The sequence below is a fragment of the Canis lupus genome, chromosome 23 (assembly GCF_048164855.1).
Source record: "Canis lupus baileyi chromosome 23, mCanLup2.hap1, whole genome shotgun sequence".
Taxonomy (NCBI): Eukaryota; Metazoa; Chordata; class Mammalia; order Carnivora; family Canidae; genus Canis; species Canis lupus.
This window is the reverse complement of record NC_132860.1, coordinates 23,097,559-23,169,647: the sequence shown is the minus strand read 5'-3', so window position 1 is coordinate 23,169,647 and position 72,089 is coordinate 23,097,559. Positions and strand designations below refer to the sequence as shown.

Here is a 72,089-nt window from a genome sequence, read left to right as displayed (position 1 = left end):
TGCAAAAGCCTTATTGAGAACTGATGGTGCTTCTCCTAGAGCAATGATTGTGAAAATGGATATAAGGTATAGAATAATATTAGGACCTATGGACACACCTTAATAATTGCATGTGCCTTCCTGAACAGAGTAGTTTCATAGTTGATGCTCATGTTTTTGTTTTGTGAAATCAAATTGATGATGAGATAATGCAAAAAAGAGTATTATTTATGCAATGAGATCCTGGAAACCTCATTGAACACATTGAGTTTGACATATCTGTAGAGCATTTTTAAATCCATTACAAATATTGAGTAAGTACCCCTAGTGTTTCAGACACAGTGCTAGGCACTGCTCAGGTACAGGAAAGCAGTGGAGAGCAAAACAAGTACTTTGCCTTGTATAACAGGTGACACAGATATAAATTATACATACATCATGTTAAAAATTATGATTAATATCATTAGTGAGAAATCAGGAATGCAGTGACAAGCCTAACTGGGGACTCTAATCAGAGTAAAGAGGAATTGGGTAGTGAGTGCCCTGAGAAAGTAACATATAGTTGAGCCTTGAAGAGTGAGGGTAAGCAACCAGAGGACTATGAAAAAGAAGGAGTTTTCAGTCAATCAGAAGAAGAAGCAAAAACATTGAGAATACACCACACTCTATGAAAAGTAAGTGAATAAGCAACTATGAGATTCAGGCATAAAAGTAAAAAAAGTAGATAGGAGCAATGTTAGGAAAGATGAGTTTTAATCCTTAGGGCGATATGCAACTACTAGTGAATTGCAATCAGAATGGTGAAAAATCAATCATATATGTTAAGATCAGTCCTGTACCAATTAGATATGAAGGATAAGAGTTGACAGCAGAAGACAAGAGAGAAGTGTCTTAATAAAAGCATACAATAGTGATTGAACAAGGGTCTGCTCAAGGAGTTGCAAGAAATGGGCACATATGAGATATATTTAATAAGTGGGGTCAAAAGGTGTGGTGATTCATTGATTGTGAGGAATAAGAGAAATTGAGATGCCAGTCATGTTTAGATTTTTATTTTTTATTTTTTATTTTTTTAAAATATTTTATTTATTCATGAGAGACACAGAAAAAGAAAGAGAAACAGAGACAGGTAGAGGGAGAAGCAGGCTCCATGCAGGGAGCCTGACACAGGACTTGATCCCAGGTCTCCAGGATCAGGCCCTGGGCTGAAGGCAGTGCTAAACTGCTGAGCCACCGGGGCTGCCCATGTTTAGATTTTTAAAATGAGAAGCTACAGAGATCCTATAGCCATTTTCTAAGATAACCAAAGTGTGGATGAATGGGAATTGTTTTTGATATAGTCTTTTTTATTTATTTGTTCTTCCCAAGGTACATTGAAGAAGAGATGTTCAGCAGGGGTTAGATATAGATATCATGTAGCTGATGAGAAGAGTAAAGCTGGATAAGAAATTTACAAGTCATGGTCATAAACATGGTATTTGAGATCATGAGATTGAAAGCCTTGATCAAGTATGAGTATGCTAAAATACTTGAACATTAAAATAGAATATAGTCAAATCATCAAAAAATGTCTGAAAAGAAAGTGATAAAAATATTAGGGAAACATTAGATGAATGAATCAAAATGGAAAGGTATTTTAAAGATAGATAAAAGTATGTCAAAATCATGCGAGAATGACCTAAATTTATTGAAATACAATTAACACCACCATGAATTCACCATTTTTAGTATATTTTCAGTTTTGCAACCATCTCCAGAATCTAATTTTAGAATATGGATCACGTAAAACAGAAAACTTATTCCTGTTTAGAACCACTTTCTATTTTCACCCCCAATCTTTGGCCACCACTTTTCTACTTACCGTCTCTATGATTTTCCAGTTTGGAAATGTCTTACATATAGAATCATACAGAACATGTTTTTTGTTTTTTGTTTGACTTCTTTAATTGAGCATAATGCTTTTTTTTTTTTTAATTTATTTATTACAGTCACACAGAGAGAGAGAGAAAGGCAGAGACACAGGCAGAGGGAGAAGCAGGCTCCATGCACCGGGAGCCCGACGTGGGATTCGATCCCAGGTTCCAGGATCACGCCCTGGGCCAAAGGCAGGCGCTAAACCGCTGCGCCACCCAGGGATCCCGAGCATAATGCTTTTGATGCTCATCCATATTGTAACACATATCAGTGTTCCAAATCTTTGCTGAAAAGTACAATACCCTATAACTATGAAAAACTACTTTAAATGATTAAAGAGTTAATACTTATTCATCAAGAGTATTACCATTTTCTAGTGGGTGGAACTCTAATGGATTATATTGCAATTAAAATGTGCAGGATCTTCATCCTTTTCTCAGGACCTGCATGCAAAGTGTCATGTTTTCCATGTGACATTCTATTGGTAGTCTTCTTTAACTCCAATGCTTCCATGTATTTGTTGGTTGATGGCCATTGTTTCTATTTATTGACTATTGTGAATAAAGCTGTGATAAGCAATCATGTATAAGTCTTGGTACAGACATATGTTTCAATTCTTTTGAGTAGACACCAGTGGATCATGTGAATATTTGTTTGTTTTTTTTTTAGCATTTTGGAGAACTGCTAAACCATTTTCCAAAACTGCTGCAATATTTTCATTCCCACTATCAGCATATTATGATTGAAATTTCTTCATAATCTCACCAACACTTATATTATGTTTTTGAATATAGCCAATCCAGTGGGTGTGAATGGTCTGGTGGTTTTGGTACACATTTCCTTAAAGATTAGTAACTTATAATATTGTGATTTTACTCATATTTTTTATTTAGTTTTAAAAGTCTTCTACATATTCTGCATGAGACATTTACCAGATCTATGATTTATAAATATTTTCTCCCAGTCTCTGGGTTGTCTTTTCACTTTCTTGAGGGTGCCTTTAAAGTGTAAATAATTTTGATTTAGTGTAATTTTTCTATTTTTTCCCTTTTTTAAAAAAAGATTTTATTTATTCATGAGAAACATACAGAAAGAGGCGGAGACATAGGCAGAAGAAGAAGCAGCCTCCTTCTTGGGGAGCCTAATGCAGGACTGGACCCCTGGATTCAGGAATCAGGACCTGAGCCAAAAGCAGATGCTCAACCACTGAGCCACCCAGGTGCCCCTATTTTTTTCTCTTATTCCTCAGGCTGTTGGTATTGTACCTAAGAGTGTAATCCAAACTCAAAAGATTTATACCTACGCTTTCTTCTAAGAGTTTCATAGTTTTGTATTCCATTTAGGTCAGTAATGCACTGAAAGTAAGTATTTGTGTATGGTGTATGTATGCAGGGGTTTATTTATTTTTATTTTTATTTTTTTAATTGGAGTTCAATTTGCCAACATATAGCATAACACCCAGTGCTCATCCCATCAAGTGCCCCCCTCAGTGCCCATCACCCAGTCAACCCCACCCCCCACCCACCTCCCTTTCCACCACCCCTTGTTCGTTTCCCAGAGTTAGGAGTCTCTCATGTTCTGTATCCCTCTCTGATATCTCCCACTAAGTTTTTCTCCTTTCCCCTTTATTCCCTTTCACTAATTTTTATATTCACCAAATGAATGAGACCATATAATGTTTGTCCTTCTCTGGTTGACTTATTTCACTCAGCATAATAGCCTGCAGTTCCATCCACGTCGAAGCAAATGGTGGGTATTTGTCGTTTCTAATGGCTGAGGAATATTCCATTGTATACATAGACCACAGCTTCTTTATCCATTCATCTTTCGATGGACACCAAGGCTCCTTCCACAGTTTGGCTATTGTGGACATTGCTGCTATAAACATTGGGGTGCAGGTGTCCCGGCGTTTCACTGCACCTGAATCTTTGGGGTAAATCCCCAACAGTGCAATTGCTGGGTCGTAGGGCAGGTCTATTTTTAACTCTTTGAGGAACCTCCACACAGGTTTCCAGAGTGGCTGCACCAGTTCACATTCCCACCAACAGTGTAAGAGGGTTCCCCTTTCTCCACATCCTCTCCAACATTTGTGGTTTCCTGCTCTGCTAATTTTCCCCATTCTCACTGGTGTGAGGTGGTATCTCATTGTGGTTTTGATTTGTATTTCCCTGATGGCAAGCAATGCGGAGCATTTCCTCATGTGCTTGTTGGCCATGTCTATGTCTTCCTCTGTGAGATTTCTGTTCATGTCTTTTGGCCATTTCATGATTGGATTGTTGGTTTCTTTGCTGTTGAGTTTAATAAGTTCTTTATAGATCTTGGATACTAGTCCTTTATCTGATACATCATTTGCAAATATCCTCTCCCATTCTGTAGGTTGTCTTTTAGTTTTTGACTGTTTTTGTTGTTGTTATTGTGCAAAAGCTTCTTACTTTGATGAAGTCCCAATAGTTCATTTTCACCTTTGTTTCTCTTGCTTCGTGGTTGTTATCTTGCAAGAAGTTACTGTGGCCAAGTTCAATACACTTTTAATGCATGTGTTGAGAGCCCAATTGTCTGACAGTTTAATGAAGACTATTGTTTTTCCCCTAAATATTATTTACTGGGAGTCAACTGACCATAAATGGATCACCTGACCTTTATGATTCAGATGTTCAATTTCAACGTGTTCATTAGTAAGCTACAATCTTTCAAGAGGACATATCTCATAGACATGTCATAACCTAAATTGTACAACTTCCAAAAGAGAATATCTCCAACTGAAAGTTGCTTTCTTTTGTATGCCAGATAAATAGGGGAAAAAAAGCATCCTTTTGGTGCTTGTTTGAAATTTTTTTCTAGGTACTGGGTACAACCATTTCCCCAGTTCTTTAATGGACAAGAATGTGGAGGGACTGTTACAAGATCCCATCTTTTCTTGTCAAAATTAATACATTTTTGTTTATATTTTAATAGCTTAATTGAGATATAATTCATATACAATAAAAGCCACCTATTTAAATTGTACAATTGAATAATTTTTAGTATATTTACAGAGTTGTGAAACCATCTCTATAACTTAATATAGAACATCTTCATTAGTAGCCACTACTCATTTCACCCTCCCTGAGCCCCTGACAACACTAATCAATAATTCTTCAATTTCTAAGACTTGTCCATTATCTCTGTTGCAAATAATTTTTTGTTCAGAAAGTCCTATTCATGCAGAAGTATGAAAATTATCATATACCTTCTCAACACATAGTGCTTAAGGATAAATTCAAATACACACTCCAAAACTTTCTAAATAAGTAAATTTGAGCAACTTACTTATTTTCTGTGTGCATTAGTTTCCACACTTCCATGCTATAGATGATGATAAAAAAAAAAAAAAAACTAAATGAGATAACATAGCTGTGAAGTTCTTAGAGCAGAAAAAGCTCTTAGCAAGTACTAGTTTTACTAATAAGGAGCTCATTTTGGTCCCCATTTGAATAAGAGGAAATTGAGGCTTAATTTCAATCAGAATTTAAATTTTGGTATTCAAACTCTTTTGTTATGTCTAAGTTATTATCCCAAAATGATTGCGTTATCTGAAATTTCAAGTAAAATTATATCTTGGACAATGGTCCAAATTGATTTTCCAGTAAGAAACAATATATTAAATAAAATTGTTCAAGAACTCTTTATTACCCTTAAGATAAGGTCCAGGTTTCAAGGATTTCCATAATCTTGTAGAACCTGCCTTCCTTACAATATAGTGTAATATAATAATATAGGTCTAGCTCTTCCAGTCTACTTTCACTTCTGACCATATATCATCTTCACATAAATTTCACATTTTTCTGATTAATTTCTATCCATACCTGAAGCCTCAGCTGAAGCAGAAAAGCATTCCTAACATGTTATGTCACTTGGGTTTCTACTGTTTCAATATACATCACTCTTGCATTAATTATTTTTTCAGATTTATTGAGGAATAAAGGAATTTATTGAGGAATAAATATACATACATAGAAAATCATAAGATATTTAAAGTGTACATTGTAGTGATTTGATGAATTTATTATTTTTTGTTGATTATTTTCTCTTTTAGACTATAAATATTTGAAGGATGGGGTCAATTGTGTTTGTTTTATTTTATTTTTTTTTACCATTATATCCTAAATAGCATTAACCAGGATTCAAAGTGCATTCTCAATATGATTTTTCTTTAAAAAGGAATGAGTAAATGAATCCTGAATGAATATACTGGTACTGCTATATATTTTTTTCCATGCCTTTTTTGTATTTTTAGGAAGATGGTGAACTTTATCTTTGTGAATTCATGTCCAGAGATGCTTATGGAGCTCCAAAGCATTAATTTAGCATGAGATTGTCCAGAATCATCTGCATTCTGACCATTTGGGATTACTTTTAAATTTATATGAACTTGAACCATATGCATATTTTTAATTATATGGGAAAATTATTCGCTACCTGCCCCAACCAATTGGGGTATTTTGTCTTCTAGATAGAGGCAACTGTAAATGATTTCACCATGCTCCTGCCAAGCAAATATTAAATACCACCATAATGCAGAAGAGAATTTAATTCAATAAAATCCTTATTCCATGGGTCTATAAAGATTTGTAATCCCATTACAAAATGATCTTGAAATGTTGTCTAAACTACTTGTTTCACATAGGATCTTTAACATAATCCAGAAATATTGGATTATGTCTGTTTCATTTTTCTCCAACTAGATGTGAACCAACTTGAGAATAAAGACATTTTCTGTTTCGTCTCTATGCTCCTGTGTTTTAGAATCCAATTATCAATGTTTCATTGAAAAGACCTCACTTCACTGATCAAAGCCTGCACCTACGCTAGGATTGCTGCAAGTAATGCAGCAATCTTGGAGATTTAAATCTTGGAGATTTAAACTATATTCCATCAATATAACAATCTCTATAGGATTAATCTTGCCTCATCCTGAAAGCTGCACCTGCTTCTTCAACAGATTTTAAGGTTATCGTTGTATTAGTTTTCTAATACTGCTGTAACAAATGATTGCAAATCTAGTGGCTTAGGAAACATAAAAGTATTAGCTTACCATTGTGGAAGCTAGAAGTCCAAAATGGGTCATATGATTCTGTTCTTCTAGAGAAAATATGGGGAAATCTGTTTTCTAGAGGCCTTAAAATGGCCTTTACTTCTTTCTGTTGTCTCTTATGTGACCTGAGTGTGACCCTTAGACCTCCCTCCCTGAACCTATGATTACATTAGTTCTACCTGGATAATGCAGAAAATTCTCACTGTCTCAAGGTCCTCAGTTTAATCACATTTGCGCCCTTTTACCATGCAAGCTAATATATTCATAGGTTCTGGAGTTTAAGACATAAACACCTTCAACCTACCATGATCTCCATTTTGAAATTTAACTCCTTTGATTTGGAATCCATAGGAACTTTTATGTTTTTTTTTTCTTTTTTAGTTTAAGGAGAATATTATAAGGACTTTATTTTTGTCAAGATAAAATATACATCATGAAATTTACATGTGTGGGACACTTGGGTGGCTTAGCGGTGGAGCGTCTGCCTTTGGCTCAGGGCGTGATCCTGAGGTCCTGGGATCCAGTCCCATTTTGCGCTCCCTGCATAGAGCCTGCTTCTCCCTCTGCCTGTGTCTCTGCCTCCCTCTGTGTCTCTCATGAATAAATAAGTAAAATCTTAAAAAAAGAAATTTACAATTGTAATAATTTTTCATTGCACAGTTCAGTGGTATTAATATATCTACACTGTCGTATTACCATCACCACTATACATCTCTAGAGCTTTTTCATTATCTCAAATTAAAAATCTGTACCAATTAAACAATAAAGATTCGTTTTGCCCTACCTCAACCCCTGGCAACCACAATTCTATATTCTGTCTCTGTGAGTTTAACTATTCTAGGTACCTGATTTAAATGGAGTCACACAGTCATTTTGATTTTGTGTCTGGTTTATTTCACTTGGTATAATGTAGTTAAGGTTCATTCCTGCTATGACCTGCGTCAGAATTACATTCCTTTAAGGCTAAACCATATTCTATTGTGTGAATATATCACATTTTGTTTATCCATGCACATTTGGATTATTTCCACTTTTTAGTTATTGTAAATAACATTGCTGTGAATATTGGAGGGCTAACTCCTGTTTGAGTCCCTATTTTCCATTCTTTCGGGTATATAATAAGAACTGGAATTATTAGATCATATGCTAATTTATGTTGAAAATTTTCAGGAACTGTATATTATTTCCCACAGCATTTTCTTTCTTTTTTATTTATTTTTTAAAATTTATTCATGAGAGACAGAGAGAGAGAGAGAGGGAGAGACATAGGCAGAGGGAGAAGCAGGCTCCATGCAGGGAGCCCCACGCAAGACTCGATCTCAGGACTCCAGGATCACTCCCTGGGCCAAAGGCAGGCACTAAACCACACCCATAGCACTTTCTATACCAACTAGCAATATACAAAGGTTCTAATTTTTCTGCATTTTTTCCAACACTTGCTATTTTCTCAGTTTTTGTTCATTTGTTTGTTTTACAATGCCATCTTCATGATTGTAAACTGGCATCTCATGGTGGTTTTGATTTTTCATTTCACTATTAGTGGTATTGTACACCTTTTCATGTGATAATTGTTCAATTATATATATATGTATATATATATATATATACACATATAATTTTGAGAAATGTCTATTCATGTCCTTTGCCCATTTTTTAAAATTTGCTTTTTCGTTGTTGTAAAGTCGTAGGATAGAATTCCTAGTTTTATGGGGTACCTGTGTGGCTCAGTCGGTTAAGCAGCTAGCTCTTGGTTTTAGCTCAGGTCATGGTCTCAGGGTCCTGGGATCAAGCCCCACACTGGGTTCCATGCTCTGTGGGGAGTCTGCTTGAAGACTCTCTCTCCTCTCCCTCTGCCCCTCCGTCACTTGCGTATACATACACATCTCTGTCAAACAAAGAAAAAAAAGGGGGGGGGGATCCCAGTTTTACTTTCTCAACCAAAATACTCTCTCATATAAATATGATGACAAAAGTTTTTTTAAGTTATTTTATTTTCAGTGATGTAAAATTCTGCCCATATACAATGGCAAACTCCAAACAGACTAAAGTCCAATTTCCCTTGTTACTTTTGTAGCACTCTTTGAGACAGGTATGAATTACAGGATAATTGGTTCTTTATGACTTAATAGCTTTGAGTATTTGTGATCACATCGATTGACCATAACTTTGATGATGTTTGGAAAATGTAAATTGAATAATGTTTGCTAAATTGTTCAGTATGTGAATTTATGATATTTTACTGTGGTTGCAATGCTTATATAAGCAAAATTTAGGAAAATGTGATTTCATGTAAAGGTAAGCAGAAGAAAGACTTTACCCATTAAAGAAGAGGGAAATCCATTACGTTTAGTAAAATATCCAGCCCAAAGACAGCAGCATGAAATTGCATATTCACTTTGGAAGAAAAACTAGTACAAACAATGGGTTTGTGTTTTTCTTTTTCAATTGTATGTTCATAAAGAGTTACTTGTTTTGTTTCTTCTTTACTGACTTATAAAGTTAGTGAAGGTAGCAAAAGATGAATCTGAAAGGTGAGAACTTCCCAGATAACAAAGGGTTTTAAATTTATGAAAATTAATGACATATAACAAACACATGTATGTTAGCCATAATTTATTGTGTTTTTTATATGCCATATATCATTAATTTTCATAAATACACATATCACAAGTCTAAATATTGTTTTCATAGATGAAAGGAATACTGCAACAAAATTTAAGTCATTTGGTCAATGTCACACAACTGGAGGCAGACCCTGGGTATAAACCACTGTTTGATAAGAAAAAATTAATGATTTTTATTTTGTCCCCTGGGTATAAACCACTGTTTGATAAGAAAAAATTAATGATTTTTATTTTGTCCCCTTGTCTCCTTCAGAGGAGATCCTTCACAGGATGAATCATAATCTTAGAATTCTGTCCTTACATTCATTATTTTATTATAAGACTACCTTTCCTCTTCCACTACAATGTCCTCACCACACACAGAATCTAAAGGGAAGTCTGTGTAACGCATCTGTTCTTAGTCTATGTTAGTCACAATGAAAAAAGCAATAACCAATGTATTTATAATTTTAATGCAATAAAAAGTCTAGAACGTGTTTCCTTTAGACATTCTTTCCTTCAACAATGAAGATAAAAATCCTTGCCTGTAGACTTCTATCACACTCCATGAGTGGATAGTTCTTATCGGGTTCTCTGTGTGCAAAGCATCCAGCTTCATGCTTCTTATGTATGCTTTCCCCAATAAAAACAGTAATAATAATCAGAATAAAGGGAGAAGTGGATAAATTGTGTGACTTGTAAACAATATGATTTTGTCACTTGTCCATTCCTCAGGAGAATTGCATCATAGTCCTTGCTCACATACTGTTACTATTTCTTGTTCTATATTTGTCTATGAGAATGTGTTCTTCAACCATTATAAAGTGCAAGGAGGTGAATACATGCAGGAAGGTTGTGAGTATGTGTTCTCATTGCTGTCTGAGAGATCTAGAGAGAAATATCAAGAGGGTGTAAAGGCAATGCAGGGAATTGAAACTGTAATTGTATGGAAAGTGTTATTAGCACTAAGCAAGTGTCAGCTCAGAGCAGACATTCTGAAAAGGAAATGGATACATCATTTAAGATTTGCAGTAGGACCTCAGGAGTGAAAAAAATAGTACTAATTTCTTCTTGATCTATTGGATATTTCCCCTTTCTTTCCTTTGTTCAGCAATAGTGAAATCCTTCAATTCTGCCCCTGAGACAAGTATGTATTCTTGCTCAGGTCAACATAGGAAAGTAAAGTTGTAATGTACTGGAACATGTAATAACACTTCCATTGTAGGAAAAAAATGGACTTGAGGCAGGGAAACTGAGTTATGTGATATTATCCAAGGGAACCTTGTACAGGAAAAGGTAAATGAAGGAGAAATACAATAGGAGAGAGATGTGTTAGGGATGTGGAAAATAACCACACTTTCATTAAAGGTGTAATTCCAAATAATTTGAATTTACTCTATTATTTTAATACATTTATGTATCACCTCGTCCAGGAAAACCTTATTTTTTATAATTTCTCCAATACTGGATTTAGTAAGAATTGTGAGTGAGTCTACACCATTCTCTTGAAGCAAAGAATAATTAGACTATATGTTATGAGTAACAACATATTAATAGCAAAAATATGAAAACTGGTCATTTTTATTAAAAGTTTATATATTACTAAATTGAATCCCACTGAACAAATATAATTACCTAGTCAATATTCAGTGCATTTGAAACATTTTATTCCTCATTTTCATACTATATCAGAAAGTATGAAAGAGAACAAAAGAGGGAGGTGGAAAGAGGGAGAGAGGGAGAAGCAGACTCCCCACTGAGTAGGGAGACAAACGTGGGGTTTGGTTTTAGGACCATGGAATCACAAACTGAGCCAAAGGCAGATGTTTAACTGACTGAGCCGCCCAGGTTCCCCAGGCAGATTTTAATAATAGAAAATTTCTGAGAAATAAATACAAAGCAACTTTTGTTTTGGGGGCTTTATCTATCAAGTAAGAATTTTCACATGACAAAATGTGTGGTTCTGAACTCTTATAAGAAATTCACATTCGTGTATCATGTTTATTTTTTCCCTCTAAAATATCTAATTGTATACAAGTTTCTGGAGAAAAATTACCTGGCATCCACTTCTGAAATAAAGGTAGGGTCTACATACTGTGTCACACCACTTCTGTATGCTAGTTGTGTGTATTTTTAACATTTGTAATATGACATTATCCAGTATTGTCTCCTTGACATTAAGGAACCTAACTTATTAGTTCATATTTAACCCAGTGCTAACTATAGTACCCGGAAGAGTGAATATTCCTTTCATTGCTTTCTGTTTGACCACTTGACTAAATGCTTCTTGGGTAAGGACACGAGAATATGTAGGTAACATATCTTAAAATTCCCATAACTTATTAACAATAAAAAACAAGCTTACATTCAATGGGACAGTTTTAAACTGACAATACACAACCATAAGCTCGTCATTAATAGAAAATTGATTTCTTTCACTAGTGAGTATGCAGTTGCCTATTAGCATGTAAGTTTGTATGTCCACCTGTCCGTGTGTATGTGTGTCTGTGTGTGTGTGTGAGAGAGAGAGAGAGAGAGATAGAAAGAGACAGAGACAGAGATATAGAGTCAGAGAGAGAAATGGAGAGAAACAGGAAGAGAAGGTGTTAAAAAGACAGAAGGGAGGGGGCGTCTGGGTGACTCAGTGGCTGAGCATCTGCCTTTGGTTCAGGGTATGATCCTGGGATCCTGGGATCCTGGGATATAGTCCTGCATTGGGCTCCCTGCAGGAAACCTGTTTCTCCCTCTGCCTATGTCTCTGCCTCTCTCTGTGTGTCTCTCATGAATAAACAAATAAAATGTTTTTAAAAAAGACAGAAGGGAGAACTAAAATCTGAAATAAATCATACAGGAAGCTTATCTGCAGTCCTGGGCCCACTTAATTGCCCCATCAAAATTAAGCATATCTAACAAAATGCCATTGAAACCACATTCAGCCTCTGATTGGATGAATCTAGGTTGAGAAGAGAAAACAGAAGACAGACACTCAACACACACTGCCACACTGAACTAGAAGCTCTGAACCTGGGGTCTCTGAGCCAACATGTTCAAGCTCAATGGCACAATCTTCTTGCCCCCGGTGCTGACACTGATTGGGATCCCCAGCTTGGAGTCTGTGCAGTTCTGGATTGGAATTCCTTTCTGTGCCATGTACATCATTGCTCTATTTGGGAATTCCCTGCTCCTGGTCATCATCAAATCAGAACGCAGCCTCCATGAGCCCATGTATCTCTTCCTGGCAATGCTTGGAGTCACAGACATTGCTCTCAGCACCTGCATCCTACCAAAAATGCTAGGTATCTTCTGGTTTCATTTGCCTGACATATACTTTGATGCCTGTCTCTTTCAGATGTGGCTAATCCACACCTTCCAATGCACTGAATCAGGAATTCTGCTGGCCATGGCCCTGGACCGCTATGTGGCCATCTGTGATCCCCTGAGACATGCAACCATCTTTACACACAAACTTCTCACTCAAATTGGAGTGGGAGTGACGCTCAGAGCAGCCCTCCTTGGAGCTCCATGTCTCATCCTCATCAAATGTCGGCTGAAACACTTCCGGACCACTGTGGTCTCCCATTCATACTGTGAGCACATGGCCATTGTGAAGTTGGCAGCAGAAGACATTCGAGTCAACAAGATCTGTGGTCTCTTTGTGGCCTTCACTCTACTTGGATTTGACATAATCTTCATCACCCTCTCCTACATCCGAATATTTATAACTGTCTTCAATCTGCCTCAGAGGGAAGCTAGGCTCAAAGCCTTCAACACCTGCATTGCCCATATTTGCGTCTTCCTTGAGTTTTATCTCCTTGGTTTCTTCTCCTTCTTTACACACAGGTTTGGGTTCCATATTCCACCCTACATTCATATTCTTCTGTCCAACCTTTACCTGCTTGTCCCTCCTTTGCTCAATCCTATAGTGTATGGGGTGAAGACCAAACAGATTCGAGATCGAGTGTCCAAGGTTTTCCACTCTAAAGATTCATCTTGACTTCTCATTTAACTTTTTCTCAAATAATAAAATTCAATTTGAGAAATAGTAGTTTGGGATCAGGTTTTGTGCTTTCTCAAGTTCATTTATGCTGCTGAAAGATACAGTTCTAGATTTTACATTGGAGACAGGCTCTCATTCCTATTTAAACCATTAGTATTTATGTATACAGAATCAACTTATTAGTAGATGACATAAAAGGCAGAAAACATGCAGATTTGCTTCTGGTTTAGTCAATCTTTAATTTAATTTAATTTAGTTTAGTTCAATATTTCAGTGAGGAAATTTCTTAAAAACACAAGTAAATTTAAATAGTTAACCTCTGATTAAAATATTTCCTTTGTGTTGTTTAAAAACAATAAATTAATTCATAAGGTTGATAATTCCAAGGATCGTGAACTAATTTCTTTTTTGTCTTCTAATTTCAGTAATCTTGCTCTTCCAACTCATCATCTTTATCATTTTAATTGTCATCACCATTCAATTATTTTCTGACTTACATTCATCTGAGCATTAAGATGAATGTTTAAGTTTGTATTGGAATGCAAATTTAAACATTTTTTAAATCCAAATGATCAGTTTCACAAAAACTTGAATATCTAGTTACTGAGAGTTCCCATAGACCCCCTACCGAGTTTTCCTTATCATTGTTTTCTTTCATTATTATGTGTTATAGTTCATGAATCAATATTGATACATATGATTTACTAAAGTCCATATTTTATTATAGTTTCTTAATTTTTCCCTAACTTCCTTTATTTCCTAAAAGATCCCATCCTGGATGACACATTGCATTTAGTTGTCAAGTCTCTGTAAGCTTCTCTTGGTTATAATTTTTTAAAACTTTCCTTGTTTCTAATGACCTTGACAACATTGAACATTGAAGAGTGCCATTCAGGTATTCCATAGGAATCTCTTCCTTTGGAATTTATCTGATGTTATGTAATGATTAGATTGGAATTACATGCTTTGGGGAGGAAAATCATAGATGTTAAATTCTCATTTTGATTACGTATCAAGGGTGCATATTATCAACATAATTGATTAGCTGTGTATATTGAGCATAATTACTTATCTGAGATAGTATTTGTCAGGTTTCTTCATTTTAATTACCATTTCATACTGTGCTTTTGGAAGGAAAATTGCTCTAATTAGACCACACTTAAGGAGTAGGGATTTATGTTCCTTCTCCTTGAGGACAGAATAGATACATAATTTAGTAAATTATTTAGAATTTTTTTTACAAGGCAATTGATTTATTCTCCCTACTTATTAATTTCTTTAATCATTTATTTATATCAGTATGGATTTATGGGTATCTTTGTCATAATTTGAGTATAATCCAATATTACTTTATTTTATTGCTCATGCTGTTTCATCCTGACCATTGGATGCTTTTGTTCCTTTTTGGCTTACCCCTCACAGTGTGTGTGTGTGTGTGTGTGTGTGTGTGTGTGTGACTTTTTGCTGTATGGCATTGGAAGATGCTCCAGGATAATCTTGGGTATATGGGGTGAAGACAAAACAGATTCGAGATCGAGTGTCCAAGATTTTACACTCTACAGATCCATTTTGACTTCTCATTTAAGTTTTTTCAAATAATAAAAATTCAATTTGAGAAATAGTAGTTTGAGATCAGATTTCGTGCTTTCTGAAGTTCCATTGTGCTGTTGAAAGATACAGTTCTAGGTTTTATATTGGAGACAGGCCCTGATTTTGATTTTATTTTTTAAAAATTTTATTTATTTATTAATGAGAGACACACAAAGAGCGAGGCAGAGACATAGGCAGAGGGAGAATCAGTGTCCCTGCAAGGAGCCTGATGTGGGACTCAATCCCAGGACCCCAGGATCACTTCCTGAATCAAAGGCAGACATTCAAATGCTGAGCCGCCCAGGCATCTGTAGACTCCGATTTTCATTTAAACAATTTCAACATTTTATGCATACAGAATTGTTTGGAACACACATTTAGTCAATAGGAGACATGAAAGGAAGAAATTAGGAAGCTTTTTGTAGTTACATTAGCTTTTAGTAAAGTGCATTTCTTCTCTTTTTAATATTTTTTGTTTATTTTAGGCAAGGTGCAAGAAAAAGAGTGTGCACCTGCAAGCACGAGTGGGGAGGGGTGGAATCTCCAGCAGACTCCCTAATGAGCATAGAGCTTGCCTAGGGCTTAATCTCAGGACACTGAGATCAAGACCTGAGGAGAAACCAAGAGTCTGATCCTCAACCAACTGTGCCACTCTGGTGCCCCAGTAAAGGGCAATTCTTAAAAGCACAACTAAATTGTTACTATTTTAGTCTCTGTTTAAAAAACCAAGTGACATTGAGGCCATTGCATAAGAAATGTCAGTGTAATGTATTATAACTTATCATATATTGAATAAAATCATGTATGTTAATGTTAATGATCACACTCAGTATCCTCTTTATCATTAAGACCCTGAAGTTTTTACTGTATGATCATCAGTTGAATATGAAGTATATTTATAATTTATGCATTTTAATATATTAAAATTACTTTTTTCCTCAAAATATTCACATAGCATGCTGAAAAGTTATATAATAAAGTTATTATCATATAATTGAAGTAGAAATGGAAATTCAGATAAAAGACAATGGATGAAGTAAATATGAAAGAAGCACTTAAAAACCATGTGTTAAGATATATAAGTAAAACAATTTTTAATCAAAGCATACTGTTAACTATCAAGACAAACTGATGGTTAACAAGAGAGAAGTATGGGGAGGAGTGGGTGAAATAGGTGATGGAGATGGAGGAGGGCACTTGTGATGAGCACTTGGTGTTGTATGGAAGTGTTGAATCATTAAATTCTACACCCGAAACTAATATTACATTGTATGTTAACTGACTAGAATTTAAATAATTTTTTAAAAAGTCAGTTCCATTACTATAACTCAAGAAGAAAGTTAATTCTATAAGAGAGTATATCTCTCTAATTGTATAAATATCTAATTGTTGATATTTTATCTAGAAGCACTCTTCTCCTTTTTATTTTAGTACATTATTCTTTTATGGTAGTGTTTCCACTTTTTATTTTTCTCTCATTGTGATGTTTCCTCTACTGAGAATGCTTTTGATTTTTTTCATGGTCAAATCATATTTATCCTTCAAGATTAAACTTAGACTTTTCTCTTTTTTAAGATTTTATTTATTTATTCATGAGAGACACAGAGATAGAGGCAAAGACAGAGGCAGAGGGACGAGCAGGCACCTTATTGGTAGTCTGATGCGGGACTTGAACTCAGGACCTCAGGATTACGACCTGAGCCAAAGGCAGATGATCAACCACTGAGCCACCCAGTTGCCCCTACATGTAAACTTTTCTTGACAACTTTTTAAAAGGACTTAACTGGTTTCCTCTTGGATTCAAAGTAGTCTGTACAGTTTTCAAATTGTCTTATATTGATACGTATCTTTAGAATTAGGGCCTGATAGCAGATGTTTAGTAATTTAATACTTATTCACTCAGTATCTCCTAACGTCTTAGCAGACGTGACGATAAGTACTCTATGACTTGAACTTCCCTTTTACTTGTCTCAGTGACTTGGTGTGGTACTCTATGAGACAATAAATTTTTATTAAAGGGTGATCTGAGTGTAGGAATAAGTGCAAAACAAACCCCCTCAACTTATGGAAATATTTAATGATGGACATAGAACTTCTTGGTATAAATATCCAGTTAGCAACTGTAAATAGGGATTCAGAAAAAAGACCTTGGCTAATATTTCCTGTATGTAATAGAGTGCTGCTACAAGTATATTTAGAATATGACTTTGTTGAAGAAATGCAATGAAAAAAATTAAAAAAAAACAAAAAAACAAAAAAAAGAAATGCAATGATAAAGATAAGTTCATTAATCCTTATACCAACCCTATAAAGTCTTTAATGCATGTCAAAGATGTGGAACCTGAAAACATAGATGAATGGGAAGCCAGTTCCTCACCTTGGGGAGTAAATTACAAATATCAAAATGGAGAAAAGTAGAATGAACCCTGTCATTGAAGGTTAGAGTAAATCTATCAGTGAACTGTTCAGGTTTTCATGATATGTTTGTTAGTGGATCCCCCAAGACCAGATTCTTCAGTGCCAATGTCCTAGAAATGAATTCTGAGAGGAAGGGAGAAAAGCAGGTGTAATTGGTTAGAGATAGTTTATATACAAGGGAGCCAGCAAGAAAGAAGAATGTTACTTTTTAAGAGGTAGCATGTACAGCTTGTAAGGGCACTTTTCCAAGATTTGAATGTCTAGTAGTGGGGAAGTATCCATCCAACCCATGATCATTAGCAAGTGGATGTAATGGTCATAAGACAATCATAAGACGCCCTTCTTCATAGTTGACACTTTTTAGGGTGCCTGAAAAACAGAAGTACTTGTGCAGGAAGGCTTGGAATTGTTATTTCCGTGATCAAGTCCCACATAGGAATCCTTGCGAGAAGCCTGCTTCTCCCTCTGCTGTGTCTCTGCCTCTCTATGTCTCTCATGGTTAAATAAATAATTTTTGTTTAAATTCAGATTTGTGGAAATCCTCCAATACAACATAACAGTAACGTGGTTTTGAGTTTGCAGTTGAAATTTCCTCAAATATATTTCCTAAATGGAGTGGGAAAATCATATTTAAACACCGGGAGTACACTTAATCTGCTTCAGGTCTTTAATATTTTATAGCATTATAAGAAAAGAGAGAGAATGTGAACGGTGTATTTTCCTATATATAAAAAGAGATCATATTTGAAAATATGAACATACCTCAATAAAAAGTGATACTAGCCATATGTGAAAAAAATGGATGCAATTTTTAGTACTAATACAGGAAGATCCCTAAGTTTAATGTGTATGTTTTTAAATAATTCACTATATTCATTAAAACTTTATCAAAATTACAAATTGATGATTTGATTGTTGATATATAGAAAGGCAGAATGTCAAAGGATGACATTTGAAAGACAAGAAATGCCCACAAAATTAAAGCTTTTGAATTCAAAGCACATATTTGCTACCTTTGTTTGATCTTATATTGCCTACATCTTCCTACAGTATTCCTCCTGGTTTTAACAACTTTAAGAATTATTTCCATAAAGGAGAGAAATGTTATTATAGAACTCATTAATCTATTATGGTGTCACACAAAAACAGAAGGGACTTCTTACACACTAGTCTAGACTGACCAAAAGCCTATAATGTCATTTTATTTTATCACATTTTCTCCTTTAGAAATCAAATACTGTTAAATTAATAATTCTAGTGTAGAGTGTTCTTGTATGCTTTTACTTAAATCTAAAGCTGTTTATTTCAACCAGTCCTGTCTTTAACAATGAAGATAAAGAACTTTACCTATAAATAAATAAATAAATAAATAAATAAATAAATAAATAAATAATGAACTTTACCCTGAAGATTTCTGTTACACTTGGTGATGGAAAGCTCTTACTCAGGATCAGTGTGTGTGTGAGCGTGTGTGTGTATGTGTGTGTGTGTGTGTGTGAAGCATCCATGAGCAACTCAGTTGTGGAGAGTTATGTGAAGGCAAATGAAGCGTTTCGCACTCAAGAAATTCACATCCTTCACTTCACAGATAGGGAAGTAATCCCCAAAGAGTCCTAAATAATGTCCATGAATAATGGGAAGTATATTTATGCAAGAGTTTTCTAGAATTGGCTCTGAATGCACACTCTAGATTAGTGCCCCTCAACCAATGAGAAAGCCAGAGACATAATTAAAAATTACTTATATGCTCTACAGAACTGTTTGTATCGATTAGGAATTATGGTAGAATCGGCATTCCCAATTTCATGATGTGATTGATTTTGTAATGACAATAATAACAACAATAAGTATTACACATTTATGAGGAAGTTTCCCTTCCTTCAGAATAGTCAGAAGGTGCCTTCCCCAGGTCACCAATGCTTTTGCTATGTAAAACAACAAAGGCTATCTTAACTGCCCATTAATATTTCCAGACATTATAGGTAAAATACTCTTAGACACATGTATCGAGGCAGTAAAAGGATTATGAATCAGTGTATTCATTTTGCCTCTGTGATCCAGCTTATTATGAAAGACTAGGTAGTTGATTCTGTATTTGATGAGTTGGCTAGCATCAACTGGTTAAAACTGACACCGAGGTAGTTTCCAGAAAACATTAATTGCAGTGAAAAAAAAAAAAAAAACCTTAAGTATTTATCTTGGAGTTCTAAAAGTATCTTAAAAGTGTTTAGCTAGCACACCCCTCAGTTCCCACTTCTCCCTTTCAGCTTCATGAAGTTAAATTAGGATTCCCTGAGTATACTGTAAACGGAGTCCTGGAATCGATGCTTACTTCTTCTTCCCAATATTCATGTATTCAATTTTAGAACCCGTTGAAAGATGATAAGATATTCTATTGTATAAGAAAGAATCTCTTGACATTTTTCTTATTTTTCTTAACTACATTCCTCAAGAGGATTGCAACATGCTATTGTCCACCCCTGATATTATGTTTGCCCTGTATTAGTCTCTTGGGGAACAATTTTTTTATATAAATAACTGCACGTTTGGCTATGTTAGCGTGTCTGTGTATGCAAGTGAGAGGATTGGAGGACGGGGCTTGTGAGTATGTGGTCTTCTAGGTACTTCTGAGATCTACACAGAGCAATGTTAGAAAGGATCTAGGAGGACTGTGGAAAAGTGCATTTTGTAATTATGGACGAGGAGTGCCTCCTGTGAAATGCTAAAGGAGAAGAGCAGTTGTCAGAATCTCATGAAGGACATGAAGAGTATAAATAAATGGTAATGAGTTCATCTGGGTCTAGATAGCATTTTGATTGTTATTTCCCCCTCTCATTCATCATAAATCTCTTCATATCTTTAACCAAAGCAAATATATACATATATTATATATACATATATATCCTGACTAATGTGAATTTTTGAAGATGACACTGAAATAAAAGGAGAAGCAGTTTAGATTCTTTCTAGGTAAGATTCTTAGCATTTTTCTTAGTCTGATATTTCAGTTTTCCTAAACTCCACCTTCTCTTCTCCATGCAGATAGATACATCTGAAAATAGGGCCAGTGGATTTCATTTGCATCTGTTTTGTGTCTCTGCACTTTTTATATTAGGCAGATATTATTAATAAATAATATTAAATGGAATAATAATTAATTCCTCTATGGTGTATTTAGTAGAGTCATGTGGAGGGCATAAATGAAAAATGTTTTTCGCTTATTGAATATTTATTTATTTATTTATTTATTTATTTATTTATTTATTTATTCATGAGAGACACAGAAAGAGAGAGAGAGAGGCAGAAACACAGGCAGAGGGAGAGGCAGGCTCCTCACAGGGAGCCCTATGTGGGACTATATCCCAGGACTCATCTCAGGACTCGGGGACCACACCCTGAACCCAAGGCAGACCCTCAGCCACTGAGCCACCAGGGCACCCCATAAAAGAAGGAGAATTTTAATTTTTTGTTCTTATAACATCATGCAGTTCTTCACAGAGGAGGTGATGTTTGCATTCATGCTTTAATAATAATAAGAGAGTATTTTGCAGATAGTAAAGACAAGGAGGGGCAGGAGGAGAGCTAAAGTACATGATACAAGTACGGAAAGAATAAGAAAATAGGTGATTGAGTTTAATAATCACCTATTTAATTAAGTTTAATAAGAAAATTGTGAATGAGTTTACACAATTCTAGCATGCATTTCAGTGTGACCCACAAGTTTTCAAGGGCAATTCGCTGAAAGTAGGCAATAACACGAATAGCACATATGAAAATTGTATCTCCTATTCCAAAGCATGTAATCACTGAATGTACTATAGGATGTGAAAGAATGGATGGTTACTCAATTTTCTTCTAGAGAGATTGTGGTTCTTTCACCCATACACAGCTGTGGACAAGAGAGCCTTCTGTATAGGACTTCTGAACCTATTGAGGCATGTTGGCTAGATGGCTGACAAGTCTGTATTAAATAAAGATACTTACCTCTAAAATCCAAATAACTTTTTCCACTAATTCTCCCTCTTCCATGAAATAAAAGAACTTTACCAAGATGGGAGTGTATAACAGGAAGCTTAATAAGTGTGGTTTTTTTTATGTTAGATTTTCAGAGAGGTGATATTTATGTATTTTTTAACCAGTTGGTCATTAAAACTATGGACTTGGCAATATTGAGTGCCATGGAGAAGAATACAGTTATTAATGGAAGTCAAGGCATCAACAACATCAAAGAGTCAAACAAAGTAACCAAGGGAGGGTACAGTGACACAGGAGGAAAAGCAGGATAGGGCTTGACAAGGAAAATAAAATGTAGATTTGGAAGAGAATGTAGTGGGCATAAAGCGTCCTCTAAAAAGATTTTTATGTTTAAATAGACTGTAATTTAAATTTTATCCCAGGAAAAATGAACTTTCAAGCATTATAGGTACAAAGGTTTACAATATGGTTTGAAAAATCACTCAATTTGATTTTAAAAATACAACGGGTTATAATGTCAGGATTATACTGGCAATTAAAATAAGATGATTATTATTATTATTATTATTATTATTATTATTATTATTTATTAAGATAGAGATCCTTAATAGGAGGACAACATGACACCTATTATAACAAATGTGTTTAAACCTGTAACATAAAAACAAACAAACAAACCTGAAATATATTTTATTGGAAGAGTAAATGTATGCAAGATGAAAATGTCGAGTTTTAGGAGAATGCTAGTAAACAAAAACAAAGCTAATTTTCAAACATAACATAACATATTTAGCAAAAGTAACTGGCAGAAAAGGGGTTTCCTTATTTCTGGAGCAGGGGATGCAGAGTAAAGGAAGTGAGAGTTTGTAACATTGTAACATTGTTATCCATCAAGAGAGTAGTTATTATAGAGCTGAAGAGAGGTGACGTATGTAAATGGAAGTGGCCAGAAATCAGCCTGGGAATTAACAGCTGCAAAATTTTAATGGGGATCCTTCCATTGTGATTTTTCACCAATAGCATTAAGCTCCTCTGTGGAAAAAGAGAATAGAATAATAAATAAAAGGAATGTGCCTATAGAATATATTGTGAGATACTCAACGACAGAGGGGTAGATAATTAAAGGAACAAGGATATAATGTTAGGTGGCAAAGGAATAGCATCTGTGTCTAACAGGAGTAAAACGTAAGAGAAAAATATGAAGGAGAAAGTGGTAGTAATGGCAGCAGCCATAATCTTTTTTTTTTTCAGCAGCCATAATCTATGAGAATATGGGCTTCACATGAAGGTTTTCAGGGGCCTACTGACCCTTGAAAATGAGAATTAATGAAGGAGAGAAATATGACCAGAGAGATTGGAGTATTCCTTAGTCAGTAAAGGTGAGTGGTGATTTTGAACACACAAACAATAAGCTTTTGAATTTACAGCCCTTAAGGGACTAAGGGACTAATGTAGTAGATGGCATTTTGATACCATTTACAATGGGATTTCATGATGCTCCCCGCATCCCCCGCCAAAATAATTTTGCACAACCCTATGGATGGAAGAAAATCTGCTAACACCCAAAATTAATGAAAAGTAAACATTTTACTTCATGGAATTGTGGCATTCTAGAAGGGATTTTAGTCATGTAATCAATCTCTCTGTCTCTAAACAATTGTATAATATAAACTGACTCTTCAGATGTTCACCTCTTGGTAGAATTAAGAGCTCACTAAGAGGCCAAATGTTCAAAGCCACGTGTTCCATAAGGAGTCATACAACCAATGCTGAAGCTTTATGGGATATTTTCCAAGTATAAGATTCTAGGCTGCTAGGGCACCGGAAATCCCCATCAGGGTAGAAATCTGCTTTCCCTTTGGCATTAAGCCACGCTCACAACAAAGCCTCCTTCAGATGGTGTTGACTGTTGCATGTTGTGGTCCCAGAGCTGCTCTGGCTCTGTCACAGCTAATAGAGAATACCAAAGGAAAGGATCAGTAAGTGTGAAGAATTATTATTTTTTTAAGTGTGAAGAATTAGATATGGGTAGGTGAGAGAGCAGTTTCCCTGGAAACCGAAAGTTTTTTTTTTCTCACATCAGAGAAAAAAGAATCAGTACATCATATCAACTGGTAATTGAAACGTGCCTGCTTGGACAAATTTTCCAGAAGATGATGACGATGACAATGATGATGATGATGATGGTGATGATGATGATGATGAGGTGCCTGTGTGTGAATGTGCGATGAGGTGGTAACTGAACAGGTTAATTAGGAAAGAAAGAGTGAGTGAGAATAGCAAAGGTCAGGAACAGAATAATTAGACCAATCCAGAGAGTTAACAGGTGGTCCTGTCCATGTAGATTCTGGGCATATCTGAGATCTAAACTGATGGAGTGGCTGCATATCAGTGATTCCAGATTTATTTTGATCTTGGATTACCTAGTAATGGTAAGCAAATGCTTAGAGCAGCAGAGAAGTGGGGTGTTTGAAGAATTCATTTTTCAATGCAGACATCACCTTGAAGGAGACCACCTAACTTTTGCATTTATGTGCATTTTACATCCTTCCAAAGGAGTAGATGTTCAGACTTAGCATTGTATTTTCATTGAAATTTATCAAGTGAAAAACTCAATTTTGTCAAAACATCCATACATCTTCATCTTGCTTTGGTGTAGCCTCTTGGGATAGAGGCTCTGAGAGCAGAATTACATGACTTAGAGGAGTGGCCAAGAATAGTTATTGAAATACTACAAAGCTACTTTTTATCATTAAACAAGAACTGTAATAGGTTAGAAACATAGGAATGGATGCATGGTATTGTCAAACATAGGGCCAAATATTCTGGGGTGAAAGTGGAACTGAGAATAATAGTCCAACAAGTTCTGTCTCTTTTTGTGATACAATTGTCTTCTGTAGCTGTACTTTTTGATTACCCCAATCCTGGCCCAGCTGGCCCAGAACTTTCTCTTCAAAAAAAAAAAAAAAAAAAGAAATTCAGTGAAGGGATGTTGAAATTAACGTAATCCTATATTAACACTGTTCCTAATTTCAGTATGTTGGAGGGAAATAAACTTCCAAAGACTTATACTAATGCTTAAATACAGGAATTTCCAACAAGTGTGGAGTTTGGAACATGTGCTACCACTTCCATCATGGAATGAATGGCAGCAAAGAGTAAGCCAAGCTGTGGCTCATTAGAAATATGATAAAATAAAAAACAAAACAAACCTGATTCCAATGGGAAAAATGTAGTTATTTCTTTAAAATTGCATAGGATATGTGAAGTATTTATGTTCATGTTTTGATACTTTATGATTTATTTTACTAAAATAGTATTGAGATCAGTTTACTCCTCTATTTTTTTGAAAATAAAATATTATCTTTTTTTCCATAGTGAATGTTTGTATGAATATGTAAGTATGCATTTGTATCTGTGTGAATGCATGACAGAAAGAAAGAGAGAAAGAGACAGAGAGAGAGAGAGAGAGAGAGAGAAATGGAAGGAGACAGAGATAGAAGACAAAATAAGAATCCAAGATAAGTTATGCAGGGAGCCTATCTCTGCATTCTGGGACCCATTTAAATACTTCAGCCAAAATATGAGTATGTGTGACAAAATGCTACTGAAACCACATTCAGCCTCTGATTGTATGAATCTAGGTTGAGAAGAGAAAACAGAAGACAGACACTCAACACACACTGCCACACTGAACCAGAAGCTCTGAACCAGGGGTCTCTGAGCCAACATGTTCAAGCTCAATGGCACAATCTTCATGCCCCCGGTGCTGACACTGATTGGGATCCCCGGCTTGGAGTCTGTGCAGTTCTGGATTGGAATTCCTTTCTGTGCCATGTACATCATTGCTCTATTTGGGAATTCCTTGATCTTGGTCATCATCAAATCAGAACGCAGCCTCCATGAGCCCATGTATCTCTTCTTGGCAATGCTTGGAGCAACAGACATTGCTCTCAGCACCTGCATCCTACCAAAAATGCTAGGCATCTTCTGGTTTCATCTGCCTGACATATACTTTGATGCCTGTCTCTTTCAGATGTGGCTCATACATACCTTCCAAGGCATTGAATCAGGAATTCTGCTGGCCATGGCCCTGGACCGCTATGTGGCCATCTGTGATCCCCTGAGACATGCAACCATCTTTACACACAAACTTCTCACTCAAATTGGAGTGGGAGTGATGCTCAGAGCAGCCCTCCTTGGAGCTCCATGTCTCATCCTCATCAAATGTCGGCTGAAACACTTCCGGACCACTGTGGTCTCCCATTCATACTGTGAGCACATGGCCATTGTGAAGTTGGCAACAGAAGACATTCGGGTCAACAAGATCTATGGTCTCTTTGTGGCTTTCATTATACTTGGTTTAGACATAATTTTTATAACAATCTCCTACATCCGAATATTTATAACTGTCTTCAATCTGCCTCAGAGGGAAGCTAGGCTCAAAGCCTTCAACACCTGCATTGCCCATATTTGTGTCTTCCTTGAGTTTTATCTCCTTGGTTTCTTCTCCTTCTTTACACACAGGTTTGGGTTCCATATTCCACCCTACATTCATATTCTTCTGTCCAACCTTTACCTGCTTGTCCCTCCTTTGCTCAATCCTATAGTGTATGGGGTGAAGACCAAACAGATTCGAGATAGGGTGTCCAAGATTTTCCACTCTAAAATTCCATCTTGATTTCTCATTATTTATTTTATTTTATTTTATTTTATTTTTTTATCTTATTTTATTTTATTTTATTTCAAATAACAGTAACAAAACAACAACCACAAGGAGTGAAAAAATATTCTTGGTTAAAGTCAATGCTTTCTCAGGTTCATCGTTTAAAGGCATATGAAGTTATAGTTTTGAATTCAAGGTGGTAGGGTCTGAATCCTATTTTTAATATTCACTTCTTTTTGATAAATATTAATTGAAACACAAGAGCTAATCATGTTTAGTCTGAGCATTATATAGAAGACAAAATTTATGAACACGTTTTTGAAGCTCAATCACTTCTTCATCACAAAGACAGACATTTCTTAAATCATATTAAATATTAATATTTTGGCATCTTTATAAACATCAATAGCCTTTCTCATATTACATAAGAAATTCAATATATTTTGATTCTTATGTATATGTAACTAATTCCATCATTTTTCTACTATCATTTATGATTGTACTTCATCATTCTAAGGTACGTTACTGAGTGATCATGAATTAAGCATTAAGTGGAGATTGATTTTTTTAACTTTTGCATCAAAATGCATAATAATTTCTTCTTTTCCCACAAAATATTTCACACAGCCTACTATAGGAGCATATATACTCGATCTCTTAATGTAAATTAATTTTCAGTAGATTAATTTGAGTGGAGAACATGTAAAATAAATATGGCATGAGCTTCAGTGAGCATACTTGCTTATTTTGTGTTAAGACCTTACAAATAAGTACAACAATATTATAAAGAATTTTATAACTTTAAGGATACATAAGATAAAGAATTTAAAGACAACTGTTAGGATAGTTGCATGATGATGGCCTAATGTTAGACAATAGGAGATGTGGATTCAGGCCCTCTCTCTCATTGTACTACCTGCTGGTTGATTTATTTTCACATCATGTTCTTTGATATAAACCTGCCTTTTTCCCATTCTATGTGGTTGATGAAGTACAGTGTCAGACTCCATGAGGGCAAAAAGTAACGATTTCTTACATTAATATGTTTGGCTTTTGGAGTAAATTTTTCACATGGAGAACCGGTCCTCTGCCACACACAAAATTGTATGGGGTTTTCATCATTAACATTTCACCTTTCTGTAATTCCAAAGATGATCAATAATCTGAATAGTGCCAAAAGTCAGAATTTTCCCAACTGGACATCTGTTCTTGCTTTTAAAACATTAGTCTCTCCAAGAGATCTATCCATCACCTTCCCCCCACCCCTCACACTCACTGTGATATAGTCTCTAGCTGGAGCCTCTGTCTCTGATTCCTATATTGGCAGAATCTTTGTTCTATAGGATTAGGTTCAACCTTTTTTTGGTATCTTTCCCAGGGTGACTTATAGAGGTTTCCTTCTGTGCTCAGTGTTATTCTTTTTAATCCATAGTAGTCTGTACAGTTCAAAGCACATTATATAAAAATGTATCTATAGTTTGGTGGTTACACAGGATGTCTAATAACTTAATATTTATCACATGGTTTCACCTAACTTTTTGTCATATATATGACACAATAAATACTCAACAACTTGGACTGGCTGTCTTTTACTGGTTTCATTGACTTGGTGTGGTGTTCACTGATATTAGGAATTTTGAAGGATGGTTTAGTTGGAGAAACATAGTCATAAAACCTGCTTATGTTACTGTTTAATTTACAAAATATATCTCCCTAGATCAGAAATCTACTTAGCAGCTATACATACGATCTAGAAAATTCCTTATGTAATTCATCTTCACATCTCCAATGCCTAGTGTGGTGGTGACATTGGCTTATACAAAATAAAATTTTACTGAAAAAATATAAAATCTAGTTTCGTTCTCATATGAACCCTATAAAGTATCTTGTTAATGTGAGACATGATGAGCATGAAAGCTGAGATCAGTGGGAAGCCTGTTCTTCACCTTGAGTGGAAATAACAAATATTAAAAAGCACAAAAGTAGAATTAAAGGGGTACCTATGTGGCTCAGTTTGTTAAGCATCTAACACTTGATCTCAGCTCAGGTTTTGATCTCAGGGTCATGAGTTTAAGCCCCATATGGATGTCCACATTAGGCATGGAGCTTGCTTAAAAAAATATATTAAACAGGTAGAATTAAATAGTAGTTTAGGATTTCTATTGAAAATATCAATGAAGAGATGCCTAGGGGTCTCAGCGGTTGAGCATCTGCCTTTGGCTCAGGGCAGGATCCTGGAGTCCTGGAATCAAGTCCCACATCGCGCTTCCTGCATGAAGCCTGCTCTCCTCCCTCTGCCTATGTCTCTGCCTCTCTCTCTGTCACTCTCATGAAAAATAAATAAAATCTTAAAAATAAAAGAAAATAAAAGACCAGTGCTCTAGCACTTTGTCATATGAGATGACCATTTAGCACAGATACGTCCATATCCAGGCCTAAAGGATGCTTTCATCACAAAGTAGATCGCTCAGATCTATGCATTTATCAAACTCCTTTCTGGTTAATTTGAGTTTAACATATGGACCAATTTTTTTAGATCCAAAGCGTTACTGTTATAAATCTTTGTGTCTCTACATCTTTCTTTTCCAACTAGATGTAAACTGCTTTGAAGTTAGAGAAAGATTTAATTAGTCTATGGCTCGTCAATGCTGTAGAACCTGATGATGTAATTTTCATAGAAATTTCCCAGCTCTCTGGTCATGAGTCCTGTTGATGCTGCACATCACTATAGTTTGCCATAAAATCTTAACTCCTAAATCCCCAACCTCACAGTATCCTCAAACAATGTAACAAATCATCTAGGACTAATCTTTCTATTCCTGAAAACTACTAATAAGCTGAATTTTACATCTTTCTTGGAGAATTTAAGGAAGATACTACTTTGCAAATTTTGGATCGCATTTAGGATTATTTTTTTAATGCACTCTTAAACTATCTCATCTAAATAATTTTACAAAATTTTATATTGTTTTCACTTACAGAAAATGATGTCTGAATGCAATGCTTAACTGAACATATCATCCTAAGTTTAATTTTCTCAAAATCCAGCATCATACTCTGGGAGGGTAACTGATTATAGAATAAATGGGTCTTTACTACGTAATACGTTGGCGGATTCATGATTACACTGATTACCTGCAGGATGCATAGTTTTAATAGGGAAAATTATTTAAACTGTTTTTCATATTTTACTTATTGGCAGTTTAATATGTTAGCAAAGGAAACAAATAAAGATATTAGGGGGTATTCTGTTACAGTGTTAGGTCTAAAGGGAAGTATAATTGTTACTCACAAAATAGAGGAATGTCATGTTCATTAGAAAAGCCATCCTGAGTAAAATTATGGCAGCATTTAAGAGCATCTTAACTTTGAGGGAAAACCAAGTATACCCTCTTAACCAATATCCTTTTAACTGAAAAAAGTAGATTCCTAGGTGTCCAAGATACACTACTGACATATGTCTTATACTCTGTTCTTTCCTATACCAATACATTGTATTTCCTTCAGTTGAATTCTACACTTATCAAGAGTTATATAATACATACTTTTGGCAATTTAAGAGTTAGGTAAATAGGATGTATAATGTTAAATTGTGTAAAAATAAATGGGATTGCATTATAAATAGCCGATTTTATATCCATGAAAGCAATATTTAATATTTTGAAAGCCTTGAATACAGCATAACATTAGTTTTTAGTATTTCCATTGAATTTACTTACAACATATTAATGTAAATAATTGAGGAGAATTTAATATGCTCCAAAAGGAGTGTCCTTAAATATGTCTTTAATATCTTATTGCACTATCAGGAAAGTGAGACAAAAATTTTTGGAAAGTGCTTTTTTGGGTATGGTTAATGAGAGAAAAACATACCTAGAAATATAAAAGTATTTTAGGAATAAGTTTTGTCTGGTCTTATATTTAAAAATGGCAAATTATTACAATTCTGTCTCAAATTAAAATAAATTTTGTGATTTCCATATATGACTTTTTGAAGATTACCTAGATTTGTAAAAGCATATCATAATATAGAAATTGCTGAAACCTTTGTGGAAATGTTAAATCAGAGTGTTAAATATAAAGCTAAAAGGTAAGAAGTGTCCAGTGATGAAAAATTTTGAGTTTCACACACATATTAGCTATCATTTATTTAGTGCTTTCTTCCCTGCATATTGTGCTATATGTCCTTTCTTATACCACATGCATTGTTTTAATAATTCCTCAAATTATTGCTTCCATACAGGAAAGAAATGTCACCACAGATTTAAGTAATGTGTTCAATGTCAAACAAAACGAAGAGAGATCTAGACTTAACACCAGTTTGATAAAAGATTTACAAATTTACCTTTATCATATCTTCCCTTTAATAATAAAATAGATTATGTTCACACCGTCATAGGAGAAATTCCAATCTCGGACTTTTCTTCCTGCATTCATCATTTAATTCCAAAGCTGCTCTTCTTCTTTCTCCAGTGACGTAACTACGATCAGATAATTAAATGGAAATATGTGATCCACACATTTTGAGCACTGTCTTCAGTTTACATTAATACTATGGACACTGGGAAATAGTAATTATATATATATATATGTATAAACTAAATTATATATATATATACATACACCATATTTGTATATATGTGCACAAATGACATACTCCATAAAGTATGTACATATATGTCATATATATTCAATCTATTTAATCAGACTTATACAGGAAAGATCCTGACTCTCTCATGAAGACTTCTATCACATTTCCTGACCTGAAGATCTTCTTTTGGTTCTCTGTATATATGTGAAGTTCTTTGGTGAGTTCATGTAATTGCAGAAAGTTAAGGCAAGGACTCAGGGCCTAGGGCTTCAAGATTAAGTAAGCCTATGCTATCACTTTACAAATATGAGAAGTAAGGCCTAAATAAATCATTAAAAATGGTCATGAGTAACAGGAGGTATAATTATCCAAGTCTGAACTAGAAATGGCTCTGATTATTCTGTATGCCCCCTCCTGTCTCAGACTGGGAAGGCTGAAGGAGAAGTGTGAATTCATTATCTATTCAAAGATTATTTCTAAGGAGAAAGAGTTATAACTGCAGAGTTCCTAACTTTATGGTTTGGTTGATTTGTAATGATAGCAATCATGACAAAAATAGCAATACATTTATGAGGAAATCTTCCTTCAGAAACCACAAAGTACTCTCTCCAAATCAACAACTCTTTTCCTGTTTAAAACAACAAGATCTACACCAACCACACTTTAATACTACAGAATATGCTAGATAAAATAGTAAATACATGGGTTACTAGGAAGATGAGTGAATTAGGTGGCCAACACTTCATTTCGATTCAGGTCATGATCTCAAGGCCATGAGATCAAGCCCCCCATTGGGGCTCCATGCTCTGTGCAGAATATGCTCCAGATTCTCTCTCCCTCTCCTTCTCCCTCTCCCTCTTCTCCTCTCCCCACTTGAAATGCACTTGCTCCCTCTCAAATAAATAAATAAATAAATAAATAAATAAATAAATAAAATAAAATAAAATAAGAAATACATGTACTGGAGGCAGTGCAGGAATCAGGAACCAGTTTAATTCCATTTTGTTAAAATAATAGTTTCTGATACAATAACAATAAGATGCTTCTATCATCCAATTCAGATTAAAGTTTGAGTAGCTGATTCTGGATAGTCAGAGTTGCCTGTTGTTAGTTCACTAAAATTGACCATGACTAGGGTGGTTTCTCAAATTAAAGGCAATTATAAGCGAAAAAAATCCATGCCTTCAAGTAGATAGTGCAACATGATCAGCCATTGCTAGAAATACTATTTCTATTTCTCTTTTTCAACTTAATGAGTGGATATAAATGTCTGACTATATTGAAAATGTTGTCCTGGAATCAGGTCTGACTTCTTTCCACCATTGATATATTTAATTTTAGAATCCATTTAAAGCCTTTATGTCATAGGATGGCATTTCTCGCCCTGTTTGTTACTAACTTCAAGGACTACCAAAGAATGAGATTTCTTCTGTAAAAATTTTGTGGGGCAGGAACAGAAATAGCTATGATTCAGCGAGTAGAGGCAAAGGAGTTTGGGAGTTTTTTTTTTTTTTTATATATCCCATCTTTATACTAAAACAATAAATTAAAAAGCAGATACATTTAATTGTCTTGACCACAGGGAACACATGTGATCCCTTCTTCAGTGCTCAGGAGAATTGCATCATAGTCGTGCCCGGGGCTAAAATTATATTTCACTGGAAGTGATTTTTTTAAATAACTACACTGTTTATAACAATGCCACATGAGTAGGTGAGTGCACATAAGAAGACTGAAGAATTAAACTTGTGAGTATGTGCTCTTCATAGGTGTCTCTGAAATCTAGATGGAGAAATATTTAGAAAGGATCCAAAGGGAGTGTGGGGGAACTGCACCTCATAATTCTGCATAAGAAGTCACTCTGAGCAGAAAGCCTTAAAGGAATATAAGACTTCAGTTGTCAGATTTGACCCAAGATATAAGTTCTTGGAAGAACATTTTTCACCTTTCTTTCTTCTCTTATCCAAAGTGAATGCCTCCAGATCTTTCATTAAAGTAGGTTTGTGTCCTGACTCGTGTATATGTAAAGATAATGTAGGAATGCAAACAAGAAAGCTTACACATCATGAAACTAAAATTCCTAATGTTTTTCTTACACTGATTCTTTGTATTTTCTTGTTTTCAAGATTTTATTTATTTCTTCATGAGAGACACAGAGAGAGGGAGAGAGGCACAGACACAGGCAGAGGGAGAAGCAGGCTCCATGCAGGGAGCCCAAGGTGGGACTTGATCCGGAGACTCTAGGATCACGCCCTGGACAGAAGGCAGCGCTAAACCACTCTGAGCCCCCCAGGGTTCCCGATTCTTTGTATTTTCTAATCTTTCTCCATCTAGACATACTCCTGGAAATAGAACAAATGGATTTGCATCCACGTTAAATGTGATGCATTTTTTTGGTATTAAACAGATCCAGGGAAAGTAAACTGCTAAATTAATTAATTCCTACTAGGATGCACTTAGTAACCAGTCACTATCTTGCCCTGAGGACATAGAGGCCGAATTTGTGATTCTGCTTGAGAACAGGAAATGTTTCCTAGAGGAGCTGATTCTGAGGTGAGAGTTGAATGATAAACAATTATTTGTTAGGTAGTAAACACATTGGGTATGGGAGGAAATCTAAGGTAAAACATACTATGAGGAAAGGAAAGTATAATGAAAGTATAGAATCTCAAATGGCTTTTTAAGTTCTAATATACACTTTCTTATGACAATAAGTTGGCAACAATAAGTTGTTAAAGGTAGCAAAAACAACACTGTTTAATAGTATGTACTAAAGATCATCCCTTATATGCTAAGCATTTAGTCACTAAATGTATGACTGAGTTTGAAGGAATGGTAGGTTAGCTATTTTTTCTGGAAAAAAATGAAGTATGTTTATTGAGTATACAAATACAATAATAGGTCTACTTATAGATATTTTGATCAAGTGAGATTGATTTGCATGGTTGGTGAAGGTAGATTAAATCAGAATTCTAGAATATCAGGCAAAAAAAATCTGTTTTCCTATTTCTAACTGAATTAGACGGATTTTCTCATCCACCTACAACCAGTCAGTAATGAAGTTAACCACTATGTGGCATCAGAAGTAAGAAAATAAATATATTGCTCTTGACTGTATTGGAGAGATGGAAGTAAAAATAAAAGAAAGGGAGAGGCAGAGTCAGAGAGACAGTCCTAGAGAAAAAAAAAAAAAAAGATTTAGAGGGAGATTACCAAAGGTTAAAGAAAGATGACTCTCATCTAAACATTTTTTCTAATCTCAACAGTTTTATGAATCATTTTTCATTTTCATCTTCACGTTTTGGCAAAGTGAGTGGTGAACTGAAAGTAAGCGTAGGAATTATCTTCCCAAACATTTTAAGATAGATATTTCCTACTTATAGGGTTGACAGGAATCAGGGACATAGGGAGAAAGTCCTGTCAACAACAATGAAAAAGGTGAACTTAATTCAAAGGAACTTTGAGGGCAGCCTGGGTGACTCAGCGGTTTAGCGCCACCTACAGCCCAGGGTGTGATCCTGGAGACCCGGGATCAAGTCCCAGGTCAGGCTCCCTGCATGGTGCCTGCTTCTCCCTCTGCCTGTGTCTCTACCTCTCTCTCTCTCTCTCTCTCTCTCTCTCTCTCTCTCTGTCTCTCGTGAATAAATAAGTAGTTTTTTAAAGATACAATTTGTATATGCATATATGTATTGTAACTGCATTTTATGGGAGAGAGAGAATGACAGAGAAGGAGGTTATCAAAGCAAATACACAGAGAGGTGGGATTTAGACATAATGTCTAGAAATCAGTCAGGAATTTTAGAGCTGCATTAATTTTGAGGCAACTCTTTTTGAAAGGATTTTATTTATTCATTCATGAGAGATATACAGAGAGGGGCAGATGGAGAAGCAGGTTCCCGGCGGGGAGCCTGATGTGGGACTCAATTCCAGGACCCCGGGATCAAGACCTGAGCCAAAGGCCGACTGTCAACCACTGAGGCACCCAAGTGCCTCTGGCAACTCTTTAAGAATTGTGATTTTCTCTAGCATTATTGAGTTTCTCTGTTGAAAAAACTGAATAGACTAATCAAAATTTTTCAAACACAGACTGGTGGGTAATTAAAGGAATAAAGACATTTGGTCATATGACCAAAGAGTAGCTAATGTGTCTCAAAACAAATAAAAAGCAGGAAAATAATGTGGGTTACGAAGAGGGGGGATATGGCCCTGAATAAGAGAAAAATAACACTAGACCACAATATACTGGAAATAAAAATGAAATATATGTCAGAATATAAGGATGAGTAACAACAACAAAAAAAGGATGAGTAACATGTGCATGAATAGTATCTCTTGTATATATTTTTAGGGTAATTTCCTGAAAATTATTTTATGGTCCTTTTTTTAATATGTATATATTTTTATTGGAGATCGATTTGCCAATATATAACATCCAATGCTTATCCTGTCAAGTACCCCCCTCAGTGCCCATCACCCCAGTCACCTCATCCCCCTGCGCACCTCCCCTTCCGCTACCCCTTGTTCATTTCCCAGAGTTAGGAGTCTCTAATGTTTTGTCACCCTCTCTGATTTTTCCCACTCATTTTGTCTCCTTTCCCATATAATCCCTTTCACTATTTTTGACATTCCCCATGAGTGAAACCATATAATGATTGTCCTTCTCTGATTGACTTACTTCACTCGGCATAATACCCTCCAGTTCCATCCACGTCGAAGCAAATGTGGGTATTCGTCATTTCTAATGGCTGAGGAATATTCCATTGTATACATAGACCACATCTTCTTTATCCATTCATCTTTCGATGGACACCGAGGCTCCTTCCACAGTTTGGCTATTATGGACATTGCTGCTAAAACATCGGGGTGCAGGTGTCTCAGTCTTTCACTGCATCTGTATCTTTGGAGCAAACCCCAAGCAATGCAATTGCTGGGTCATAGGGTAGCCCTATTTTTAACTCTTTGAGGAACCTCCACACAGTTTTCCAGACTGGCTGCACCAGTTCACATTCCCACCAACAGTGCAGGAGGGTTCCCCTTTCTCCACATCCTCTCCAACATTTGTTGTTTCCTGTCTTGTTAATTTTCCTCATTCTCACTGGTGTGAGGTGGTATCTCATTGTGGTTTTGATTTGTATTTCCCTGATGGCCAGTGATGTGGAGCATTTTCTCATGTGCTTGTTGGCCATGTGGATGTCTTCTTTGGTGAAATTTCTGTTCATGTCTTTTGCCCATTTCATGATTGGATTGTTTGTTTCTTTGCTGTTGAGTGTAATAAGTTCTTTATAGACCTTGGATACTAGCCTTTTATCTGATAGGTCATTTCCAAATATCCTCTCTCATTCTGTACTTTGTCTTTTAGTTTTGTGGACTGTTTCTTTTGCTGTGCAGAAGCTTTTTATCTTGATGAAGTCCCAATAGTTCATTTTTGCTTTTGTTTCCCTTGCCTTCACAGAGGTATCTTGCAAGAAGTTGCTGTGGCCAAGATCAAAAAGGGTGTTTCCTGTGTTCTCCTCTAGGATTTTGATAGATTCTTGTCTCACATTTAGATCTTTCAACCACTTTGAGTGTATCTTTGTGTATGGTGTAGGTAAATGGTCTGCATTCTTCTGCACATAGCTGTCAAACTATCTCAGCACCATTTATTGAAGAACTGTCCTTTTTCCAATGGATAGTCTTATTGTATGGTTCTATGAAGTTCTATGAATGTGATACATAAATGAGAGCTTTTATTCATGGAGATTTAAAAATTAGGAAAACAAAATGAAACACCGATTTTCCTCATTCTCAATCATTAATACAGTATATTAGTGTTTCTGCTAAGACAGAAAAATAAAATCCAGATACATGAACACTTGTCTCCTTTAACCTGTGATTTCTATATTCTAAATATAAAAACTCTATGCCTTTTACTCAGTTGCTTTTCTTTAATTTGGAAAATTTAGGTAGATGTGATTTTGAAGTCAATAATGTCATTAAACAAGTTACATTCTGAAAGAATGTGTAGGCTGATACATCAGCACATATTGAAAGGAAAAACATGTTTAAAGAATGAGGAGGATAGAGAAACAACAATTTTGGGACTGCATTGATCAATGAATTTTTCTGGGGAGAATGTAGGGTAGATTGATCTTAAGCATTGAAGGGTAGAAGGAAACTTACATGGACGGAATTACACAAAGGAGGCCTTGCATGATTGAAGATGTAATGGTAGTAAATTAAGAATACTGGCCTGACACTAAGGACTTTTATGAGGGTATTAGGGATTAATGATGGGAATCAAGGACAGAGAGATACTAAGGACCTGCCTTAGCCAGGAAAAGTGGTGAATTAAACAGAAAAAAAAAAGAAAGAAAGAAACAAACAAACAAAACAAGACACCCAACCAAAAAAAGGAAAAAAAAAAATACCTTCAGATTCACAGCCCTTAAAATCTCTTCAAGAACTAGGGAAATTAGATGGCAATTGTTTTGCCTCATTTACAGTCAGAAGTTCATGATGTCTTTGAAATCACATTCATACTACCTACTTATGCACCTGCCAAAGAGGAAAATCTGTAGTCATCTAACACAAGTGAGGGGTAGAAGTCCACATTGAGTAGAATTAGAGTTCCCTTGTCTATTTGAAGGGCATTCATTATATACATCTGTCTAAATTATTTTGTAAAAATTTAAACTGACTTCACACATGTTTAGCTGCTAATGAATTGATAGCACAAAAAGAACCAGAGAGGCCAAAACCAAAGTTTCTTATAATGAATCAGATAAGGAATGCCTGGGGTCTGAACCTATTTTTAGGTAGGTATAATATCCATTGATATTCGGATCCACTACATCTCATCCACATAGAAACTAGCTTTCCCTTAGGTATCAAGTCATCCTCAGAATAAAGCTTCCTTCAGGTGGTTCTGAGTCTAGCATGATGTGGTCACAGTTGAGCTTTGTCTTTGTTAGAGCTAATAGAGAAGGCCAAAGAAAGTGACCAGCAAGCATGAAAACCTGGAGATGGTGCAGGTGGGAAGACAGTTTCCCTGGAGATTAAACATTTTCCTTCTTGCACTGGAAAGAGAAAAGGATCTGTACACATTACAAATACCTGAAATGGACCTGACAACATTTTTTGAAGTGTCTCTGTGTGTGTCTGTGTGTGTAAAAGAGAGAAAGAGAGAGAGAGAGAGAGAGAGAGAGAGAGAAAGGAAGGAGAGATAGAATAGTAATAGAGTAGATGTGCTTAGGGAGGGAATCTCTGGGTGGCTCAGCAGTTTTAGTGCCTGCCTTCAGCCCAGGGCGTGATCCTGGAGTTCCGGGGTCGAGTCCCACATCAGGTTTTCTGCATGAAGCCTGCTTTTCCCTATGCCCTTGTCTCTGCCTCTCTCTCTCTCTTTCTCTCTCTCTCTGTGTGTGTGTGTCTTTCATGAATAAATAAATAAAATCTTAAAAAAAAAAAAAAAGATGTGCTTAGTGAGGTAAGACTATGCGAGAGGAATATCAAGAGCCAGGAACAGAGTAATTACATCAATCCAGAGAGTTACAACAAGGTTCCAGACCATGGATTCTGGACATATCTCAGAAATAAAATAATGCAATGGCTGTAGAGCCGTGATTTCACATTTATCTGAGCCCTGGATTACCCAGTGATCCCTGAGGCAAATGGTTAGAGCATCAGACAAGTGAAGTTTTCAATTAATTGATCCTTCAGTACAGAGGTTATCTTGGTGGAAACCCCCTAGATTTTGTATACATGCACAATTCATGTCCTTTCAAAGGAGAACGCATTTAGACTTAGTATTTTGCATGTGTTGAAATCAAACAAGCAAAGGGACAGTTTGTGTCGATAGCCTTTTTTTAAAAATTTTTATTTATTTATGATAGTCACACACAGAGAGAGAGAGAGAGAGAGAGAGAGAGGCAGAGACACAGGCAGAGGGAGAAACAGGCTCCATGCACCGGGAGCCTGACATGGGATTTGATCCTGGGTCTCCAGGATCGCGCCCTGGGCCAAAGGCAGGCGCCAAACCGCTGCGCCACCCAGGGATCCCTTGACAGCCTCTTGTATCTACAACCTGTCTGCTGCTTTTTGGGGCAGAATGAGCTTTGCAAGAGCAAGGGCCCAAAGAACCAGCAATTGACTAGGAGTCACTTCTATCAACATCTGCCATTATAAATGAGAAAAATAAAGCTAATGCTTGATATTTATGTTGCAGATCAACAACATTATTAAGTTGAAAACGTGCGATCTGAATGCATGCTCCAGGCTAAGCACAGGGCCAGATGTCCTGTTGGGAGACTTGAGCTGCAACCTAAAGGAGTCAACAAGAGTGTAGCCTCATTGTTTGCTGCAGGCAAATTCTGCAGATGTCATGTGTGTTTGCTCAGCCCCTGGCACAGTGTCTTTTACATGGGAAATATCAGGAAAAGCACTCAGATCGAACTTAACTGAATTCCTTTGGTATTACTATTGTACCAACGAGAAGGAAAAGCTTCAAAGTGAATGTGAGAATGTCACAGTTATGTGATGTGCAAGCAATGTTTAAACTGGAACAGATACTAACATTCTCCCAGAGGAATGAATGACAGTAAACAGGAAACTGGGCTGTGCATTGACATCCAAGGGTGGGTTGTAGAGGAGCAGGTATTTGGAAGAGAAAGGAAATGGTTTAAGGGTTGGGTTAAGAGTGTGATGTAATGCCACACCTTTTTTTTTTTTTTTTGGTCCATTTTATTTTTTTTGTTTTATTTTTTTATTATTTTATTTATTATATTTTTAACATTTAATTGATTTTTTAAATTGGAGTTCAATTTGCCAACATATAGCATTACACCCAATGTTCATCCAGCCAAGTGCCCCCCTCAGTGCCCGTCACCTAGTCATCCCCACCCCCCGCCCACCTCTCTTTCCACCACTCCTTGTTATTTCCCAGAGTTAATGCCACACTTTGATTAAAGAGGACAGTTCCACAAAATTTGTATTTTCTAATTGAGCATTGCCTGGTTCAGGACAATTTTAATCTTTTTTTTTTTTTTTTTCGTGGCTGTATTAAAGCCAGTTGTGTGTTCCATGCATTTTATTCCACCCATCCAACCAAAACCAATGAGACTGTATGTGAGGAATATAATCATTTTATTTTATTTTTTTAAAGATTTTATTTATTCATGAGAAACACAGAGAGAGAGGCAGAGACATAGAAGAGGAAGTGTCCTGCACTGCATTCCCTGCAGGGAGCCTGATGCAAGACATCCTGGGACCCTGGTATCACACTGTGAGCCAAAAGCAGATGTTCAACCATGTAGCCATGCAGGCATCACAGGAATATAATCATTTTAATAATAACGATATGAAAAGTATTTCTCAGTAGTAAATCATAGCAATTGATTTCTGAACAAATACATTTTCAGATTTATTTTACTAACGTTATCTTCTTCAGAATCAGTAAGTGCCATCTATTCTTTGAAATGATATTATTTTTTGAGCAGTTATTTATATGAGAAAGTTTTCCAAGAGAAACTAAAAATATTTAAATGTTTCATTTTAGACCATTATTCTATCAATATCAATTTTCCATGCAAAATGTATACCTGAATTTCAGTAAGAATATTTTATTCATGCATCAAGTTTTACTCATTTCAAAATCTGCCTAGTTTGCCATTTGTCAACATCAATTTTATTTTGTATTGTTTAGTTCAAAAATTTCTACTTTTGCCTGGAATACTGGAGATTACTCCCTAAGGTCCACCTCTGAGGTATAATTTATTTAAAATGCCATGACACAAGTTCTGTTATAGACCCCGTTATGTATATATTTAACTTTTTTATTGATGATGTTTATTTGTAGATTAGTTTCAGTTTTACAGAAAAATTGTGCAGAAAGTGTAGTTTCCATATACACTCTCTTCCTCTCCCATCCTACATTTTCTCTGGCAATTAACATCTTGCACTAGTGTGGTACATTCGTTGCAACTGATGAACAAATTGGTATTAATTAGGTTTTCTTATATTTACTATTAACTAAAGTCATAATTTACATTAGAGCTCATTCTTTGTGTTCTACATTTCTTTGGGGTTGGACAAATGCTTGATATCTTATAGCCATTATTGTTGTACCTTATAGAATATTCTTCTACCTTAAAAAAGTCCTAGGCTCCACCTATTCACCCCTCTCTTTTTCTCCCTGAAACCGTGGTGAATACTGTCTCTATAGTTTTACTTTTCTAGAATATCATATAGTAGGAATCCCATGTGGGTGGCTTTTCCAGGGCAGCCTCATTCACTTAGCAACATGGACTTAACGTTTCTCCAAATCTTTTGGGACTTGATAGTTCATTTCTTATTGTCACTGAATACTTCATCATGTGGAAGTATCACAGTTTGTGTATACATGATAGAGATATTGGTTGCTTCCCAGTTTTGGCAATTGTGAATAAAGATGCTATTAATATTCATGCACAAGCTTTGTGTTTACATAAGCTTTGAATTCACTTGGATAATACTTAGGAGCACAGTTACTGGATTTCATGATAAGCCTATGGTTAGCTTTGTGCACTGTCTCCCACGTAGCTGTGCCATTTTGCATCTTCACCCTTAATGAATGAGAATTCTTGTTGACCCACTTCCTTACCAGCATTTAACACATCAGAGTCTTGAATTTCAGGCAATTGAAAAAGGTGTGTGGTAATATTGCACTGTTGCTTTGTTTTGAAATTCTGTGACCTAGGATGTTGAGCATTTTTTATGTGCTCATTTTTCATCAATATATCCTCCTCTTGGTTGAGGTTTATGTTCAGAATTTTGCCCATTTTTAATTTGTTCACTTTCTTATTGTTGAGTTTTAAGAGTTCTTTGTACATTTTGGATAAAAGTCCTTTAATCAAATACATACTTTGTAAATATTTGGTCCCTGTCTGTGATTTGTCTTTTAATTCTCTTAACCATGTCTTTCACCGAACAGATGGTTTCCAACTGTAATGAAGATTAACTTAATCAATTTCTTTTTTCACCGATCATACTTTGAAAGTTAACAAAAAGTTGACTGTTGGGGCCATGATCTCCTATAGGTTATCCTATCCTCTCTTTTAGAATTTTTATACTTTATTTCCCACCTAAAAGTACTGTGATCCACTTGGAGTGAATTTTTGTGAAAGATGTAAGGTCTATGTCTACATCGTTTATTTTTGCATGTGGATATGCAGTCGTTCCTGCACCATTAGTGGAAAAGATTTTCCTTCTCCATTAAATTGCCTTTGTTCTGTGTCAGTTAACTTTGCATATGTGTGTGTCTATTTATGGGCTCTCACTTCTATTTGTTTCCATTTTGTTCTTCTCTAGTGCCTATTGCTGTTTTGGGTCTTTTCCCTTTCCATATTAACTGAATGAAGAACAGTTTGTACATATACACAATGTGACCTGCTGGGATTTTGATGATACTTACATTGCATATGTACATCAAGTCTATAATAAATGACATGTTAATAATATTAATTTTTCCTTTCCTAAGCATAGAGACATTTAACTTTTTATTAAACAATGCATATTCATAGATAGATTGTTGTCTTTAAGGTATAGGTCACTACTTTGTAACTTCCTATTTTCCATTAGTATAGAATACTGCTCAGAATGGTGAATGTTTCTTTTTTTCCTCTCTTTGCATTGACTGCAGACAAATGACTGCCTGTGAATTCCACTTGGGTAAAAACAAAATTAATACATGTAACATCTTCAATGAAAATCTCTCCTCTCGTCTTGTCTTTGTCAATTCCCCCTAGTGTGAGCTTTTCTTACATTGACATCCCATAGAATTATACATGAGGCTTTACTTCCCTCTAAACTTAAAATCTTATTTTATCATACTTAGCATACCTATTTAATCTCTTTGATGACATAGAAAGCCCCCCCCCTTTTTTTTAATTTAACTTAACCCACAGTTCCTAGATACTAACCAATTGCTTAGTAAAGGGATTTACAATGAATCATAGTTTTAGAAAGAAAGATCTCTGACAGGCAAATGGTTTCACTCACCTCCCCTTTTTTATTGTATCTGTTTTCTAAAAGTTATTTAAAAGAATAGACAGCATAAAGTCCATGGAGACATGAAATAAATAACAAAACAATAAGAAAAATACATGTAACATCCTAAGTTCTTGAACCTATTATAAAACCAAACTAACATTCTTTAACTGACAAATGGCCACAAATGCACATACAGCTTCAAATGCAAGTGGGTTTGCTTTGCATATTGAATTCTCCTGTGTATTTGTGTTGCCTTCATGGAGAGAGGTAGACACAGAGACAGGGGCAGAGAATTTGGGGAGCCTGTCTGTGCATTCCTAGAATTACACAATCAATAAACAGCTAGGCTTGACAAAATGCCCTTTAAAAACAAATTCAATTTCTGTTTCTAGAAATTTCAATAAATCTAGATGAGAACAAATAAAGAGAAACTCAATACAAAATTTGCAACATTAATCAAGCAGCTCTAAGCCAAGATGTTCAAGCTCAATGGCACAATCTTCATGCCCCCGGTGCTGACACTGATTGGGATCCCCGGCTTGGAGTCTGTGCAGTTCTGGATTGGAATTCCTTTCTGTGCCATGTACATCATTGCTCTGTTTGGGAATTCCCTGCTCCTGGTCATCATCAAATCAGAACGCAGCCTCCATGAGCCCATGTATCTCTTCCTGGCAATGCTTGGAGCAACAGACATTGCTCTCAGCACCTGCATCCTACCAAAAATGCTAGGCATCTTCTGGTTTCATCTGCCTGACATATACTTTGATGCCTGTCTCTTTCAGATGTGGCTTATCCACACCTTCCAATGCATTGAATCAGGAATTCTGCTGGCCATGGCCCTGGACCGCTATGTGGCCATCTGTGATCCCCTGAGACATGCAACCATCTTTACCTACCACTTTCTCACTCAAATTGGAGTGGGAGTGATGCTCAGAGCAGCCCTCCTTGTAGCTCCATGTCTCATCCTCATCAAATGTCGGCTGAAACACTTCGGGACCACTGTGGTCTCCCATTCATACTGTGAGCACATGGCCATTGTGAAGTTGGCAGCAGAAGACATTCGAGTCAACAAGATCTATGGTCTCTTTGTGGCCTTCACTATACTTGGATTTGACATAATCTTCATCACCCTCTCCTACATCCGAATATTTATAACTGTCTTCAATCTGCCTCAGAGGGAAGCTAGGCTCAAAGCCTTCAACACCTGCATTGCCCATATTTGTGTCTTCCTTGAGTTTTATCTCCTTGGTTTCTTCTCCTTCTTTACACACAGGTTTGGGTTCCATATTCCACCCTACATTCATATTCTTCTGTCCAACCTTTACCTGCTTGTCCCTCCTTTGCTCAATCCTATAGTGTATGGGGTGAAGACCAAACAGATTCGAGATCGAGTGTCCAAGGTTTTCCACTCTAAAGATTCCTCTTGACTTCTCATTTAACTTTTATCAAATAATAAAATTCAATTTGAGAAATAGTAGTTTGGGATCAGATTTTGTGCTTTCTCAAGTTCATTTATGCTGCTGAAAGATACAGTTCTAGATTTTATGTTGGAGACAGGCTCTCATTCCTATTTAAACCATTAGTATTTATGTACACAGAATCAACTTATTAGTAGATGACATAAAAGAGAGAAAACATGCAGATTTGCTTCTGGTTTAGTCAATCTTTAATTTAATTTAGTTTAGTTCAATATTTCAGTGAGGAAATTTCTTAAAAACACAAGTAAATTTAAATAGTTAACCTCTGCTTAAAATATTTCCATTGTGTTCTTTAAAAACAATAAATTAATTCATAAAGTTGATAATTCCAAGGATTGTGAACTAATTTCTTTTTTGTCTTCTAATTTCAGTAATCTTGCTCCTCCAACTTATCATCTTTATCATTTTATTTTATTTTATTTTTTTTATCTTTATATTTTGTCATCACTATTCAATTATTTTCTGACTTACATTCATCTGAGCATTAAGATGAATGTTTAAGTTTGTATTGGAATGCAAATTTAAACATTTTTTAAATCCAAATGATTGGTTTCACAAAAACTTGAATATCTAGTTACTGAGAGTTCCCATAGACCCCCTACCCAGTTTTCCTTATCATTGTTTTCTTTCATTAATATGTGTTATAGTTCATGAATCAATGTTGATACATATGATTTACTAAAGTCCATATTTTATTATTGTTTCTTAATTTTTCCCTAACTTCCTTTATTTCCTAAAAGATCCCATCCTGGATGACACATTGCATTTAGTTGTCAAGTCTCTGTAAGCTTCTCTTGATTAGATTGGAATTACATGCTTTGGGGAGGAAAATCATAGATGTCAAATTCTCATTTTGATTACGTATCAAGGGTGCATATTATCAACATAATTGATTAACTGTGTATATTGAGCATAATTACTTATCTGAGATAGTATTTGTCAGGTTTCTTCATTTTAATTACCATTTCTTACTGTGCTTTTGGAAGGAAAATTGCTCTAATTAGACCACACTTAAGGAGTAGGGATTTATGTTCCTTCTCCTTGAGGACGGAATAGATACATAATTTAGTAAATTATTTAGAATTTTTTTACAAGGCAATTGATTTATTCTCCCTACTTATTAATTTCTTTAATCATTTATTTATATCAGTATGGATTTATGGGTATCTTTGTCATAATTTGAGTATAATCCAATATTACTTTATTTTATTGCTCATGCTGTTTCATCCTGACCATTGGATGCTTTTGTTCCTTTTTGGCTTACCCCTCACTGTGTGTGTGTGTGTGTGTGTGTGTGTGTGTGTGTGTGTGTGGCTTTTTTCTTTATGGCATTGGAAGATGCTCCAGGATAATCTTGGGTATTTCTTGCCCCAGTTCTAGAATTATGATTTCCCTGGGATGTTTTTTTCTTTTTATTGGTGAATAGAATTAGAAACGAAGAATTAAAGAATGCTTTAAATTCTCTCAGGTGACAGAGCAAGGAATTTTGTGTGTTAGCTAACCTATGCTCATACACATATCTATAAATATTTCTGTATGTAAACACTTGCATCTAAATTAAGTTAATTTATAGTTCTTAGTAATATCTGCAACATGAATTTATTACCACAAGGATCTTTCTAACTACTTAAATTTGCTTATTGCTAAAGTCCCATTCCTACAGTGAAAAATCTGGCTTCAACCATCTGTCACACATTTACTTGTTGATTTCCAATCCAGCATGCTGGATTTGATCTGTGTGCAATGATTTGTCCCATGGATTTGACATATTCATAATCTGTGTGATTGATTAAGAACAGTGGTAGGCTTTATAAGTACAAAATATAGTGTAGCTGTGTAATTCATAAGTTCAGGGATTGGACTAGATTTATCACCTGAAACCAGTGTCATCCACTATACGCAAGATTGTATGGACTTTTCACCATGACCATTGTACTATTCTTTGTTTCCCAGGGTGACCAATGACCTTCATAGTGCCACACACCAGATATTCTCTTATTGGATATACCAACTGCTTTTCTTCTTCTTTTTCTTTTTTTTAAATTTTATAAATTTATTTTTTATTGGTGTTCAATTTGCCAACATATAGAATAACACCCAGTGCTCATCACGTCAAGTGCCCACCTCAGTGCCCATCACCCAGTCACCTCCACCCCTCTGCCCACCTCCCCTTCTACCACCCCCAGTTCGTTTCCCAGAGTTAGGAGTCTTTCATGTTCTGTCTCCCTTTCTGATATTTCCCACTCATTTTTTCTCCTTTCCCCTTTATTCCCTTTCACTATTTTTTATAATTCCCAAATGAATGAGACCATATAATGTTTGCCCTTCTCTAATTGACTTATTTCACTCAGCATAATACCCTCCAGTTCCATCCACGTCGAAGCAAATCATGGGTATTTGCCGTTTCTAATGGCTGAAGAATATTCCATTATATACATAGACCAATTCTTCTTTATCCATTCATCTTCGATGGACACCAAGGCTCCTTCCACAGTTTAGCTATTGTGGACATTGCTGCTAGAAACATCGGGCTGCAGGTGTCCTGGCATTTCACTGCATCTGTATCTTTGGGGTAAATCCCCAGCAGTGTAATTACTGGGTCATAGGGCAGATCTATTTTTAACTCTTTAAAGAACCTCCAAACAGTTTTCCAGAGTGTCTGCACCAGTTCATATTCCCACCAATAGTGCAGGAGGGTTCCCCTTTCTCCACATCCTCTCCAACATTTGTGGTTTCCTGCCTTGTTAATTTTCCCCATTCTCACTGGTGTGAGATGGGATCTTATTGTGGTTTTGATTTGTATTTCCCTGATGGCAAGTGATGCGGAGCATTTCCCCACGTGCGTGTTGGCCATGTCTATGTCTTCCTCTGTGAGATTTCGGTTCATGTCTTTTGCCCATTTCATGATTGGATTGCTTGTTTCTTTGCTGTTGAGTGTAATAAGTTCTTTATATATCTTGGAAACTAGCCCTTTATCTGATACGTCATTTGCCAATATCTTCTCCCATTCTGTAGGTTGTCTTTGAGTTTTGTTGATGGTATCTTTGCTGTGCAAAAGCTTCTTATATTAAGATTTGTATGGAATCAGAAAAGACCCTGAATAGCCAGGGGGATTTTAAAATAGAAAACTATAGCTGGGAAGATCACAATGCCAGATTTCAGGTTGTACTACAAAGTTGTGGTCATCAAGGCAGTGTGGTACTGGCACAAAAGCAGACACATAGATCAATGGAACAGAATAGAGAATCCAGAAGTGGACCCTCAACTTTATGGTCAACTAATATTCGACAAAGGAGGAAGGACTATCCACTGGAAAAAAGACAGTTTCTTCAATAAATGGTGCTGGGAAAATTGGACCTCCTCATGCAGAAGAATGAAACTAGATCACTCTCTTACACTATACACAAAGATAAACTCAAAATGAATGAAAGATCTTAATGTGAGACAAGATTCCATCAAAATCCTAGAGGAGAACACAGGTCACACCCTTTTTGAACTTGGCCAGAGTAACTTCTTGCAAGATTCATCCATGACGGCAAGAGAAACAGAAGCAAAAATGAACTATTGGGACTTCATCAAGATAAGAAGCTTTTGCACAGCAAAAGATACCACCAACTGCTTTTCTAATTGTATGTTTTTCCTTGAAGCATTTTTTCTTTTATTTTGATGACATCAGTTATTTGAAGACATCACTGTCTTCTGCAGGCATTTTTATTTTATATTTTTTACTATGTCTATTCACTTCTGTTGAGATGTTACCTCTACTTGGAAACCCTCCCCCTGTTACCTGGTAATATTATCATCATTCTTCAATGCTCAAATCAGCCTTTCCTTGGCATCTCCTCCAATATTCTTCAATTAGAATTTTCTCAGACTTGATGTTTTTCTGTTGTTTGATAATCATCCATGTATTTATTTTTAAAGTGGGCTCCAATGTTGTGCTTGAACTCATGACCCTGAGATCAAGACCTGAGCTGAAATCAAGGGTCAGATGCTTAAGTAATGGAGCCACCCAAGCACCCCATCATCTATGTTTTTAACTATATTATATTTAATGTTTTGTCTACATTATCTGGGATGGCTGGTGAATTTTATTTTCTCTTTACTTAATATTTTTTTACCACTTAGTTTCCATGTATCTTTGCCTTATAATTTGAAAATAAATACTCTATGACATCAATTGTTTTTGTGTAACTTTTTTCAGTGACTTGGCATGTAATTCACTGAGAGAAGACATTTTTTATAATGGTTTGGGTGGGGAGTAAGTGCAGAATGTCCACTTTGGGGCATGTTAAATTAAAGAAATAGGATCTCCTAGTAGATATACTCAGTTGGGAGCTCTATTTAGATATTTGAAAAAATAAATTTACTAATTGATCTTCATATTTTCTTTTTTTAAGATTTTATTTATTTATTCATGAGAGACACACACACAGAGAGAGAGAGAGAGAGAGAGAGAGAGAGGCAGAGACACAGGCAGAGGGAAGGAGAAGCAGGCTCCATGCAGAGAGCCCGATATGGGACTTGATCCCAGGACTCCAGGATCATGCCCTGGGCCGAAGGCAGGCGCCAAACCGCTGAGCCACCCAGGGATCCCGATCTTCATATTTTCAATACCTATCATAGCAGCGAGAATTGGTGTGTTTGGAAGATTGACTATTGTCAATCTATTGACTATTGGTTTGTTGACTACTGTGAAACTGTTTCATCTGTAGTCTCATTAAATTCTTACTTTAACACTATGAAGCTTAAAAACTATTTTTCAGATTACCAATGGTGAAGTTAGGATTTATAATGTTAAAAATGACACTCACCTAGCTATCAGTTATGGAAGCAGTATTTAAACTTGAGTTTGACAAACAAGAATATGGCTGTAGATGAAACATCTAAAAAGGTAAAGTTTTGAGGAACTAATTCATTTGAGAACAAACAAATGTTTATGAATTGTCCACAAAATATATACCAATGTTGGTCAAAGCCCAGCAATTTCCAATCAAAGAACACTACATCCCATGATGATCTAAAGTATCAGATCATTCAGTAACAGAGCATTCTATAGATACGTCCAATGTAGTTTCTTCTATGTTCCATGCATAGTAACATTAAACTTAGAAGTGAAACATTATCAACTTCAGCACTGAATGAATGTGATCAAAACAAATGATACTGAAGGAAAAGAGGAAAGAAATAAATTTAAAAAAAAAAGAAAAAGGAGAGGGGAATAACATATGGGTAAATAGTGTTTTCAGAATCTTAGAGTTTTCCTTAAGTTTTGAAAGTATATATATGTTTTTTTAATTTTTTATTTTTATATGTATATTTTTATTGGAGTTCGATTTGCCAACATTAACACTCAGTGCTCATCCCGTCAAGCACCCCCCTCAGTGCCCATCACCTAGTCACCTCATCTCCCTGCCCACTTCCCCCTCCACTACCCCTTGTTTGTTTCCCAGAGTAGGAGTCTCTCATGTTCTGTCACCCTCTCTGAGTTTTCCCACTCATTTTCTCTGCTTTCCCCTATAATCCCTTTCGCTATTTTTTATATTCCCAGTATGAGTGAAACCATATAATGATTGTATAGTAATAGTGTTACCAGGCTGTACTGATTTGACAATTTTCTAGTAAAGTAGAAGTAATTCTTGCTTGGAGTGTTGTCAAGGTATTGTAGCAGATTTATCACTTATAAGGGATTTTAAGGAAATTTAAGAAATATCTACCACAATATAGAAAAGAAGAGGAGATGTAGAAGGGTAAAAAATTAAAATAGAGGAATAAGCATCCATATTTATAAGGCAAGTAAGTATAAGCATATTAATGGGCAATATTGCATAATACAGAGCATGTATTTTGAAAGCCAGAGTCCCTGGGTTCAATTTTACATTGCCTTGTGCTAGGGGAGCTACCTTTATGCAATTTACTAAACCTTTTTGTGCCTCAGTTTTCTACTTGGTACGAGGAGAATAATAATACTACCCACATCACAGTATAGTTTTGTGGACTAAAGGAGTAAATAAATGTAAAAGGCTTCATAAACAGTCAAACCCACAGTGATCATTATTTGAGGGTTAAGCCGTTATTACAACTGTTATAACAAGTAAAATGAAACTTGAAAATGATGACTTTTACTGAAGAATTTTATATCTGTGCATGTAACAGTGTGAATTGGAAAATAATTTGTTTTCTTAAATTACATTGTCCAATATACTGAGAATTTTAAAGTTATTACAAAAATTAACCTAGCTATTTCACATTTGTGAATATCATGAAATATTATTCATAAATATAGAATACAAAATAATGTCAATAATAAATAACAATTATTGCAAGTATTTATTGAATGCTTCCCATGAAGCTTATTTCCAAGAGAAAGAAAGGGAAATATTAAAAAATGAAAAAAAGAGAGAAAAATGTACAACATCAAATATCCCTGCTGAGAAATAAAACTGAATTGAGAAATTGTATGTTGGGGACAAAGTTGCAACTATTGTTTATGTACCATGATTTCATAAAACAGAATCTGCAAACATGGGTTTGTATTTACATATTTTAGTTTCCAGAAATCTTCTTGTTTGGGAGGAAGAGACTAGCCACTCGGTCACGAATCTGTTTGGTCTTGACACCATACACCAGGGGATTGACTGTGGGAGGCACCAAAAGATACAAACTTGCAAAAATTATATGAATGCTTGGAGGTACCTTCTTGCCAATACGGTGAGTTAGGAAACTAAATAGTGCAGGTGTGTACGATACAAGTAGAGTGCAGACATGGGCAGCACAGGTGCCCAGAGCTTTAGAGCGGGCATTCTGAGAAGATAGCCGGAAGACTGCCTGAAGGATCTTGATATAGGATGTAGCTATGAGCCCTAGGTCCAACACCATCACTGAAAGGGCCACAGAGATTCCATATGCTCTGTTAATGAGGGTGTTGGCACTGGCCAACTTCACCACAGCCATGTGCTCACAGTAGGCATGATTGATAACATATTTAGTGTGATACGGTAGCCTTTTAATAAGAAGAGGACAGGGCAAAACCATAAAGGTAGCTCGGATCACACCAGCTAGACCCATTTTAGTGACCATTGGTGTTGTCAAGATGGTTGTATAACGCAGTGGGATACAAATAGCTACATACCGGTCGAAGGCCATGGCAACCAAGAGGGCTGACTCAATTATGCAGAATGTGTGGATAAAATACATTTGTGCTAGACAGATACTAAAGTCAAACTTGTGAGCATCCAACCAGAAGATACCCAGCATCTTGGGGGCTGTGGAAGAGACAAGAGCCATGTCATTCACTGCCAGCATACAAAGGAAGAAATACACAGGCAGGTGGAGGCTGGGTTCTATTTTGATGGTGATGATGATTACACTGTTCCCCAGCAGGGCCAGGGCAAACAGGAGGCAGACAGGGATGCCAATCCAGCAGTGAAAAGCTTGCAAACCAGGAATACCAACCAGGAAAAAAGATGAGATGTAGCTATGTGTAGCATTGTCTGCCATATTAAAACTGGAGAGTTTGCATGCTCTGGTGCAAAGTAGTGAGGCTAGTTTCCTATAGGAAGAAATCAAGAAATCAGAATAATTATTTATGTATGGAGATTCCAGGCACACTAAAATAGCCTCTGTGAAGGGCTGACTCTTCTCTAAAACTTCCGTAAGTTGTTGGGTTAATCACTTCCCCGTTATGGACCCGGTATCTTTATTTGCAAATAAGATGGACTTCTTTTTAAATTTTCTCTTCTCTGTTCAGTGTTTTTTCTGTTCTAGTTTTATATTTCCATTATCTATTAAGTATACAAGCAGTGATAAAATTTCTGCTTCTTTGTGCCTAGGATTTTTTGAATTGTGTGATATAGACATCAACTTTGCTTTAAAAAGACAAAGGCCACAATAGCCAAACTGTGGAAGGAGCCTCGGTGTCCATCGCAAGATGAATGGATAAAGAAGATGTGGTCTATGTATACAATGGAATATTCCTCAGCCATTAGAAACGACAAATACCCACCATTTGCTTCGACGTGGATGGAAGGTATTATGCTGAGTGAAATAAGTCAATCGGAGAAGGACAAACATTATATGGTCTCATTCTTTTGGGGAATATAAAAAATAGTGAAAGGGAATAAAGGGGAAAGGAGAAAAAATGAGTGGGAAATATCAGAAAGGGAGACAAAACATGAGAGACTCCTAACTCTGGGAAAGGAACTAGGGGTGGTGGAAGGGGAGGTGGGCTGGGGGTGGGGGTGACTGAGTGACGGGCACTGAGGGGGCACTTGATGGGATGAGCACTGGGTGTTATTCTATATGTTGGCAAACTGAACACCAATAAACAAGAAATTTATAAAAAAAAAAAAAAAAGAAAAAAAGACAAAGGCCACTGCTCTCAAGGAATTTTCAATCAAGTGTGAACATTCATGCAGGCATACACAAACACACAGATGCACACATGCATATATACAATGAATTGCAGGTTATACAAAAGGCAGTTGTAATATTAACAATATGGTAGACCACAGACAACTTAAATAATCAGGAATGCATAATAAGAAATTCAAACAGCTTAAATATAACCAAAATTCTTGTGAACATTAAAAATAAAACCTTATTCTCACTCATGACTAATGCCTTCTTATTTCAGAAAAGATCTTAAAGATAATCAGAAGGAGGACAGGATATTAGAAGCATATATCAAAAGTGAGGGGTATTAGCTGAAAATAGTAGAAAAACACAGATCTGTCATCAGAATTTTAAATTAATATTGTCCAGAACACAAGTTTTTTTTTTTTTTTTTTTTTTTTTTGCCATGGCTGTATCTCTACAACTTTTTATGTAATTCAAAAACAAGTACCTAAAATACTGCATTGATCAATCAACCCAATTTTTTAAGTGTATACTGTGTTTCAAATAATGAGGAAAAACTGTTTTTTTTTTTCTGAGCTATCCAAAAACAGTTAACTGCATTCAACATTACATGAAGTTACCATATGCAATTTTTAAAAAGATTTACATGAAACTTAATTTAGCATTTTAAGTGATGGGGGAAAATTGAAAATAAGTTCCTGCCTTGACAATTATTTTTCTTTTTTGAAAATTTCATTTCCTCATTCCTTCAGATAATTTAGACATTGCTATCAACACACATTTTTAACTAATGGGAATAATATAAGTCCATTTGGCATTCTGCTCCCCGGATTCCTGGCCTTGACCCTTGCTTTGCTACCTGGCTAATGACAGTGAGAGCAAAGTAATTCCAATCCAGTACTCCAGGTCTCAGTGCTACAAGCATCTTTTCATGATCCCTCACTGGTCTTGTCCTTTTGTTCCAGTAATGGCCCTCAAACCCTCTTCTGAGGATCAAATTTCCTCCTAAAATAGCAATTCAGAAATGCACACGCTCGTCTTCATACGTTGCCTTTTTAAAAATTTTTAATTGTTCCCAATATCTACTCCTGAAACTCATCTGATACGCAAGTTCAATAAATATTAATAAATATTCCTATTGGCAATACCTCTTTGTTTGACTTTTCATGTAATATCTGTTCAGAAAAAAAACATTCTGGTTATAATTAATGTGCATATTCTCCTCTTAAGCATATGCTACTCTGGACCTATGTGAGTAAGTATCTGAGGTGTTTCCATATAAGAAAGTGAGAATTCAAATTTGAGTTAATCATTATAAATATTTCAGAAGAATTCAGAATTTAAACATTATCCAGAATACAGAGACCCAGAATTTTGGATTGTCACGTTGGATGTGAGTCCCATAACCTCAGGTAGAGATAAGAATTTGGGGCAAGAAATTGGGAATATTGAACATTTAAACTATAAAAGATGTTTAAGTTTAATAAAAAGATCTTTATAGGTTTGTAGGTTTTTCCATGTTCTTCCATTTAGGAAAACCAAAAATTCAAGAGGATGTTTGGCAGAGAACTCAGTATACAGCAAGTGAGTAGTACATCTAGAAGTATAAACATGATTTCTAGGTAGAAAAAATTACACAGAACGAAAAATAAGCTTAATTGCTTTGTGATACATACATACTTAGTCATAAAAGTAGGTCTATAGGCATCAGTAAATTTACTTATAAGGCAATACTAAGGGGTGTCTGGGTGGCCCAGTTTGTTAAGCCTCTGTAATTGGTTTGGGTCATAATCCCAGGGTCCTGGGATTGAGCCTTACCTCAGGTTCCCTGCCCAGCAAGGAGTCTGCTTCTGCTTGCTCATATGGCCCTCTCCCACACCCCACCCCCATCTCCACCCCTACTCATGCTCTCTCTGGCTATTTCCGTCTGTACAATAGATAGAAAGATAGATAGAATGTCTCTCTCTCTCTTTAAATAAAAGACAATACTGGGAGAAAGAGGTTAAGTAGTTTCAATTTAGAGAGAGGCCAGGCTCCTGGAATGTGTAACTCAGGGATCTATAGGGAAACAACACCAAGAACATGGCAGCCTATTTTGAATGAGGTCAATAAGGTTGCTTATTACCTTATATTTACCAGACAGATTGCCAGGGAAGTCAGAAAGCCTGCCCACACCCTCTAGCTTCCTGTTAGTTCTGATTTTGCATTTGTTTCTGAAACATACAGATACCATGTTCCTTCTGCCTCCCAACTTTAGCATTTTACCTGCATCAGGGTTAGTTAGCCGAATCTGTGGCCTGCAATCTGCCCCTCCAGAGAGCATGATGCTAGTAGAGCATGCAATGCTTTCTATGTTCTGTTTTATTATATTTAGCATGTTTATACCATGTCTTAAATAATCACAGTCGGGGATATGCCACACGATGTTCACTGTTTTCCTCAAAGCTCCCCCACTATCTGCCTGTCTCTCATTTGTTGGCAACAGCTGTCACATGGTCCTTTCAACCAAAAATCTCAGAGCTATCCTTGACCCTTTGCCCTTTAAAACCTTAACAGTACAATCAAGCAGCCATTATATCTCACTGAATTTAATGATTTGATATCCATCAAATTCAGCATGTCATTCATCCTTTCTTCCTTTATCCTCATTTATTAACTCCCATAAAGTCTGAGGCATAGCCTCCTAATTATTTCTTCTGTTTCTGGCTTCTTTATAAAGTCCACCTCCTCACATCATCAATTATCTTTCAAAAGACAGATATGATTATTTTGCTTAAAGTCTTATCATTAAAAGTCTTATTCCAAAAAATGTTAATTTATGCTAAGTTTTTTTTTTTTTCATCTCTCAAGCTTCCAGTGTTGCCCTTACTTCCTTTCAGTGTAACCCAGAACTTCTAGCAGGTCTGGGATCATACAATATGGTTTTATTCTTTATGACTTTAAACTGTCTCTACATTTGGACTTGATTAATTTTTCCCTCATCTGCTTTATAAACTTTAATCTGTCTTTTCAATCCTGTTGAACATTTTCTGATTCTCTCAAGTGCTTGTTGTCTACTTCAAACTGTGATGAACCTTCTTATGCTCCCGTATCTTTCACATACTTGATGAGCACAAATATTACATCTTGTGGTAGCTATTCCTTTACTTGTCCTAAGTACTCCACTATCAATATGAGACATGAAGTAAAAAGACCATATATTAAGGACTTTGTGTCTCCAGTGTTTTGCTCAGTTTCTGATACAGAGGAAGCAGCTAAACTGTCAGTGATTAGACATTAACTGAGACATTCTTTCTGTTAGATAATGTTATGATAGTGTCAAGGTGGTTTTTAATCATGAGAGCATGTTACGTTCTGTTTGCACATGGGGAAGGTGGTGGTTCTACACTTACTAAATACCCTTCATCAATAAATACATTCCTCCTCCAGTTTAATCAAAGATAATACATTCTCTTAATTTTCATCTACGCTGTGCTTCCTTGCAAAAAGCAAAAGCAACACAGTATGGAAGCATAGTATGACATCCAAAGAATCCCTATGTGCTGTACCCTAAATGGTACAGAGGGAATTATTTTGAGACATGGAGAGCAGCATTTGGTGACTATGGTTTTCAGTGACAGACATAAGTCCCAAACCTCATTCTGTTCATACGGGAATGTGCTAATACAGGTTAGTCGTTTTCATTACTATATACATACATGCATACATACACATATATGTATGTATGTATATACTTGTTTTCATTTTTTTCCAGAAGCTATTATTATTCCAAATTTTGCTATCATTCAAGGAATAAGTATTTTGAAATAGTCGAGAGCAACAATTTATATGGGCCAAATCTATATTATCAGCCTCTTAAACATTTTGGGAGGTGGAGGGACTTGAGGAAAAGGCTTAGGTGTATTTTGAAAGATAATTAAAGCCAATTTCTTTCCCAACAACAACAACAACAACAAAAAGACATAGAAAATAAAGAAAACTCATGTCTGCAGCTTTAGCTTCATTATATAAAATTTACCCCATTTTCCATCTTACAAAAAACAAAGACATACCAATAAGTAAGGAAACGAAAAATTTCTTTTAAGATTCTCTTAAGTTGCCCTAAACTGGAGTGTCCTTGATACTCTCCCCTTGCACTGGTACTTTTCATCTCACTGTAGTTCCATATTTCCCACTTCAAACACTCTTCATCATCCACTTTGATGTCGATAAATAACTAGGTCTCCCCCATATTCATTAAACACTGCTATCTGGCTTTACTTTATATTTCCACCTGTATTGTGTTATATTAATACACGGCTTTGAAATCTGTACATTTAGATCCTTTCTAACCCACTGGCCATTCATCATTCCCACTTTTCTTCCTCCAATGATGAATTCACTACACTATATATCATCCCACAAAGATTTATCATCATCTGTAACCGTGCCTCTTCTGAAAACTTAAATTCCAAAACACTGCATCATGAATATATAATCTCATTCTTTTTCCATACTTTAACACCCAGCATTAATTCCTTCTCTCCAGATAAACAGATTTGGTGGAACATCACTTCAAACTTTTACTTATTAGCATACCCAAATATCTTATTCCGTTTGCTTTTGTAGGGACCAAGGGCAGGCTGCCCCCAGATGGGCCACTTTGGCATGAAGATTCTTCTGAACTGAAGACCATCAAGACCTTACAGGCTCAAGAGAAACTTTTATCCCTCCCTTAAGTATATTGAACAAGTTAAATTGAGGGTCTTTCCCAGAATAACCATTACTAGCGGAGGTAAATTTTACCCGAGTGACCCATTTGTATAGCAGGGGAAACATCATTACCAAACATTTGCTCTTCTTTTTGCCCTGTGAACTGCAATTTTCTTTGAGGTCTACCTTCTCTTTAGTTCAGGATGACATATAGATCTCATTTTAAGTGACTGTCCTTGAAATTTCCATGTCTACTACTACACCTGATTTTCTCCTACTAATCTGTCTCATGCCAACTTGATACTTAGTCCTGCTAAAAGGACTCTTGATTTTTCTTTTATTCATTTATCATAGTCACAGAGACAGAGAGAGAGAGAGAGAGAGAGAGAGAGGCAGAGACACAGGCGAAGGGAGAAGCAGGCTCCATGCACCGGGAGCCCGACGTGGTATTCGATCCCGGGTCTCCAGGATCGAGCCCTGGACCAAAAGCAGGCGCTAAACCGCTGCGCCACCCAGGGATCCCTAAAAGGACTCTTCAAAGGGGACAGGAATCCTTCCTCTGGAACACTTTCCTTCTCATCTATTTTGCAGCTCTCTCACATTGTCTCCAGCTTGTTTGCTTCTGCACCTGAGCTATTGAGTACTACTGGGGGAAATTATAGCTATAGGTATTAGTATTACTTCAACTATAGCTCAATTTTCTGAACTCCAAAATGCAGGTAATAAAAATGTCTTTCATTTGATAGTGTAATTTTGAAAAGTATATAACCCAATTACATGAAATGTTTGGTCAGCCACCTGGCACATAGTAAGCACCTTATAAGTGTTAGCCATTATTATGAGAAACAATATTCAAAGAATAGCATTTCATAGGTAGAAAGTCTGACTATTCCACTCAACAGGTGTTTGATTCCCACCTCATAAAAATCATGCCTTTGTTTCTTTGAGAGTATGGTGGCATAACAAGAGCACGTACTCATTCAGATGGTTTCTAAAAGAATTAAATAAGAATATGCATGTAAATAAGTACATATTAATACAGTAAAGAATTTTCATTTATAAAAGTGGCTGGAATGCTCAACAAATGTTATCTATTAATAGATTCAATTGACCTAGACTTACTATCTTGTCCCTTTTTTTTAAGATTTTATTTATTTATTCATGACAGAGCGAGACAGAGGCAGCGACACAGGCAGAGGGAGAAGCAGGCTCCATGCAGGGAGCCCGATGTGGGACTTGATCCCAGGACTCCAGGATCACGCCCTGGGCTGAAGGCAGACGCTCAACTGCTGAGCCACCCAGGGATCCCAACTATCTTGTCTTTATACATGATTAGATACTGCTACTTAGAAGGGAAGATTATTAAGAATTATAAATTCCCTGAAAGTCCCTGTTCTACCTGCAAATGCTTTTAAATGTATATTTATCTTCACCACCCCTATGCAAAGACATAAGGGAAGGAATCCTTCCCCATTTCCTTACTGAATCACCCACTCATGTATCCTCGCAATCACTAAACTACTCTTAGATTCACTAAATCAGTAACCTGTGTCCTCTTAACTTTGAACTTCTTCCTCACCACAGCATCCTCTTAGTCAATAGTGCTAACTTTAAAACTCACTAATGTTTTCCTGTTCCGCACTTATCTCAGCCCATTCTCACATATTTCTTGGAAGAATATTGAAAATTCCTTATTTTGTAGCATTAGTGTATTGCCCCTCCAGATAAGTGAAACTGCTTTAGCAAAGTAGGTCAACAATTGCCTTCAAGCTAATGAGAATATCTCTAATTTACTGAATTATTTGTGTCTTTTTTCACCTTCATCTCCTTCATGAAACTGTATCACAGAAAAGAAGATACTGAAACCTAGTATGCTCTCATTAAATTCTGAGTACAAAATGTCTGTTTTTGTACATACGGTCTGCAGTCTTAAATAATTCACAGATTTTTATCCTACAATTCATGCCTCTGACACTTTAGAGATGGCCAACATCTCCATGGTCATTTGCTACCCTTGGTTTTCTTAGAATTTAATCTTTCAACATTGTGACTACTGTGAGTTACATAACCAGAAACCACTCTGTAACAGGAACTTCTTAGATTCTTGCATAGAAGCAAGAATACTGGGGATCCCTGGGTGGCGCAGCGGTTTAGTGCCTGCCTTTGGCCCAGGGCGCGATCCTGGAGACCCGGGATCGAATCCCACATCAGGCTCCCGGTGCATGGAGCCTGCTTCTCCCTCTGCCTGTGTCTCTGCCTCTCTCTCTCTCTCTCTGTAACTATCGTAAATAAATAAAAATAAAAAAAAAGAAGCAAGAATGCTGAATTTATGCTTTTTAACCTCTGAAAATATTTCCTTCTTTCTCTAGTACCACCTGACGTTACTCAAATACTCAAATGTCTTTTGTAAACATACATTGTGATTTCTCTACCTAGAAATCTTCTTTTCCTACTTGACTGCCACTTGATTGATCTAAAATAATACCTCATAGAATAACCTGAATAGCTGTTCTCTGCAAATCTTCAAATGATGGTTTTCCATTGCGGTGTCCAGACAAAGTTACTTACTCAAGAATGATTAAATGTATGACAGCAATGACTTTGGGGACATTAAGGTCTCTGTGGACAAGATGGTAGTTAGCCATGGCTGCCTTGTAATGGGATATTATGATGTTTGGGAGGTCTCATTAGGCTTAGGAAAGCCCAGAAGTCCTCTGATTATATACACAGGATACATAAAGATGGAGGTAAACAAGACAGGCCAGAACTATGCAGAGACATATTAACACTGGAGCATCCATAGAACACTGTGACCCTCCAGAGTTTGTTTGTGGATAAAGCTCATGTGTTCCTATATGGGCAAATACTGATATTAGGAACAGACCTACAGTACCCAGTGTCAGTGGACTATTAATCAAATGCTTAACTCATAGAGAATATTGTAAGAAGACAAGTGAAAATGAGTTAGGTGTAGACAGATAGTCTGGCAATTCCTACTGAGCCCAGGAAATAATTATTAATAATAATTCAGTCTATTTATTATATAATATAATAATTATTAACCATAATTCAGTCTATTTCAAGATCTCCATTTTATTATTCTTTTATGTTGTTCCCTTTTACTGTGACCCAATGTGCCTTTGTGTGGTTACTATGTAATTCTTCTCACCAGGTTCATGGAGACTCATATGCACTCACCGGATGAATAGATAAAAAAAGTGATATATATATATATATTTAGAATATATATAATATTCTATATAATACCAGAAGATTAGTATTATATATATATATATATTTTCAACGTATATATAATGGAATTTTACATATATAATATTATATATATTCCATATATAAATATAATGGAATATTACTCAACCATCATAAATAATGAAATCTTGCCATTTTTTAATGGTGTGAATGGAAATAGAGTGTATTATGCTAAATGAATCAAGTCAGTCAGAGAAAGACAACATGATTTCACTCATATGTGGAATTTAAGAAACAAAACAGATGAACATAGGGGAAGGGGAAAAGAGAGGGAGGAAAGCATAAGAGGCTCTTAACTGTAGAGAATAAATTGAGAGTTGATGGAGGGGAGGGGAGTGGGGAATGGGCTAAATGGATGATGAGTATTAAGGAGGGTCCTTTTTGCCTTGAGCACTAGGTGTTACATGTAAGTGATGAATCACTAAATTTTACTCCTGAAACAGATATTACACTATATGATTATAAACTAGAATTTAAATAAAAACTTGAGGGATGCCTAGGTGACTCAGAGGTTGAGAAGCTGCCTTTGGCTCAGGGCGTGATCCTGGGGTCCTGGGATCGAGTTCCCTATCAGGGTCCCCACAGGGAGCCTGCTTCTCCCTCTGCCTATGTCTCTGCCTCTCTTTCTGTGTCTTTCATGAATAAATAAATTTATAACTAAATAAATAACTAAATAAATAATTGAAGAATAAAATAGAAAAAACATATCGTATGTACTTTAGTTGCATAAAGCAGTAGTTTCTAGCCAATTTAAGTGTAAGGACTTGTTTGGGGTAAACTTTTTATCTATTCATATAAGGAATAATTTTGCTCTCAGCAATTGTATATTGAAAAAAGACATTACAAAATATAGTTGTAACTGCGTAATATTGAATTAATTGTATATTATTAATCATAGCAATGAATACTCTGAAAAATATATATATGCATGTAAAATTTTATTCAATAATCTACAAAAAGATGACTGATAAATGCTTGGACTTCTACATTGTCTGCAGTGAGTTCATGGCTCTCTGGGCAACAAAAGCCCATAGGGTGAGAATCATTGATAGGTTTCGTTTTGGTTTTTCTTTGTCCTCTTCATCTCTACCTTTCATCATCCCTCAAATCTTTTTCTACTTCTATTTAATTTTAATAAATCTGTTTTTTGTAATATATCAAATAAATAAATAAATGTATTTATTATGAAAAAAATGTGATAACCTAATTTTATGCCCATAGCACTAACATCATTTTGAATAAATGATACATGGCTCTAGAGATTGACAGGGATTAAGATGTTCTGTGACAATTATCACTCTAACTGAAAGATATTGATCTTGATTATAATTAAATATGAGTTTGGTGTCACATAAGTTACCATGTAACTCTACCAGGTGATGTTGCCAGCTACTAGGTGCTAGTATTTCTCTTGAAAGTAATCTAAACCATAAGCAGCTTGCTCCATATACCTCACATGGAAGCATAACTTTAGCTAATGAAAACAGGTATTAAAATTTGCCTCAAAAGCCATATGAGCTAATCATATCTAAATACTTTGTGGAGTTTACCATGACAGAAAATCTTGTCTCAATTTTTAAAGCTATTCCTTTCATCAGTGTTTTTCCACAATTAGTGTTTGAGAGCTGAGAGAGAAAAGCATAGTCATCTCTCCACAAATTATTTCCTCAACTTAAATTTAAACTCACTTTTTTTTTTTTTAACTCACTTTCTTAAGAAATCCTGTGGCACGTGATGTGATGAGCACTGAGTGTTATACGCAACTAATGAATTACTGAAAACTACATCTGACACTAAGGATGTGCTATATGTGGCTAATTGAGTTTAAATTACAAAAAGAAACAAAATATCCTGTGGAGAATGATTAATCTTAAATTTATTCATCCAACATTTATTGATGTTTAGAAGTGTTTCTGTAACATTCTAAAGCCTTATTATGTTTTCTTTGTGTTCTTCCATTTTGTCATCATGGAAATACAGAACAGATTCAATTAAAAAATGAACTGTAGCGTTTATTTAATTCAAACATTTTGTCAAAATTTTGGAAAATATTTAATACACAACTTTTAAACAAAGAGTAGTTTGACAATTGTATTGTTATAAAACTAATAAATATTAGACCCTCAAAAGTACACGTTATAGAACAGTATACATATTAATAACTTTCTATCTAATCTAAATAAGAGATTTCAGTATTCACGTGTGACTTATCTCCAAAAATCTCTTGTTAACTTACATCCATATGAAAAGCAAATGCAAGTCTCTGAACAACCTCAGATTCTGATAACCATGTTTTATTTGCCAATTATATACCAAATATGGAGTTGTATTTGACCTATTATTTTAAATTTTGTGGTTATTCAATTTTAGATGACATCGAATCTAATATTTATTGACCATTTCAAACTACTGACAACTGAATTTTTTTTTACAACTTAAATTCTATATCTTGTTTTTATAGGTTTATGCTGTCTTTTGTCATATTGATGTGTAAGTATGTTTTGCCTGAGTAAACTAATTTTGGCATGTGTTGAATTGCAAATAGTTTGAGTTTTTATTTCTCACTGTTTTTATGTATCCTTATATATGTATGTGTGTCTGTGTCCAAGCATTGATTTTCATTTTATGAACTCTCATTTCCTGTCCTTATCTGTAAGGATAAGCTGTAGCTTATTCAAAAGATCTCTTTTAAAAGAACAGTTGTTCCTGAATTTTACAGTTTCATTTTTATGTGTATGATATGGTATAAGTACAAATGAGTTTGTAGCATAGTAATACTTATATTTGGGTTAAGAAATTAGGTATAGGGCAGAGAGATAGATTAAATAGGCGATGGGTATGGTGTGGTGAGCATGAAGTGCTGTATGTGAGTGACAAATTACTAAATTCTACACCTGAAACTCATGTTGCACAGTATTTTAGCTAACTGGAATTTAAATACAAACTTGAAATAAAAAGAAATTAGGTATAGATTTATCTTTGAGTCTGCTACATGGCTATTACATAATCCTATTTTCTTTAAAAAATTAAATGGCACTAAAATTCATTAAATTTATTCCTTAATTTTTCTATGTATCTAGTGTTACTTCTGTACTTCATATTCTGTTATTTTGAGATACGTGGGTGTGAAATCATGACCTGAGACCACGACCTGAGCTGAAATCAAGAGTTGGATACAACCAACTGAGCCACCCAGGAACCCCTTGAAATGTATTTTTAAATTGTTTTATTTCTCTGATTTTTAATATTTCCTAAGAAACTATAAAAATTTTATAAATTAAGAATATTGTTATTTGTGTAGTCACAGTGAAACTACAGGAATGTTTTAGGAGAACAGATACAGTTACACAGAGTAAAGAATATATTTCTATTTCAGGTGTATGCCCTTACACTCTCTAACAAAGTGTTAATGATTTCTTTTTATTTCTTTTTTCTTTTCTTTCTTTCTTTTTTTTATTTTTAGAGAAAGAGAGAGAGAGAGAGAGAGCAAGCATCAATGGAGGAGGGAGAGAGAGAGACAGAGAATCTTAAGCAGGGGGGTTAATCTCAGGACTATGAGATCCTGACTTGAGCCAAAATTAAGAGTCGCTTAATCCACTGAGTCACCCAGGTGGCCCTAAGGGTGTGAATGATTTCTACGTGTGATTATGTACATTATATCTTCAGGTTCTGTATATGTGAATAGGATTTGTCATTCAATTATGCTTTCTAATGGTGTTTTTGAATGTAAATATAACACTTATTTTTAGAATGTGCTAATCGCTGAGAGCTTATAATTTTTTGAGCGATTTATTTATTTTAGAGAGAGAGAGAACGTTTATAGTGGGGGATAAGGGGAGGAGCAGAGGGAAAGGGACAAGCAGACTCCATGCTTAGCACATGACCCAATGCTGGCTGATCACAGGACACTGAGATCATGACCTGAGCTGAAACCAAGAGTCGACACTCACTCTGCTGAGCCACCCAGGTGCCCTGAATGCTTGTGATTTTAACAAATTTTTAGAAAAAATATTGGGTATCACATTTAGAGTAAATTTGAATTCTATAAGAACATTACCTTCTTCCATCTCATATGAACATTTTAATTCGTTTCTTAATTCATTTCATGGATTAATATAGAAATAACATTAAATTATCATCCTATAGTGAAAAATCTTGACTTTTCCCTACCTTAAAAAAAATTACAACAAAGAAAATCTATGAAAAATCTGTTTGATTGTTTGTTTGTTTTACAAAATTGCTGTTTTAAACTCCATCTCTTTGAGTATAAGTTGAGTGGAATAAATTACTTCTTTTTGTTTTTTAATTTATTTATGATAGTCACAGAGAGAGAGAGAGAGAGAGAGAGAGAGAGGCAGAGACACAGGCAGAGGGAGAAGCAGGCTCCATGCACCGGGAGCCCGACGTGGGATTCGATCCCAGGTCTCCAGGATCGCGCCCTGGGCCAAAGACAGGCGCTAAACCGCTGCGCCACCCAGGGATCCCAAATTACTTCTTAATTAGATACGGATTGTTGATTCTTTTTGGTTCATAAAGTAAATAGGCATGAATAATCAATTGTATGTTTTAAACCAGATTCATTTACAGTATAGCTTTATTTACATTATGCAAATTATTTCCAAGTTTTCAATCATTTGACAATTTTTCCTTATTTTCAATTTTTTGTAAACTCTTACATGTGATACACATTTAGATGCATTTTAATGCAAAGCAGGAAAAAGGGCCAATATGATATTGTAAAACCAATGCCATACTACTTTTGAAGATTGGAAGTTATTTTTACCACAAAATTAATGAGTTGCTCAAATCTTGTTTCCAAAATATAAATAAGGACTCCAAAGGAATCTAATAAGGAAAACACATTTTCCCTAGTTAGAGTTCTTCATCCATTCTTCTATCTCTATTTTATACATTTTTCTAAAAGATTAACACTTAAGACCTATGAATTTATACATTTACATACTTGCTATCAGTCAGATGATCATATATATATATGTGTATATATATATATACATATATATATATCTCCGTGTGTCTTAATGTATTTTAGTTGTATGCCAAAAGATAAATGCCTCTTCATAAATGCATGCTATGAAGATTGAATCATGAATTTAATGATTCAGTTCTCCAATAATAGAAGAGGAAAAAAGACGATGGGTTAGAGTATTTGGAGAAATCCTTTAAGGATGAAATGCTTAACAAGTTTGCTCTCAGAAGCTTATGGACAGAGTTCCACAAAGCAATAAAGATCAGCTCTGTCTAACAGCACTCTCTGATAGCATATGCATGGGTATTTTTCCTAATTTGGTAAAGAGGATGAGAATGAAGATGAGTTGCTGCTAGAGATGAAAAAAGGTAACAGTATCTTTTCTCTTGAAGATGTTCATGAATGGCAATTCCACATGGTTTTTAGTACAGACTAGGCTTTATTACGTTCCCAAATGGCTAGTTATCTGACCTCATGTTAATTATTAGGTAGACATGGTGAGAAACGCCACTACAGAAGAAAAGTCTTGCCTTGTTGATATTTATCAAATCCAGAAAAGATTAAAATAAAAAAGATTCCGTAAAGCATATTAGTGAAACATTTATTCTACACGGTAAAGACATCAATTTCTGTGAGACTCAAATTAAGATTGTCATTTTAGCACTCATTTTGAGGTATGTAAAATGAAGAAAGATTGTTCTTTAGAGAAGCAGACAACAGAATTGTCTGTTGACAAATTAACCAGAAGAGAAGGGTGATGTTGCTTGACTCTCAAACTGCTAACCAGTCTGAAAACATCACTTAAGATTAGCAACCAGTTGTAATGTCTATATCGAGTAAGGCAACCATACCAAGTGGTGACAAAATTGTGCCTCCAGTGATAAATGGGTACTATGTGTTTGGATGACTTCTTTATAGATATTCCTTGTAAGTTAAACTTCTCTGGACAATTGTGAATATTATTTTTTTCTAGTCAGAAGTGATAATGCCATGTTATGAAGGACTCTACTATCAGAACTTCAAACTTGGGTTTGATTATTATTTTTGATACTTAGAAATCTTTCATGTAATGGGCATATCCTGTAAGTCTTCATTTTCAGTCACCTTATTTTTAACGTCTTTAAATAAATATATTCCTTCCCTCTCCTTGCCTGAAGTTTTCTACAGGTAAGCCCCTGTGTCTATGTAATCTAAAGTGTTTTACTCCTTTTTCATGGAAAACCACTTCTGAATCCTGCCACGGATTTGTTGGGTTTTGACACTGTAGATGATGGGGTTCATCAAGGGTGGGAAGATGATATAGATGTTGCCCATGAGGACATGGACCATAGGAGAGAGGTGTTTCCCAAAACGATGCACCATAGTCAGACCGATTATTGGGATATAGAAAACCATGACAGCACAGATATGGGAGACACAGGTCTGCAAGGACTTAAGCCGCTCCTCCCGGGATGCAATAGCCAAGACAGAATGCAGGATCAGAATGTAGGATACAATAATTAGCATGGAATCAAACAAAAGTGTGCAAATCACCAGAGCCAAGGCATAGAAACTGTTAAAGCGAATGTCAGAACATGCTAGTCTTAGTAAGTCTTGGTGAAGGCAAAAAGAGTGCGAGAGGATGTGGGAATGGCAATAGTGGAAAAACTTTAGGCGGATTATGGGAGCCATAATGAACACAAAACTCCTAACTAAAATTCCCAGCCCAATCTTGGTAATCCTGGCACTGGTTAGTATGGACGTATACCTCAGAGGATTACAGATCGCTGTAAAGCGATCCAAAGCCATGGCGAGAAGGACTCCAGACTCTGTGAGGGACAGACCATGGATGAAATAAGTTTGAGCAATGCAGGCATCCAGGCTGACTTCCTGGCTAAGTCCCCACAGGATGCCCAGCACCGTGTGCACCGTGGACAGCCCCATGCACAGGTCAGTGAGGGCCAGCATGGCCAGGAAGTAGAACATGGGCTGGTGCAGGCTCGGCTCAGTCCGGATCACATGCAGCACCAGGCAGTTCCCAGACAGTACCATAGCATAGATACAGGAGAAAGGGATGGACAGCCAGGGATATTCCTGTTCCAGGCCAGGGAAGCCTGTTAGTAGAAAGGTGGAGGAATTGGTGTCATAAGCAGGAAAAGCAGGCATGGATCATTTGCTGTATTTTTCCAACGAGTCAGCACTTGTGTCCATTTGGTAGAGCGCTTTCATTCAAATTATTTTCTCATAGAGGACCAATCTGAGCAAAAATGATATGGGTATGTAATACAGAATTCTTTACATTAAAAAGTCACACTTACTGTTGTTCACACCTGTTATCCAAGTACATCTCCACACTTAGGAATCTTGTTGTGTGTCTACCTAATAAAACATTGAGGGTAGACCAAGGAAAGTGATCTAAAATAGATTTCGTCTTTCTCGAGCAACTAGAGATTATGATAAATTTTGACTTTCCAGATGTCTGTTAATTTTTCGGTGTATTTGTAAAAAACAGTTACCCTTCACCTTTGGGCGCGGTTCAGTCTGTCTCTTCATGCATCCGGTGATTCAATCTGTCTTTTTTATCTGGCAATCACTGCTCGAGTCTCAACTCAACAACAAAAGCTCAAAGATATATTTGTTTCTCTGCTCTCGAGAAAGTAGATCATATCTTTGTAAGTACTTGCATCAAGAGAGAACTAGACGACTGTGATGTATAACATCAGGAAGGAGATGGTTATAAATGGACCCCATGTCCCTAGAGATAGTCTGTTCACATTTTAAAATGAATGGTCAAAACAGCTATTACCTGACTACAATCTGGAATTATCCATAGGGAGTGGATTTGTTCTTTTTAACAAACACATATTCCGTTTGATGTTCTAACTGTTCCAGGAGTTGAAAACCTATTAGAGAAAATAACATAACACTATATGTTAGTTATAATTCAATTATAAAATAGGTAATACCACACAAACCCTAAGTAACTGGTGCTATTGTGAGCCCCGCTTTATAAATGACTAAATTGAGTTCAAGAGAGAGTAAGCAGCTGGCTAGAGTTGCCCAGCGAGTAAGTGAAGCTGTGAATCCTTGCAGGCCGACTCCAAGGCATATGCTCTTAAGGGCTCATCTGTCTTCAGTTTCGCTGCTATCACCTTTCAGAGGCTGTTGCTTCCCTAGCATGAAGATTCTAAGGTTTCAGGGGTTTTCTCTAATCTTTAAAATTACATTAAACCTATCTCATTTATCAGTTCTCCTTGCTTTCAACAGGATCATCAGTGAGCTTAAGATCCTCTATCATACTCCCTTCTTTCACAAACTAGGCCTTCAGCCACCACAAGGTACATACTCTTTGTTTCTTCTGTTGTTCTGGAGATTTTCCAGGGTTTGTGAGTAACTGCTTTTCATCGATCACAGACTTTCTCAATTAGAGCTTCTTTCTCCTTCCCGCCAGCTTTATTCAAGTAGAATAGACTCATAACATTGTGTCAGTTTGAGGTGTACATGTTGATTTTATAATTTACCTCTTTCAAAAGAATTGCTGCCATAACATTAGCTAACTCATTCATCCTGTCAAATAATTACCATTGTTTTTTAGAGTGAGAACATGTAAGGTGTATTCCCTTAGCAACTTTCACATATATGATACAGTACCATTAACTATAATCACCATGTTCTACATTAATCCCCAGAAATTCTTAATCTTTTAACTGGATGTTTGTGCCCTTTGGCAAATATCTCCCAACTTCCCTCATTCCCCAGCTCCTGGGAACAACCACTCTACTTTGATTCTGAGTTTGGCTCCATTGGATTCCACATATAGGGGGTATTATGCAATATTTATCTTTCTCTGTCTGACTTATTTCATTTAACATCATGTTTTCAAGCTTTATCAAAATTGTTAAAATGCAGGATTTTCTTCTTTTTCACGGCTGAATATTATTTTATTGATTATTAATATTTATTTAATCATTTATTATATTATTTTATTAAATATATATTCAATATATATCACATCTCCTTTATTCACTCATCTATAGACAGATACTTAGGTTGTTTCCATATTGGGGATAGTGATGCCATGAACAAGGGAGTGCAGATATTGAAAACTGTCCAGTTAAATTTATTTTTAAGTTTTTTATTGTTTTTATGCTATTATAAGCAGTTTGAATTCCTACTTCCTTTTTCAGATGTTTTGCTTTTTTAGTGTATAGAATGAAACTGTTTTCTGTATGCTGATTTATATCCTGCAACTTTACTGAATCTTTTGGTTAATTCTAGCAGAGTTTTTGTTTGTTTGTTTGTTTGTTTGTTTGTTTGTTTGTTTGTTTTTTGGTGGAATCGTCAGGATTTTCTAGATATAAGATCATATCTGCAAACAAAGACAATTTTACTTTGTCTTTTTTTGTTGAGATGTCCTTTTTCCTTTTTGCTGCCTGATTGCTACAGTTTCTGACTTCCTAGACTAAAAGTGGGGAGACTGGGCAAACTTGTCTTATTTCTGATCTTAGAAGATATCGCAACCTTTCACCATTGAATATGTTATTGGCCATGAGTTTGTCATATATGGCCCTTCTTATGTTGAGGTATGCTTTTTATTAAGATTTTATTTATTTATTCATGAGAGACAGAGAGAAAGAGAGAGGCAGAGGCAGAGGGAGAAGCAGGCTTCATGCAGGGAACCTGACTTGGAACTTGATCCTGGGACTACAGGATCACATCCTGGACTGAAGGCAGCGCTAAACCGCTGAACCACCCGGGCTGCCAGAGGTATGTTTCTTTTATACTCAGTTTGTTGAATTTTTGTCATGAGAGGATGATGTATTTTGTCAAGTGCTTTTTCCATCATGTATTGAGTTAATCATATGATTTTGTCTTTTATTCTATTAATGTGGTGAATCACATGTATTGATCTGCATATGTTGACCTATCCTTGCATCTCAGGGATAAATCCCACCGAATCACAATATATAATCTTTTTAATATACCGTTGTTACTTTGTGTGTTTACTGTGCTAATATTTGTCAAGAATTTTTGCATCTATGTTCATCAGGAATATGGGTCTATACTTTTCTTTTCTTGTCGTGTACTTATCTGGCTTTGGTACTGAGGTTATGCTGGCCTTGTAAAATGAGTTTGGAAGTATTCCTTCCTCTTCAATTTTTTGAAAGAGTTTAAGAAGAATTGGCATTAATTTCTCTAAATATTTAATAGAATTCACCAGTGAAACCTCTGATCCTAGGCTTTTAAGTGTGCAATGGATTACTGACTAAAATTCTTTACCTATAATTGGTCTGTTCAAATTTTCTATTTCCTCATGATTCAGTCTTTGTAAGTTTTATGTTTGGGGGAATTTATCCATTTGTTCTAGGTTATCCAGTTTGTTGATGTATAAAATTTGTCTCGTGATTTTTTGTGTTTCTATGGTATCAGTGGTAAATTTCATCTCTCATCTCTGATTTTACATACTGGAGTCTTTGTCTTATTTTTCATAGTCTAGCTAAAGGTTAGTAAATTCTTTCATCTTTTTAAAAAAAACAACTTAGTTTCATTGATCATTTCTACATTTTTTCATCTTCATTTCATTTATTTCTGCTATCATCTTTGTTCTTTTTCTCTTTCTGCCAGCTTTGGACCTAGTTTATAAAAGTTTTTGGGACAATGTTAAACGACATAGCTAAGTGATCCTGGGGAAGTTTCTAGTACTTATCTCTAACCAAGTGTCATCCCAGAGCAATCCAATGTTTGCCACTTATGCAGCTTTAGGTATTCGAAGTAAAACTGAACGAGTGAAACAAGCTTTAATGTTTTCTTTAACCTACTACATCTAAAATACTATGTCAACATGTGGCAAATATAAACATTTTTGGGGAGACAGATTAAATCATCCTTTCCACACTAAGTCTTTGACCTAGTATGTATTTTGTACTTACATAACATCTCAAATGGGACTAGCCACATTCCAAGTACTCAATAGTCCCTGGTGGTTCATGGATAACTTCTTAAAGAATGCCACCCTAAACTCAGTTTCTTCATCTCTACCATGGAAACAATAACAATTTACTTTAATTAAGTGTTTTCTTTGTGTATTTCACAATCCAAGTTATTTACAAATTCATCTAAATAAATTGTCAGGACAATCCAATGAAATAATGATATTACCCCATCTTAGATGAAAAAACTAATGTAAGGTTAAGTATCTTGCCTAAGTACATAGTACTCACAGGTGTTGGGGAAGGGTTTACCAACTAGAAAGTTAGACTTTATAAGCACATTCTTTATTAAAAGAAAAGATGTGACCGTTTAGTAATTCTAATTCTAATTAGAAGTACCTTAATTGGGGATCTCTGGGTGGCGCAGGGGTTTAGCACCTGCCTTTGGCCCAGGGCGCGATCCTGGAGACCCGGGATCGAATCCCACGTCGGGCTCCCGGTGCATGGAGCCTGCTTCTCCCTCTGCCTATGTCTCTGCCTCTCTCTCTCTCTCTCTCTCTGTGTGACTATCATAAGTAAATAAAAATT

At 35.8% G+C, this 72,089-nt stretch overlaps 5 protein-coding genes across 5 annotated transcripts; 3 read left to right on the top strand and 2 right to left on the bottom strand.

The window, feature by feature from the left end:
- Positions 1 to 12,613: 12,613 nt before the first annotated feature.
- LOC140615507 (olfactory receptor 52A5-like) lies at positions 12,614 to 13,622 on the top strand. Its single transcript, XM_072795371.1, has one exon. It carries the CDS (start codon positions 12,614 to 12,616, stop codon positions 13,562 to 13,564), a length of 951 nt encoding a protein of 316 aa, XP_072651472.1. The 3' UTR covers positions 13,565 to 13,622.
- An 11,658-nt stretch (positions 13,623 to 25,280) lies between these two features.
- LOC140615506 (olfactory receptor 52A5-like) lies at positions 25,281 to 26,231 on the top strand. Its single transcript, XM_072795370.1, has one exon. It carries the CDS (start codon positions 25,281 to 25,283, stop codon positions 26,229 to 26,231), a length of 951 nt encoding a protein of 316 aa, XP_072651471.1.
- Positions 26,232 to 43,283: 17,052 nt separating this feature from the next.
- On the top strand, positions 43,284 to 44,235 carry LOC140615505 (olfactory receptor 52A5-like). The gene has a single exon (XM_072795369.1). It carries the CDS (start codon positions 43,284 to 43,286, stop codon positions 44,232 to 44,234), a length of 951 nt encoding a protein of 316 aa, XP_072651470.1. The 3' UTR covers position 44,235.
- Positions 44,236 to 50,831: 6,596 nt separating this feature from the next.
- Positions 50,832 to 51,785, bottom strand: LOC140614587 (olfactory receptor 52P1-like). The gene has a single exon (XM_072793680.1). The coding sequence runs from the start codon at positions 51,783 to 51,785 to the stop codon at positions 50,832 to 50,834; it is 954 nt and encodes a 317-aa protein (XP_072649781.1).
- A 15,007-nt stretch (positions 51,786 to 66,792) lies between these two features.
- Positions 66,793 to 67,737, bottom strand: LOC140615279 (olfactory receptor 51V1-like). Its single transcript, XM_072795196.1, has one exon. It carries the CDS (start codon positions 67,735 to 67,737, stop codon positions 66,793 to 66,795), a length of 945 nt encoding a protein of 314 aa, XP_072651297.1.
- Between the last annotated feature and the right edge of the window lie 4,352 nt (positions 67,738 to 72,089).

Coding starts and splice junctions, on each gene's coding strand:
- LOC140615279 (XM_072795196.1), bottom strand. CDS start 67,737: ATGCCTGCTTTTCCTGCTTATGACACCAATTCCTCCACCTTTCTACTA.
- LOC140614587 (XM_072793680.1), bottom strand. CDS start 51,785: ATGGCAGACAATGCTACACATAGCTACATCTCATCTTTTTTCCTGGTT.
- LOC140615506 (XM_072795370.1), top strand. CDS start 25,281: ATGTTCAAGCTCAATGGCACAATCTTCATGCCCCCGGTGCTGACACTG.
- LOC140615505 (XM_072795369.1), top strand. CDS start 43,284: ATGTTCAAGCTCAATGGCACAATCTTCATGCCCCCGGTGCTGACACTG.
- LOC140615507 (XM_072795371.1), top strand. CDS start 12,614: ATGTTCAAGCTCAATGGCACAATCTTCTTGCCCCCGGTGCTGACACTG.